Source organism: Ovis canadensis, chromosome 1 (genome assembly GCF_042477335.2).
Source record: "Ovis canadensis isolate MfBH-ARS-UI-01 breed Bighorn chromosome 1, ARS-UI_OviCan_v2, whole genome shotgun sequence".
Lineage (NCBI taxonomy): Eukaryota > Metazoa > Chordata > Mammalia > Artiodactyla > Bovidae > Ovis > Ovis canadensis.
The window spans coordinates 276,806,006-276,876,897 of NC_091245.1; the positions used below are offsets into that span (position 1 = coordinate 276,806,006).

At 51.1% G+C, this 70,892-nt stretch overlaps 1 protein-coding gene across 1 annotated transcript; it reads left to right on the forward strand.

Moving 5' to 3' along the window:
* The first annotated feature begins 1,907 nt into the window (after positions 1-1,907).
* Positions 1,908-45,918, forward strand: GALNT15 (polypeptide N-acetylgalactosaminyltransferase 15). Its single transcript, XM_069582417.1, has 10 exons — positions 1,908-3,029; positions 23,073-23,242; positions 25,034-25,238; positions 29,374-29,541; positions 34,228-34,345; positions 36,433-36,627; positions 37,335-37,466; positions 37,831-37,935; positions 41,598-41,741; positions 43,721-45,918. Exons 1-10 carry the CDS (start codon positions 2,491-2,493, stop codon positions 43,865-43,867), a joined length of 1,923 nt encoding a protein of 640 aa, XP_069438518.1. The 5' UTR covers positions 1,908-2,490; the 3' UTR covers positions 43,868-45,918.
* Positions 45,919-70,892: the final 24,974 nt, after the last annotated feature.

Sequence of the window (70,892 nt, forward strand, 5' to 3'; positions counted from 1 at the left end):
GACAGAATGATCTCTGTTCATTTCTAAGGCAAACCATTCAATACCACAGAAATCCAAGTCTATCCCCCCACCAGTAATGCTGAAGAAGCTGAAGTTGAATGGTTCTATGAAGACCTACAAGGCCTTCTAGAATTAACACCCTAAAAAGATGTCCCTTTCATCATAGAGGACTGGAATGCCACAGTAGGAAGTCAAGAGACACCTGGAGTAACAGACAAGTTCGGCCTTGGAATACAAAATGAAGCAGGGCAAAAACTAACAGAGCTTTGCCAAGAGAATGCACTGGTCATAGCAAACACTCTCGTCCAACAACACAAGAGAGGACTCTACACATGGACATCACCAAATGGTCAACACCGAAATCAGATTGATTATATTCTTGTTTCCATCACTCCCTCCAAAATCTTTAAAAGCCATATCTGTGCTGCTGGTGTCTGATTTTACATCTTCAAGCCAGACCTGTCCCCCGACCTCCAGGTATATATACCCCCATGTATCCATTCGTCTAGCTGCCCACACCTCCCCTTTAGCTGTCGAGATGCTGTCTTCAACGATACGTGTCCCCCGCTGAGCCACCTTGTTCCTCTGCCCCCCCGCCCCCCCCCCCCCCGCCTGCTCCCAGCCTTCCCATCTCCTTCAAGGGCAACTTGATTCCTCCAACTGCCTGGACCCAAAACTTGTAACCATCCTTGACTCATATGTCTCTCACCCACAAATTCACCGACAAATCGTACGAGCTTTTCCTTAAAATACGTGCCCAAGCTGAGCACTCACCTCTGGCTCCAGGGATGCCCTCGTGTCTCGCTGCAGCAACACCTCAGTCGGTCTCCCTGCTTCTGCCCTGCACTCCCACTGTTTACCTTCAGCAGCCGGAGCGGTCCAGTTAGCATCCCAGTCCATGGTGTCTGTCTTCTGCTTACAGCCCTCCAAGGGCTCCCATCTTAGAGGAAAAGCCCAAGTGCCCACAGTGCCCCCCAAGGTCCTAAAAGAAGCCCCCCTTACCTCTCTCACCCCATCCCCACCTGCCCACTCTGTTCCAGCCTCGCGGGCCCTCTGCGGGTCCTCAAAAGGCCAGGCAAGCTCTCGCCTTTGCACCTGCTGCTCCTCTCCCTGCACCGAGCTGCCCAGTCCTCCTCCTTCAGCAGAGCTCCTGGGGCCCCTTCCTCACTCCGGGTGGATTGCACACCTCCAGCCCCTGCTCTCCAGCCGCCTGCCTCTGTCTTCGCCTTAGCACTATCGCCATCTCTCCCACTGTAGGTCTCAATCGTGCTTGTCTGTCCCACCAGGCTGTAAGTTCCACAAGACACACATGTTGCTGTTTTATTCGCTGTGATCTCTGCGCCCAGCCCCGGGGATAGTTTCAGCAGACGGTGGAGGCTCATCATTATGTGTGGGTTGAATGAAGGGAGTTGAGAACAGAGGGAGTGTGCCCCTTCTGTTTCAACATTCCTCTCCCTGTCCCCACCTGCTTGGTGGCCGAGGCTGGGCCGGCATTCCGGGGCTCCAGAGGAGCTTGTTATGGGAGCATCTCCACCAGCTCACCTCCCTTTCAGAAGGAGGAGGACGAAGGTCCTCAGGAAGGGAGGGAGGGCCCAGCCTGGCTCTCCCGGGTCACCTATAGGAGACTGAGGGTGCAAACAGCCCCCCAGCTCCCTGTATTTCCGTCCCAGGAACAGCCTTCTGGAAATCAAGAGGGAATCCTCTTTCCCGCCCCTTTGGGTGGGGAAAGAAGCCTTCCTGGGATCAGATGCAGATCGGACCTCCCCGGGGTGTTCCCGCTGGGATTGGTCCCAGCAGCGTCAGTGTTTGTTTTCCCCGGGTCGTGTTCCCGGAAACAGTGAGGGCTTTAGGACCAGGAGCCGGGCGCCTGCCCGCCCGCCCGCCGGCCCGCCGGCCCGCAGCGTCTTGGCCGAGCGCGGAGCGATGTGTGAAAGCGAATTAGCCTGCTCCGGCTTCACATCTGTGGGTCCGACCCGACCTGAAGGGTCCAAAGGAGGACGGGGGTCAGCTCTGCCGGACTGAGACCTCCCGGCTTCCCCCCGCCCCAGACACCCCACAGCAACCTGACCCTTCATGCAAGCGGCGGGGTGCTAGGAGCGAAACACGTGGGACTCGCCCCCTGAGCAGAAAGGAATTATTCTTTCTCCCAAAGAGGAAAAGGGCATCAGGGCTCGATCTGAAGTTCCCCCCTCCCCGGCCCCCCGTGGATGGGCTTTCGGAAGGCAATTAAAGGCATCCGCTCAGAGAGGACCTGGGCTGGAACCTGGGTCGGTGGTTTTCTGATTGTCAGAGGCAACCAGTCTTACACACGCTGCTGGCAAGTGTCAGCTGCGGGGGAAAAGGACCAGGTTAAGTAAGCTGGCAAAAAAGAAAAAAAAGCTTCCAAGTGGACCCAGGAAGCCAGGTTGCGCTGCCAGCGTGGAGGACCCCGGAGCGGGAGGAGACAGTGAAGTGGCCGATGGCCTGTTGCGTTTGGCAGCTCCGCGCAGCATGCTTGTAAGGAAGCGGCGCAGACACGGACCCTGCCGGCGGCAGGCGCTGCTCGCCCTCCTGGCGCTGGGGTGCGTGCTGCTGATGCTGGGGGCCCTGCACCCGCCCCCGCACGCCCTGCCCCGGGCGCCCCCAGCCCCCCAGGCGGCCGGGCGCAGCCCCCAGGCCGGCTACCGCCTGGACTTTGGGGACCCCCAGGAGTGGCTGCTGGAGTCCGAGGAGGAGGACCAGGAGTACGGCCCCCTGCCGCCCCTCGTCTCCCTGCGGGAGGACCAGCTCCTGGTGGCCGTGGCCTCGCCCAGGGCCGGAAGGAACCGGAGCCGGGGCGGGCGAGGCGGCGGCTACCGGCTCATCCCGCGGCAGCGCAAGCAGCAGGACCCGGTGGCCCCGGAGAGAGACTGGGCGGCCGAGGAGGAGGATGGGGAGGACGAAGAGGCGTCCGAAGAGGGGTCCGAAGAGGGGGAGCGGACCGCGCTCAGCCGGGAGGAGGCGCCCAGTGCCCGCAGCCCCCGGCACAGGAGGGGCTCGCAGCATCCGCTGTAAGTGAACCCCGGCCGCCCCTTCCCGGTTCCCGGAGGGGCGCAGACGCTCCTCCCGCCGCCCCCGCTGTGGCAGCGGCGCTTCTCCAGGTGCGGTCCCCGGACCGGTGGCATCACCTGGGAACTTGTTAGAGCCGCAGAGGCAGAAACCCCGGGTGCGGTCCGGCCTTCTGTCTTTAACCAGCCCTCCAGGGGAGACCCACCGTCCTAGAGACGGAGAAGGAGGACTCTTCCCTATCCTTTTTCTTTCCCACCGACCCGGGTTCCAGTCCCTCTGTCTCTGGATCTGCCCGTCAAAGGTATCTCTAACCCCGAGGGGCTTGAGAGCCGACGACGCTTCCAGGACTAAGAGACTCCAGCACATTTTGATATTCTGAGTGTTGGGCTTGGTTTTCTTTTGGATGAAAGTAACGACTGCAGTTAATATTTATGTGGATCTTGCTATTGCTTGGCTTTAATCAAAGAGCTTTTCATGTATCGACTGGTAAAGGCCTTACAGCTTAGCGAGACGGGTGCTAGCTCTGCTATCGTGCCTATTTTATAGGTATGAACACGGAGAAGGCAATGGCAGCCCACTCCAGTGCTCTTGCCTGGAAAATCTCATGGACAGAGGAGCCTGGTGGGCTACAGTCCATGGGGTCGCCAAGAGTGGGACACGACTGAGCGACTTCACTTTTTCACTTTCTTGAGGCACAGGGAGGCCAAGTGACTCGTCCACAATCACACAGCTGGGAGGCGCCGAAGCAGGGATTTGCTCCAACCAGCCCGAGCCCCTCCCTACACTATGCCTTGCCCCTTAGTCCACTAGACGAGGTGGACCGTGCAGGATCCAGGAGCTAGAATACTGCGCTGATGCAGTCTGACCTGGCAGGGTGGCTCCATCACCTCTAGGACCACCCCAGGAGGCAGGGTGGGAGATGTGATGACCCACTCAGGGAGACGGTGGGCTCGTTCTGGACGCCCTGCGCTCCCCGCCATCCCCAGCATCCAGGGGCAGTGCAGCTGGATAGCTGGGTACTTGGATCCCTTCCTTGTAGGCACGGATCTTCCCGGAGCCCGGAGAGTTTCCCAGGAAGCAAACCCACCCTCCGCGCCTCTGGGTGGGAGGGGCGGAGCGGGCAGCAGGGGGCGGGGCCACGTAGTCCTCGGAGCCTACCGGGCTCCTAGCCCGCAGGGGCGGGCAGATGCGCAGACTCTGGACCTCAGCGCCTCCTTCAGGTCGCAAACCTCCGCCCTGCTGCTTGTCTCCAGGTCTCAACCGAAACAGCTCCTTTCGGGAAACTCCCACAACCGGCCAGGCCCGCCCTGTCGCCGTTTTGGGCTGCCGGCCGCTTTACTTCATAGCCCTCGCTACAGCTGAGGGTAAATGGTCCTTGATGTTGGTTCATTCAGTGCCTGCTTCCCTTGCCATGCGGTGAGCCTGGAGAAACGATTGCTGAATGAGCCGATACAGCGTCTTCTAATTCTTTGCCGCATCTTTTCATGGGCTTCCCAGATGGCTCAGATGGTAAAGCATCTGCCCGCAATGAGGGAGACCCGGGTTCGATCCCTGGGTTGGGAAGATCTCCTGGAGAAGGAAATGGCAACCCACTCCAGTACTCTTGCCTGGAGAATCCCACGGACGGAGGAGCCTGGTAGGCTACAGTCCATAGCGTCGCAAAGAGTCGGACACGACTGAGCGACTTCACTTCACTTCATTGGCCTAGAGCAAGAATGTTTTACTAACCAGACACACGAACTCAATCAAGAGTCTGTGACTCTGTGTGTGTGTGTGTGTGTGTGTGTGTGACTGGGTGTCTGCCTCGTGCAAGGTGAACGCACTGCGTTGTGTGTTGCGTGGCTGCTGTGTTGCGTACTGTGTGCAGTGTTGGTGTGCGCAGCTGCGGGTGCTGTCACGTTTGCGTGTGTGTCTTCAGGGTGGCAGGGTTCGTGTGTGCACACGTCGTGATCGCATGGCGTGTGCACACATCACACATGTATGTGTGACATTGTGTCTCGTGATGTGAGGCTCAGGCTGCATACTTTTGTGGTACGTGTGTCGTGTTGTGACTGTGCTGCACATGTGTGATCCGTGTGGTGTGCTGAGTGCTGTGAAGCGCATGGATGTGGAACGCCGCGTGTCGCGCACGTGGCATGGTGTGCGCCTGCGCTGCGAGGGTGTGCGCGTGTGTGCTGTGGTGGACGGCTCGTTTGGCGTGTCTGTGTGGTCTGTGAGCATGTCTATTTGTTGTGAGTGTGCTGCTCATGTGTATTGTGTGCGTGTGCTGAGTGTGTTATAAATGTGTTGTGCAAGTGGTGCGTATGTACTTTTGCGGGTGCGTTGTTGGTGTTGTGCTTGTGGCCTAAATGCACTGGTGGGTGTTGTCCGTGTGATTCGCATAGGTGCATGTGTGCACGGGTGTGTGTGCACCACTCCTGCTCAGAGTGACCAGCTGCCTGGGTTTGCTGCACGGTCCTGTCAGGAAGCCGCTCGGTCCCGGGCTCGTCCGTCGGGCTGTCTCCCCTCCCCCAGCAGGGCTCTTTCCGGAGGTGTGCGCGCCCTCTCCCGGCTGCGGTCTGTCCCTGCAGCCGCGAGCCCGGCCCTGGGTCCCCAGCTTCCCCACCCCCCAGGGGCACCCAGGGCGCTAGCGCCTCCCCCTCCTCGCGGGGCTCCCGGATGACAACGGGTTCTCACCCGTTGAGAGGCCCCAACCCCACTTCCCTCCAGGGTGACGGGACTTTAAAACCGGCCCCAAACGCAGTCCTTTAAAGAACAGCCATCTCAGAAGCTCCTCTCCTGTGTGTCTGAGGACACTGTATTCACCAGGTTGCACAAAGCGCACTTCTCAAATTTCATCCGGTGCGCAGATCCCCTGGGCATCCTGTGAAAGTATGCAGTATGACATATTTGGCCGGCGGAGGGGAGGGGAGGAAGCGCCAGAGATGCAACATCTCTATCAGGCTCCGGGCTGATCCCAGGACTGCTGGTCCACAGGCCACACTCTGGAGCAGCGAGGGGCTTTATCACTGGTTCCCAAATATATGTGCCTGTCAGATTCCTGCAGATTGCTTGTTTTAAAAAAAGATTTTTCAGACACCGTTGCTAAAAACTCTCAGTGGTTCTGAGTTGGAGCCCAGCAATCTGAATTTTTACAAGTTGGTACTACAGTGCTGGGGGTGACTGTGAAGCTGAATCTGCCTCTGTGTTCTGACACTGAGCTAAATATTGGAGACAGAGTTTGGGGTGAAGTAAACAAGAATAGCTTTATTGCTTTGCCAGGCAAAGGGGACCCCCGCAGGCTAATGCCCTCAAAACTGTGTGTCCCCCAACCTGGATGGGGCATCTAGAAGGTTTATAGTAATGGTTCAAAGAGGGCATGAGCAGCTCAGGGACATTCTTCTAATTGGTTGGTGGTTGGGTTTCCCTGGGGGCTCCGTTGAAGAATCCGCCTGTAATGCGGGAGATCTGGGTTCAATCCCTGGGCTGGGAAGATACCCTGGAGAAGCGGAAGGCTACCCACTCCAGTCCTCTGGCCTGGAGAATTCCATGGACTGTATAGTCTACGGGGTCACAAAGAGTCGGGCACAACTGAGCGACTTTCCCTTTCACTAGATAAGCAGGAGTCAGCATCATTAACGCTCTGGTTCCAACTGGTCTGGGGTCTACATGCTTGTGGGCAGTGAACAGTTAACTTCTCCCGGCTGGAGGGGGTTTCAGTTTCTGCAAAACAGCGCAAAGGTATTGCTGTGTGCATCCCTTGATGGGGACCTGCGACCCTGCCCCAAGGCTCCACTGTTGTTCGTCTTGACTGGTTCGCCCTGCTCTGACGTCCCTCCCTTCTCCCCTAATTGACAGCTTGAATCTGCCTCTTGGCACTCAGGGAAGGCCTCGGAGGCTGAATGAAGGCTGCTTCCTGTAATCAGAGGAATGGGGGAGACAGAAAGGCTTCGTGCCCAGGAGGCCCGCAGAGCCCTGCGGGGTGTCAAGTGGAGAGGCAGTGGGGTTCTGGATGTTTCCACAGGGGAAATAGTACTGGGATTGGAAGACAGAGAAGAGAGGCCGAAAGGAATGCAGTCGCTTTCATGGCCCGGGGTTTGTACTTGAACACAAACGGCAGCTCAGCTGTAGCCGGCTCTGCGCTACTTGCTTACGCCAACTTTGTTTATGGTTTGCTCTGGGTTTCCTTGGCTGTGTACCCACCCCATGACTAAACCATACACCCATAGGACAGTGGCCCCGGGGTTGAATTCTGGACACGACCCCTTACTGTGTGACCTTGCGCCATCACTCAACCTCCCTGAGCCTCACTTTCCCCGACTGTGAAGTGGTGATGACGGTAACGCCCTCGCGGAGGCTTGTGATGCAACCGAGACGGCACTTGTGCCAACTACCCCTCGTGTTCAAGTCCAAACGGAAGACGCCCTTGGCGTATTCTCAAGGGTAGGTCCGGGGAGTGAGCTGGAAAGAAGCTTGGAGGGGCACCGGTGGACTGCACACATTGTCCTTTCTCTGACCCATGAATTATCTTCGGTCCCCTGTGGCTGCCAAATCGTCACAAACTTGGCAGCTCTCGGAATTACCTGGAAAGTCTTAAAAAGGACTCCTGCCCGGGTCCCACTTGCAAGGATTCTTAAATAGGCAGTCTGGGCTGAGGCCTAGGCGTCCCCTGGAGTTGTGACATGTTGTCAAGAAGGAGGGGGTATGGCTCTCCACAGGGTCAGGTCAGTTTCTGACAGGAAGCCAGACACCGCAGGATGGCTCTGCCAGCCGGGCTGCAAACAAGGGCAGCTGCCAGGGCATCAGTAAATCTGAGGGGGTGGGCCCAGCCCTAGGGCAGATGAGGGGACCACTACTGATTTGGTAGGAGCCGGGAGCAGGGAACAGTCAGTAACTGGGCAGAGATGGGGGCGGGAGCCCAGATAATCCCCCACCTGTAATGAGAGGGAAAACAAGCCCGTGTGTGTGCTGCCTGGCTAGTCAGGTCACAAAGGTACCCTGTGATCACCAAGCCCCCCAAGTCCAGCAAAGCCACGGCCAGGGAGGGCACCTCTCTGCAGCTCCACTCTGGATCCAGCCCCCACAAGGGGCTGCGGTGTAGACTGTGCCGAGTGCCATCCTCTGAGATGGAACATCCAGTACCCGGGGTGGGGGGGTCCTGCCTTGTGGTTTGAGGGTTAGATCAGAAGTGGTCAACCTACATCTTATCTTTTTAAATTACTAGTGAAGGTGAAAGTCGCTCAGTTGTGTCCGACTCTTTGTGACCCCATGGACTATACAGGCCATGGCATTCTCCAGGCCAGAACACTGGAGTGGGTAGCTGTTCCCTTCTCCAGAGGATCTTCCCAACCCAGGGATTGAACCCAGGTCTCCCACATTGCAGGAGGATTCTTTACCAGCTGAGCCACAAGGTAAGCCCAAGAATACTGGAGTGGGTTGCCATTTCCTTCTCCAGGGGATCTTCCCAACCCAGGGTTTGAACCCAGGTCTCCCGCATTGCAGGATTCTTTACCAGCTGAGCCACAAGTGAAAGCTAGTGTTTATTTACTCCAGAGCCACTCAAAGTGTGGGGCTTCAGACCTGCAACATCGGAAATGCAGAGTCTCAGGCCCACTCAGCCCTATTGCTGGAAAATCTGTTTCTAACAAGATTCCCAGGTGATTTACGTTCATGTCAAAGCTTGACTAACACTGATGAGAGTTACAGTTCACAGCACTGCCTGCATGTGAGAATCAACTGGAGGGTTTTATGAATGACCGTGGCCAGCTCCTCCCCCCTGACTAACCAACTGAACACAGCCCACAGGGACTCACTGTCAGAGATTCTCGTGTGCAGCCCTCATTAGTCCAAGGCAAGGGAACCAGGGTCAGAGCAAAGCCAAGGGTGCCTGGAGCCCCTCAGAGGAGGCTGGGAGACTTTGGAGATCCCTCCACAGAGAGAAGAGGGTTGTGGGCACCTTGTGTGGCTTGTCTCCTCCGTGGGCAGTGACAGGCTGGCAGCCTCAGCCTCATATGTAGGCTCAAGCCCGTCCACACCTCTCTCTCATCTGTAAGCTCCTTTGTCTGTCCCTCTAGGCAGGGGTGCTCAACCCCCAGGCCAGCAACTGGCACCAACCCGTGCCCTGTTAGAAAACCAGGCTGCACAGCAGGAGGTGAGTGGTGGGCAGGCAAGCAAAGCTCCGTCTGTATTTGCAGTGGCCCCACCGTTCGCGTTACCATCTGAGCTGAGCCTCCTGTTAGATCAGCGGCGGCACTAGATTCCCATAAAGTGAAAGTACTGAAAGTGTTAGTCGCTCAGTCGTGTCCGACTCTGTGTGACTCCGTGGACTGTAGCCCACCAGGCTCCTCTGTCCATGGGGATTCTCCAGGCAAGAATACCAGAGTGGGTTGCCATGCCCTTCTCCAGGGGATCTTCCTGACCCAGGGATCGAACCTGAGTCTCCCACATTGCAGGCAGATTCTTTACCATCTGAGCCAGCAGGAAAGCCCTAGATTCTCATAAGTGAAAGTGAAAGTCACTCAGTCATGTCCAACTCTTTGCGACCCCATGGACTATACAGTCCATGGGATTCTCCAGTTCAGAATACTGGAGTGGGTAGCTTTTCCCTTCTCCAGGGGATCTTCCCAACCCAGAGGTTGAACCCAGGTCTCCCGCATTGCAGGCGGATTCTTTACCAGCTGAGCCCCCAGGGAAGCCCAAGAATGCTGGAGTGGGTGGCCTCTCCCTTCTCCAGCTAATCATCCTGTCCCAGGTATCGAACCTGGGTCTGCTGCATTGAAGGCGGAGTCATTACCAACTGATCCATGAAGGAAGCCCTAGATTCTTATAGGAGCACAATAAATGTAATGTTCTTGAATCATCCCCAAACCATCCCCCTCTCCGGTCCATGGAAAAATTGTCTTCCATGAAATCGGCCCCCCTTGCCAAAAAGGTTGGAGACCACTGCTCTAAGGCATCGTCCCCAGTCCGTGTCCCAGCAGACCTGGCCCCAGGCCTGGCCTGGAAATTGTGGTTTCCACGATGAGCTTCACCAATTAGGGGCACCATGGGCTGAACCCAGGGCTTTTCATAGAATGCATGGCGTCTGTTTCATTATCCTGTTCCTATAGACAGCCAGCCTGTACACCTCTTGAGAGCAAGAACAGCATCCACCTTCATTCACTGAATAAATATTTCTTTGTGCCCGCACGCATTCTAAGTCACTTCCGTCAAGTCCAGCTCTGAGTGTTTGGTTAGCGACTATTGAAGGTGGGAAGGTGAGCAAGCCGAGACCCCACCCCTAAGGCGCTTAGGATACCCTGAGGGCTGCAGACAAGCAGCCAGCTGCGGCATGGGTGGGGTCAGGGCTGAGACAGGGAAGCCCATCTCAGTGGGGGACCTCGACTGATTTGGTAGGAGTTGTGGAGCAACTTAGCACGCACAGGGGTCAGGAACTCCAAACCAGCTTTAGAAAACCCAGCAGAAACCTTTCTACTCTGGCCAGGCAAGGGGAGGGTAGATAAGGGTTTGCGTCACAGCCTGGCCATCTGGTGCGCGGCTGTGGCTCCTTCTTTTCAGAATCAGCCTCCAAATGCATGATCTGAGGTCACGGGGGACCCCAGAGCTGCAGAAAGCCAGGCGGTGCGTCTGTGTGTTAACACAGATCCAGGCTCTTCTGATCTCCGGATGTGAAGTTTGTGTGCACTGAGCAGCTCTCCTGAGCCAGAATGATCCCTTTTAATCCAGGCAGCAGCCCTGGATTAAAGGGAGGGTCTCAGCCTCCCAATGTTGGCTAATTAGCGGGTATAATAGTGGAGCCAAGATTCAGAGCCACGTTGATTTGGTTCCAAAGCCCTGGGTCCTTCCTTCCTCCCTGCTGCCGCTCAGAAGGTGGACAAGTGAGGTCGGGTGGGCTTTTGGATACTTGTGTGATATCCACACACTGAGAGCATAAAACATGCACCAGGCGTTTGGTTGAAGGACAAAGAAAGCGGCGTCATCACTTAATAAAAGCAAGCGTTTCTTCTGAAAGCGCCTCATCAGACCCGGTCACACCCGAGCATTGCTTCTCAGTGTCCAAGAGCTGTTTCTCTGCCCTGCCTCACCCATCCCCCTGGCAAAGCCGTGGTACAGACAGAGCAAAAAAAAAAAACCCCACTTGACAGAAAGAACCCCGGTCACCCCAGGAGGGAGGGGACTTGCCCAGGGCCCCTGCATGGACCACTTACCTTTGCTCTCTTGTCTGCCTTCCTACCTACTCTACTCCCTTGATGGACTTGAAGATACATCATGAAATAGAAAATTGCTCCTAACATCCTGTTTAGTCAAGATAAAGGGAAGTGTACTTGGGAAAACCTTCCTTTCTGTTCCTGGTACACGGCAAGCCCCTGCCCTCCTCCAGTCCTTAGCAGAGGCTGTGACATCCACCAGAAACACCGTTCCCTACCATGAACACCGTTCCCCACCAGGCACCTTCCTGACTGTGCCCCACCCACCCTCAGGTCCTGGCCTCAGCTGTTGAATAATTCTTTGGTTTTCTGTTTAATGGGATATAAAGTCCACAACATCAGAGGCTCTCTGAGCTGGGGTTCCCCCCAAGGCAGACCCCAAGGCAAGGATTTGCTTTGTCCATGGTGCCAGGGAGCCCTGCCTGGGGGCTGGGACGGTGAGGCAGAGAATAGGGGACAGCCGACAAAAAGCGGTTTTGCAGGCGGTTTCCTCTGTGGGCAGCTGAGGCTCAGCCCTGAGGGGGCAGCTGGTGACGGCAGTTGCTGCCCCTTGCCTAGGGTCTGGGCTGCTGGATTTTAATGCACCGACTCCTTTCAGGCGCCGACTGCAGGCAACTCCCGGGGCTGGAGGAGGTGACTCTGCAGCTCTTCAGGCACTGGTGCGTAAGGGGAACATCTCTGGCCATCAGAGAAAACCGCCAGACGGTTAAAAGTCAAGCTGCGCTGTGCTCTAGGATATCCCCCAGGGGATATGGGCGGGAGCGTCACACAACTCTGCTTCAAGGCTTTTATCTACGATGAGTCCCCTACATGTGAACAAGTTCTGTTCCAAGAGCACATTTCCAAGTCCAATTTGTTCGCAAGTCCAACAAAGTTAGCCTAGGTACCCAGCAAACACAGTGGGCTACATAGAACTGTTCAGTTCAGTTCAGTCACTCAGTCGTGTCCGACTCTTTGCAACCCCCTGGACTGCAGCATGCCAGGCCTCCCTGTCCATCACCAACTCCCGGAGCTTACTCAAACTCATGTCCATCGAGTTGGTGATGACATCCAATGAGGATGAAATGGTTGGATGGCATCACCAACTCAATAGTACTGTACTGTAACAGGTTTATAATACTTTTCACACAAATGATACAATTATAAAATCACAAAAAGTAAAGAAATCGTCTCTAATCTTACCGGGCAGTACCTTGAGTGGTACAGTAGTCCAGTACAACAGCTGGCACACAGGGGCTGGCGTTGGGTGAATGGGCAAGAAGAGTTGCTGAATGGAGGAAACAGACGGGGCAGGAGGCGGCAGAGCTGAAGGTCGTCAGCCTTGGGAGATGGAGGGCGAGCTGCAGGGTCACTCGCCCACGATGCTGATGGCACAGGGTTCCCTGCTGGAATCAGATGCACACTCCCATCTTGGAAAGTCTGCAACTTGAAGACTCATATGGAGGGGACTTATGAATTTAATCCACCTCCCAGTCCTTATACGTAGTAGGTTGTCAGTCAACAACTGTTATATGACTGGATAGAAAATGGAAAGTTGAGATCAAAGAGAAAATTAGAGTGAAAATAGGCAGTCAATGACTAGGGAAGTGAAAGCCGCTCAGTCGCTTCCGACTCTTTACAACCCCAGGGACCATACAGTCCCATGGAATTCTTCAGGCCAGAATACTGGAGTGGGTAGATGTTCCCTTCTCCAGGGGATCTTCCCAACCCTAACCAGCTGAGTCACCATTTTCTTACTCTGAGCTTCCTGGCGGCCAAAGTGAAACAGGAAACACCGTAAATATCGAGACCCTTGTTGCTCAGGAGAAGGACACACATCATGTCCTCAAAGGAGGAAAGGATTTTCCTGGCACTTCTGTCTTGAGAAAATTTCCCCCAGAGTTGTGTGGAGGGGACAGAAGAAAGTGCTGGAGGAGACCACGCCTCCACAGGTGTTACGGAGACCATGATGCAAAGCAGTTGTCATGAAAAGCTTTTTCACTGTTGCAAGACTCCACAGAAGCAAGTTTCTAAGGCAGCCAAGACAGTGGGATCAAAGGAAGTTGCTTTCTGAGGACTTTACTAAATCAGTGTAGACAGCCCGGAGCATTTGATGATACAAGTGGATTATATGTTCTTCAAATAATCCCCTCCCATCACAATCACTGGAACGAACACGAGCTTTCTAACTGAATTCACAACGTTCTGTTAGCACTTCAGTCCAAGATGCCAGTATACGTATACTGGTCAAGAGCGCAAGGTGTAGAGAGTCACACTGACCATCAGCTATTTGCTGTGCGTGCAGGCATGCTAAGGCACTTCAGTCGTGCCTGACGCTTTGCAACCCCAGGGACTGTAGCCCACCAGGCTCCTCTGTCCATGCGATTCTCCAGGCAAGAGTACTGGAATGGGTTGCCATGCCCTCCCTCGAGGGACCTTCTTGACGCAGGGATCAAACCAGAGTCTCCTGCAGCTCCTGCACTGCAGGCAATTTCTTTACTGCTGAGCCACCGAGGAAGCCCCATTTGCTGCGCAACTGTATGTAAGCAGGTCACTTAAGCCCTTTGGGTTCTAGTTTCCTCATCTTCAGAATGGACTGCCTATGTCTTACCTAGAGATACATACACACCACCTCAGAATTTAGTGACTTAAAAGATAAGTAAATTGGCCTTCATAAAATTTTTAAATGTATTTCAAGAAAGTAAAAAGACAGCCCAGAAATGGTAGAAAGTATTTGCAAATCATGTATCTGATTAGGAACTTGCCTCAGAATGTATAAATACCCCTTACAATAAAAATAAAAAGATATCCTACTTAAAAATAGGCAAAGGATTTGAATAGACATTTCTCCAAATAATACATAGGAAATTACCAAAAATCACAGGAGCTGATGCTCAAATCATTAGTCAGTGGAGAAATGCAAATTAGAACCACAGTGAGGCACTGTTTCATCCCCACTGAAATGACAATTAAAAACAAAAGACAATAACAAGTGATGACAAGGCTGTGACAAAAATTGCTGGAATACAAAATGGTGCAGCTGTTGGAATACAGTTTGGCAGTTCCTCAAAATATCAAACATTCATTTACCACATAGCTCAACAATGCCAGTTCTAGGTATATACCCAAGAGAATTGGAAACACATGTTCACATGAAAATTACACATGAATGGTCATAGCAGCACCACTCATAATAACCAAAAATGGAAACACTCAAATGTCCATCAACTGATGAATGGATACAGTGAGGGCTGCTCAAACAACGGAACAACATTCGCCGGTGGAGAGGAGTGAAGTACGGATACACGCTTCAACACAGCGAACCTTGAAAACGCTGTGCAAAGGGAAGGAAGCCAGGCACGAAAGGCCGCAGATCATATGATTCCATTTACATGAGGTTTTTAATCTTCCCGTAGTCCTTAACGGCCACTGTACATCTTATCCTCATTTTACGGATGAAGAAGCTGAGGTAGTCAGGCTCTTGGAAGGTTTACAGGAATTGATAATAAACAGCCTGTACTGAAAGGTTACTTATGAGTAGGGCACTGGTCTAAGCACTTTATATGAATTCACTTATTTGCTCCTTCCAACAAACCCATTTTGCAGATTAAAAAATTGAGAGTAAACTGCATGCTTGAAAAGGACTTATTGGAATCAAGGAGATTCTGGAAAACAAGCATTGGTTACTACAGAAGTGACTGGGCCTGTGGATTTGGAAACTGTTGAAAGAAAGGATGGCTATTAGTAAGCACAGATCTCTCGTCCAAGTCACAGAAGGACAGCTCTGGGATTTGAATTCAGTGTCAAAGTCTGATATGCACTCTTCCTAAGCATCACCAACTTGATGGATATGCGTCTGAGTGAGCTCCAGGAGTTGATGGACAGGGAAGCCTGGCATGCTGTATTCCATGGGGTCTGAGCGTCTGAACTGAACTGAACTTCCCAAGATTCCCTCAACTGTCAGGGTGTTGGAGCTCTCAGGGAATCCCCTCCCACACCCCCCTCTGCCCCTGTGCCACCACATGGCCCCGTCTGGCCCCCTCCACGAGACGTGGTGCTGCCCAGAGGCTGATGAGGCCGTCGCTGGAGTGATGACCTTGGACCCCAGCAGCCCAGGCATGTATCCGGAACCTCTTCCTTCCACGGGGGTCTGCACAGCCTGCCCAGCCCATAGACCCCTGTTCTTGTTCACTCCACCCCCTAGAAGCAAAAGAATCAATCCTGGCTCCTCTGAAGAGCGTCTTGCAGGCCCTGAGACACAGGCCTGACCGAAGCTGTCTCTGCTATTTTGTGCTGCTCTCAGAGCCTCGGTGGGAGAGTTGGCCTGCCCCCAGGAGCCCACGCCGGTCCTCCTGGGAGCACCACATTGCCACCGTGGTTATTTTCAGCTCGCAGCCCCGGCAGCTCTGTGGTTGCCCGAAGAGGTATTCCAGAGCCACCTGCTTATGTCCTGAGGACGTGTGAGCCTCTTTCCCTGGAGCATGTGGAGGGTCCTCTCTGAGCTGCTGCCAGACACCCGCCTCCACGGCTCAGGGAGCCCCCACCCCCTTAGCCTTGAAGAGTTGCCAAAGCTCGCTTGCTTTTCAAAGTCCTCGAAGCCGGTTGAGTTCATCCCAGCCACGCACCTTCCCTGTCATCTCTTCACCCCTCTCTCTCACCAGGAAGACAGAACACAGTCCTCTCTACCTGTAAAATCTAGAAAACTCTGGACAGGACGTGGAGGGAGAGGAGGACAGGCCTATGAGACTCTCTTCAAAAACCCCGCTCCCCTGTTTCGCCCTCATCCCTTCTCCCTGTTCTAAGAGTCAGGAGCACAGCATTTCAAGGCTTGCAGGAGCCTTTGGGGTCCATCCTGCAGTAATGATATCTTCTGAAGAAGGCCGTGAATGCAGAGCACTCGCTCAGGGCCAGCACCGTTGCAGGAAGGGGGACCCCTTCCAGGGCCCGAAACTGGGCTCTTGTCTAACACTCGGAAATGAACTGTCCGAGGAGACATGTGTGCTGACAAAGCAAGAGATTTTATTGGGAAAGGGCGCCCTGGTGGAGAGCAGCAGGGTGAGGGATCCCAGGAGAACTGCTCTGCCGCGTGGCTCGCAGTCTCGGGTTTTATGGTGATGGGATTAGTTTCTGGGTGGTCTTTGGCCAATCATTCTAATTCAGAGTCTTTCCTGGTGGTGCACGCATCGCTCAGCCAAGATGGATGCTAGCGAGAGGGATTCTGGGAAGTGGACGGACACGCGGTGTCTCCTTTCGACCTTTCCCAAACTCTTCCGGTTGGTGGTGGCTGATTAGTTCCGTATTCCTTACCAGGATCTCCTGTCATAAAACAGCTCATGCAAATAGTTACTATGGTGCCTGGCCAGGGTGGGCGGTTTCAATCAGTATGCTTCCCCTAACAGCTCCATTCTTTTTCTTTTTTTAAATTGGAGTCTAGTTGCCTTACAATGTTGCGTTGGTTTCTGCCGCACAACAAAGTGAATCAGCTATGAGTTGAGTAAGTGAGTGAGTGAAAGTCGCTCAGTTGTGTCTGACTCCTTGCGACCCCATGGGCTATACAGTCCCTGGAATTCTCCAGGCCAGAATACTGGAACAGGTAGCCTGTCCCTTCTCCAGGGGATCTTTCCAACCCAGGAATCAAACCCAGGTCTCCTGCATTGCAGGTGGATTCTTTACCAACTGAGCTATCAGGGAAGCCCTCTCTCCAGAGGATCTTTCCAGCCCAGGGATTGAACCCAGATCTCTCACATTGCCGGTGGATTCTTTACCAGCTGAACCACAAGGGTAGCCCAAGCTGTGGCTCAGCTGGTAGAGAATCTGCCCGCGATGCAGGAGACCTGGGTTTGATCCCTGGCTTGGGAAGATCCCCTGGAGAAGGGAAAGGCCACCCACTCCAGTGTTCTTGCCTGGAGAACTCCATGGACTGCATAGTGCGTGGGGTTGCAAAAAGTCGGACACAGCTGAGCACCTTTCACTTGTTCGATTTCACCACAAGGACATGTGTGCACACAGGCAAGCACACACACACACACACGCACACACGCACACACGTGCATTGTTTCCTATCCTCATATTCCATGGACTGGGGATAGAGCAAGGGGTCACTCCCTTGGGATGGTATGGCTGTGTTCTGAGGTGATGGACTTCAGTCCCTCTGAATCTACACCTGTGGGAACCCCATATGCAATCCTCTTTGTTCCCAACTCCTCTCCTATCTGACTCAGAAAACAGCCATCATGCAAGCAACTGCCCAAATAATGTTGTGGGGTTTTTCTGTACCCACTGAGTTCACTGAGCTAAGACTTCTTTTCAGTAGCCATCAGAAGCCCGTTTCTGGGACCCTTGGGTTTGCCAATCCTGGTATTGTTCCACTTCCAATGTGTTATTTGAATAGCCCTGAAATCAAGCTGCAATCATATATAGTTCACTATTTTGTTCATCTCGGGGATGCTTCTAAGAATACTGTCATCTCTTTAAGAGGGCCTTCTTTCTAGAGTCCACAGGAATTTCTCCTTTTAAAATTCTACGTATTTGGTTATCGCTGTGCTGGGTCTTCACGGCAGTGCAGGCTTGTCTCTAGTTGCCATGAGCGGGCACCACTCTCTAGGAGCAGTGAGCGGGTTTCTCTTGCAGTGTCTTCCCTTGCTGCGGGTCCCGGGCTCTAGAGCACAGCTCAATAGTCGTGGCCCTTGGGCTTAGCTGGGCTTCCCTTGTGGCTCAGTTGGTAAAGAACCCACCTGCAATGCAGGAGACCCCAGTTAGTTGCTCCACAGCGTGCGGGATCTTCCTGGATCAGGAATTGAACCTGTGTCTCCTGGACTGAGCCAGGAGATTCTTTACCACTGAGCCAGCAGAGAAGCCCTACAGTCCATCAGAATTTCTTTTACAAATCAGTGCTATATTTAGAAACAGGTGAAATCTAAATAAGGTCTGTATGTGACTTAACAGCATTGAACCATGTCAGATTCCTGGTTTTGATAGTTGTGGGTGGTGGTGTACAATGCTCTCCCTGGGTGGAGCTGGGTGAAGATAACATAGGAATTCTCTGTACTACTTTTGCAACTTCTTGTGGGTCTTAAATGATTTCAAATGGAAAAGTTATCAATTGTATAAAAAAAAAGTCTACCTGGTATGTAGCTTTTCTGACGGTAACAATCCCATTTTACTTTGGGTTCCAGGAAGCTTAGAGTCAAATTTTAAATTCTCTCTAGAAATACCAAGGCTCTTTTGACCTACACATGTACATCCTTTTCCAAATGTTGACTTTCCACTTGTCAACTAAAGAAAAAGGCACAACCCAAGCGTTGAGAGGTGTGTTTTATTTGGGAACCTTACTGAGAACTGTAACCGGAGAGACATCAACTCAGACAGCTGAGGAACTGCTCCCCAGAAGTAAGAGAGGAGCCAGATTTATAGGAGCTTTTGCTGGAAAAAAAGAAAAGCAAATAAACCATGGAGTCAACATCGAATGGAGTCGAACATCAAAAGACTACTGCTAATCACAAAAAAACAGACATCTGGAATTAGTGATCTTAGTGCTTTGCTCTGTGTGGGAAGATGCGAGAATCTGGGCTCATTGGAACCACTTCTTAGATGCTCACCTTCAGTAGCCTGTTCTCCTCTATCCTGAATCCCCTCGGGATACACAGAGAGGTGGAGGCGGGGGAGGAGCGGCCCTGTCTGATGGCTGCAACAGTCTTTTTTTACAGGACCAGAAGGCAGCATTCTTTTTAGGCTTTTTTAAAAAAATCATTATTTTGTTGTGCATACTTCTTTGGAGTGACTTTGAATCAGTTCAGTTCAGTTCAGTCGCTCAGTCATGTTCGACTCTTTGCAACCCCTTAGGCTGAACCACGCCAGGCCTCCCTGTCCATCACCAACTCCCGGAGTTTACTCAAGTCCATTGAGTCGGTGATGCCATTGAACCATCTCATCCTCTGTCGTCCCCTTCTCTCACCTTCAATCTTTCCCAGCATCAGGGTCTTTTCCAATGAGTCAGTTCTTCACATCAGGTGGCCAAAGTATTGGAGTTTCCACTTCAGCATCAGTCCTTCCAATGAATATTCAGGACTGATTTCCTTTAGGATGGACTGGTTGGACCTCCTTGCAGTCCAAGGGACCCTCAAGAGTCTTCTCCAACACCACAGTTCAAAAGCATCAATTCTTTGGCGCTCAGCCTTCTTCACAGTCCAACTCTCACATCCATACATGACCACTGGAAAAACCATAGCTTTGACTAGACGGACCTTTGTTGGCAAAGTAATGTCTCTGCTTTTGAATATGCTATCTAGGTTGGTCATAACTTTTCTTCCAAGGAACAAATGTCTTTTACTTTCATGGCTACAGTCACCATCTGCAGTGATTTTGGAGCCCAAAATAAAGTCTGTCACTGTTTCCATTGTTTCTCCATCTATTTCCCATGAAGTGATGGGATCGGATGCCATGATCTTACTTTTCTGAATGTTGAGCTTTAAGCCAGCTTTTTCACTCTCCTCTTTCACTTTCACCGAGAGGCTCTTTAGTTCATCTTCGTTTTCTGCTATAAGGGTGGTGTCATCTGCATATCTGAGGTTATTGATATTTCTCCAGGCAATCTTGATTCCAGCTTGTGCTTCTTCCAGCCCAGCGTTTCTCATGATGTATTCTGCATATAAGTTAAATAAGCAGGGTGACAATATACAGCCTTGACATACTCTTTTCCCAGTTTGGAGTGACTTTGAGTACTTTATGAAAAGAAATAGTGTATAAATACAGAAACAATATTACAGTTGTCACAGCCAGCTTACGAGACGTTCGTGTGCTTTGTTGCTTCATCATCTAAGGTTTCTGTTTTACCTTTATTTGAAAGCACTCACCTAGAACCATGTAGCATCTTTCCCAGAGAGTCACAGGTAAGTTTCCGGTGCATTGAGAGCTCCAGCTTCAGCTGGGACACATCCAGCAGAGGGGTGTCCAGCTGGTGAGCAGCTAGGCTGATCCCCAGGCCAGCACAGATGCCTCTAGATGTTAGAAGTCTGAGGTCCTTGAGACAACCCCAGTTCAAATGCAAATGCCTCTCTGAGGACAGATGGGTGGTTTCAGCAGCTACAACCTGGAAAGGCGTGCTCTAGCAGTGCATTTTTTAAAAGTGCCTTTGTTTACAGGTGTGAACTGCATGCTGCTTTATGGGTCAGGCTGTTATTAGAGTCCATTCCACTGTGGATTCACTCAGAATCCTCACAGACCCCATGCTCAGCAAACATAAAGCAGAGCATTCTCTTCACCTGGAGAGGAAGGTGGGAACCTGTTAGTCTCCCAGCAGAGATCACACCATCACACACACACACACCCATTGGTCCAGTCACAAACCAGCAAAAGGGAAAGGGTGTGACTGCTGTGAAGGTATAATATCCAGCTCTGCCAATCACTGATCATGTGGCTTTGATGAGCCTTGTTCCCTCTGAGCCTCAGTTTCTTCATCTGTAAAGTGGGGTGAGGTGGTTCAAGCCACACACTCAACAGGCAGTAATGTGCATAAAGGGCTTGACATAGCATCTGGCATGTTGTTACTGCTCCCAAAGGTTCAATCCTTGCCCCTTCTTCAATAATAATTACAATATTAATCAGAATAATAATTAGCATGTAGGGAGCTCTGATCAAGATGGCAGAGTAGAAGAGCGTGGAACTCACTTCCTTCTACAAATACACCAAAAACGCATCTACAGGTGGGGCAGTTCTCACAGAGCACCTCCCGGGCCGTAACAGAAGACCTCAAACTCCTGAAAGGACAAGAAAGGTTTCTATGCAACTGGGCAGGATGAAAGGGGAAAGGCAGGTAAGTGGGACAGTTCCTGGGTCTCTGTGATGGAGCCGAAAAGAGGAAATGTTCCTGAACCCTGGGAAGCCCCTTCACTAGTGGGGAGCTCAGAAACGGAGCTTCAGAGGCTCAGAGGCGAGCCCAGCCACCAGCCCGCGGCAGACAGAGCAGAGAGGCCTGCACAGATGTTCCAGCCACCAGGCTGGGCACCCAGCCTGAGACACAGGTCTGCTGCTATGGACTGGGGCTGGGTGCTGAGACTCGGAGTTCAGAGGCCTGGCCTGGGGAGAGGACTGGAGTTGGCTGCTGGGAGGCAGCCTGAAGGGCCTGGAGCATGACCCAGCTCACCAAGGGGTGTTCTTGGAAGAAGCTCAGCCCTCCACAGTAGCAACGCACATTGCTAAGTAACGCACCAAGGGCAGGGCCACTATAGCAGCTGCTGTGTCCGTGCACTGACCCCTACCTCTGTGGGCTCCTAGAGAGTGCCTGACCCCTACCTCCGCGGGCTCCTAGAGAGTGCCCCCAGCCAGAGCTCAGGGGCTCAGTAGCAGATGGCACAGGCTGCCCACACACAGGAGGGTGGATGAAACCACAGCTGAGCCCCAGGGGCCACACTGCCTGGGAAACAGGGCTGAAGCTTTTCTCCCTGCGGTTGTGTGAACCATGGATTTACACCCCTGCCCCTGGCTTTGTAAAGTCAGCACCTGTGTGTCATCAGACAGACACAGATCTACACCAAGACAGATGAGAATTAAAATGGCAAAAGTTAAAGAGGATGACAAGGGGACCCCATAAGGCCATCAGCTGATTTCTCTACAGAAAAGTCGCAGGCCACAGGGGAGTGGCAAGATATATACAAAGTCCTGAAAGGGAAAAAGTTGCAATTAGGATGCTCTACCCAGCAAGGATTATCATTTGGAACAGAGGGAGAAGAAAGAATGCCTCAGACAAGCAAGGACGAAAAGAACAGAGCAGTAGTAAACCTACCCTAAAGGAAATATTGCAAGGTCTTCTCTAAATAGAAAATAAGTAAGAATCTTTAGGAAAGAGAAAATTACAGTTGGAAGGTAAATCATGTAAATAAACCAGTACCCAGATTTAAAAAAAAAAAAAAAAGAATTTTTCTGTGAAAGTGATGACAACCACAATGAACAGCAAAAAGATGAACCTGAAGATGTAAAAGCATAAAATCATCAAAATCGTAAAATGTGGGGGATGACTGAGAACATACAGTTCTTTTTTCTAGAATGTGTTTGAACCTGTGTGACTACCAGTCTAACAGAAGAAGATGTAGGAAGGGATTAATGCATTTGAAAAACAGAGTGATCACAAATCTGAAACATACAGCAGATTCGCAAAAACCAAGAAGCAAAGATCATAAGCTTAATACAAAAGAGAATCAGCCAGCCGCAGAATGGAAAAGGACAAGGAAGAGATGCAAAATCAATGGGAAACCAAGTTTAAAACGACAATAAATACAATAATTACTTTAAAAGTCAGTGGGCTAACTGTGCCTCTAAGTGTGCTGCACCTGAAAGATATAGAGTGGCAGAGTCGGTTAAAAAACCAAAACAAGAGCCCATGATAACACTGCCTGCAGGAGACCCACTTCAGGGCAAGGGACACACGTGGAGTGAAGTAAGAGTCACCGTGTAGAGTGTGTCAGACGCTACGCTAGACTGTAAGAATACAAAAGTAAAGAATCAGCGTCCCTGCTCTTAAACAGATGATCTTTCCTGTTGACAGGACACTTCTGTGTATCTCGTCCTGTTAAGGCCTCACCCCAGCTCTCAGAGGTGGGTGATCTTGTCATTCATTCCCATTTCACAGACCAGGCCAGTCATCTGCTGAGGATGGTGGTGACACCTCTCGGCTGCTAGGGAAGGATAAACACTGCAAAGCGGTTCTCGGAGTCCGAGGCCTGGGAGACAGGGGACAACACGTCCGTGAGGGCGTCATGGGTTCTCTTTAGTGGAGATTCTGAGACAACCCAGGGAGAGAGCCGTCGAGTTGGGAGGAGAGCCACTGGCTAGAGCCGCCCGGCTGGGGCTTCCCTTCCCCTCACGCCCCGCCTCTCCTCCCCGCAGGTGCCTGCAGCAGCCACCGCTCGCGGACAGCCTGCCCACCGCCAGCGTCGTCCTCTGCTTCCACGACGAGGCCTGGGCCACCCTCCTGAGGACCGTGCACAGCATCCTGGATACGGCGCCCAGGGCCTTCCTGAAGGAGATCGTCCTGGTGGACGACCTCAGCCAGCAAGGTGGCTGCGGGCTTCCTGAAGGCCCTCTCGGGAGGGCGTGGACCCTGGGGGGGCCCCGTGCACAGACTGGGGTTTGGAGCCTGTGTAGGCGGGAGTCCCCGAAGCGGTCCCGCAGACGGGGATTCGGGTGCAGGAGACTCATCTGGGAAAAGCCCCAGAGGCTCTGCCCCCTGTGACACCCACAGGGTGTGACGCTGGCTGCAGGTGCGGAACCAGCAGCTGGAGGGTGACTGCGCTGCCCTCTCGTTGTTGGCTTTTTTGACCGCACTGCACGGCGTGCGGGATCTTAGTACTGCGTCCCTATATTGGAAGTGTGGGGTCCTAACCACTGGACCGCCAGGGAGGTCCCTTGTACTGACCTTTTCCGTAAGGCACTTGAGCACTGGAGCATCTGCAGATTCAGTGTCTGCGGTGGGTGGGGGGACTCCTGGAACCAACGCCCGCACCCCGACTCTGAAGGGTGACTGTCCGCTGGGCTCTCCATCTCTGCTAGTTTGCTCATCTGGGCGCACTCACACCTGTCCATTTGCACAGTTTTTCTGATCTTGAATATACTGTGCTGTGCTTAGTCACTCAGTCACATCCCGCTGTTTGCAACCCCGTGGACTGTAGCCCACCAGGCTCCTCCGTCCATGGGATTCTCCAGGCAAGAATACTAGAGTGGGTTGCCATGTCCTCCTCCAGGGGATCTTCCCAACCCAGGGATGGAACCCAGGTCTTCCGAATTGCAGGCGGATTCTTTATCAGCTGAGCCGCCAGGGAAGCCCAAGAATCCTGGAGTGGGTAGCCTATCCCTTCTCCAGAGGATCCTCCCCACCTAGGAACCGAACCTGATCTTGAATGCAAAGCCTAAAAAGCCTCTCTCAACCTGTATCCTCCGTAGGACTGTCATTCCTGAAGAGCGTGTAGACTTTTGATCTCAGTCTCTAGCCTCCCATTTTCTCTCCATTGCTCACTCCCCTACCACTGTGGTAAGACCTCTCTGGCCGGTGCCACCCTCCTGGGGGCCACCTATAATGGACCCTCTGTCTTTGACTGCCTTGACCCCTGTGTCTTAATCAGGCACCCTAGAAGCAGAGCCTGAGATGGAGACTCATGTGTATGTTATTGGGGGCAGGGCGGTGCTCTCAGGGGAACACTCTAGGGGAGCGGGGAAGCCTGGAGGAGGCAGAAAAAGTTGAGCTAAGGTGCAGTGTCAGGTGAAGGTCAGCCACGGCCCGTTCCCAGGTGCACCTTAGCATCTGTCTTGCCTTGAGGCAAACAGTGGGCTTGATATTTTCAGGCAGCGGTCAGTCATTGCCAATCCACCCATCACCCACCTGCGGTGAGGGGTGACATTCTGCCCAACCCCCTGCTATTTGCAGGAGAGGCGGCTCTGGTCCCCTGGGTTCTGGTCCCCTGGGGCACATCTGCAGGGAAGGATGGGGACTTCAGTTGGTGGCCAACTCCTGGCAGCTGGGCACCTGCAAACCAAACCAGCAAGAGGGTCCCAGCGGAGCAGGGCGCCAGCAACGTCTGCTCCAGCCTCGCTGCTGCCTGTGGAGAATGTGAACACGTCCTCTTCTCTCCTAACTTCAAGACGCCATGTCTCCCGGTTTTTACCAGAGGGAACCCCAATCCACCCAAAGGAACTAGGCATCTCGCATCTTAGCAACAGCCACCCCATAATGTAGGCAATGCTCGCCGCCGCTCCCAAGAGGGCCCTGTTAGCAATGACCCTAGTGATGGCCATCGCACCCTCGAGGGCTGTGGCATCCTGTGACCTCACTGACCACCCCCTGTTGATTCCAGGACAACTCAAGATGGCTCTCAGCGAGCACGTGGCCCGGCTGGAGGGTGTGAAGTTGCTCAGGAGCACCAGGAGGCTGGGCGCCAGTGGGGCCCGGATGCTGGGGGCCGCCAGGGCCACCGGGGACGTGCTGGTCTTCATGGATGCCCACTGCGAGTGCCAGCCGGGCTGGCTGGAGCCCCTCCTGGCCAGAATAGCTGGTGACAGGTAACTCACCCCCGGAGGCTGTAAAGCAGGAGGCAGGAGAGGGAGAGATGGTCTACGGCCTCAGCTACTCACAGAACACACCCCACCTCCCCGGCCACCACTGCCTGAGCCGACTGCAGCTCCAGTGCCCAAGCCAGGGAGGAAGGGTCATGGCCAGAGAAAAGGGGAGATTTCCAAGGGCAAAGGGGCAGACCCCCCTCTTAGGGGTGTTCCTGGCTCAGGATGCTGACCATGCTGTTTCCCATGGAAGAAGACTGATCCAGGCTCCTGCCTTAGGGATACCTAGTTCTTTAAAAATATGTGTATATCACTTTATAGTTCACAAAGAGCTCCTGGTCAAAGTGCAGGGTCTGGGATGTCTTCATTCTATTTTTTTTTAAATAGACTTTATTATTACAACAATTTTTGGTATACAGCAAAATTGAGAGGCCAGAATGCTGGAGTGGGTTGCCCTTCCCTGCTCCAGGGGAACTTCCCGACCCAGAAATCGAGCCTGGGTCTCCTGCACTGCAGGCTGAGTCTTTACCAACTGAGCTGCGAGGGAAGCCCCCAGTTGAGAGGAAGTTACAGAGATTTCTCATGTATCGTCTCCCTCCACATGTGCATAGCCTTCCCCATTTCAGCATCTTCCATCAGAGTGGTAAAATGGTTAACAATTGATGAACCCACATTAACAAATCAAAAGCATCCAAGAGGAATGCCTAGTTCCCAAGGTCACCTAGTTATCAAGGTCGCCTAGTTCCCAAGGTCATGGTCACCTAGTTCCCAAGGTCAAGGTCACCTAGTTCTCAAGGTCGTCTAGTTCCCAGGGTCATCTAGTTCTCAAGGTCGTCTAGTTCTCAAGGTCACCTAGTTCCCAAGGTCACCTGATTCTCAAGGTCAAGGTCACCTAGTTCTCAAGGTCGTCTAGTTCCCAGGGTCACCTAGCTTCCAAGGTCACCTAGTTCTCAAGGTCATCCAGTTCTCAAGGTCACCTAGTTCCTAAGGTCACCTACCTCTCAAGGTCACCTAACTCTCAAGGTCACCTAGTTCTCAGCTGAGGTTGAGACTGCTCCATATTTGAGGGCTTAGTGATGGAAGGCAGTCTGGAGAATCCCACATTTGTGTGTGTGTATGTGTGTGTGTGTGTGTGTGTGTGTGTGTGTGTGTTGAGGAGCAACAAGGGATTAAGATGCCTCCAGCTCTGCAGAGCGAGCTGCCTTCCTCTGGTCTGTGGCCCAGGAAAGCTCTCAGCCCCGTCCTGCTCTGTCTCCCTCGGCAGACAGAGTCCCGGGAGGGCTAGCGTCAGTCTTGGGGTCACACCTGAGCAGCAAAGCTCTGGGAAGAGAGACTGCAGAGCTTCTTGCTTCTTAGTATAAGACACTTCCCACAAACACTGAGAATTTGCATGAACTTCCAGAATGACTTTCTACATCACAGAGCAAGAGGACCATTCAGGCCCAGGGGAAAAGCAAAGAGTGGCGAGGTAGACTAGGGTCGTTCCTCCTTGGGGTGAAAGCGTGGTGGATGAGTTTGCAGCTGTAGCTACCTTTTGGCTCCCTGGACAGTGGTGCTTTGGTTGACCTCACATATTTCAGTTAGCTGGTGTTTGTTGATGGCTCCATTGAAACCTAAATGTTTGACCACCTAGAGCTTAGAAAGGCTTAGGAGAGGATTGACCTCAAGTCTGCCTGTGAGTTAAAACTCAGTTCACAAGTGACAGGATGATGGAGTGAGTCCTTTCCTCGCTCCTTCCAAGTCAGACAGGGAAGCTTTGCTATTTCGCCCTAAGTGAATTCTAAGAACTCCAGATACATCTGTAGGTTTGAAACACAAAGCTAAATGTAAGACTGTTTTTTTTTTTTAAATCACTCCTTTTCAAGTCTCTCAACTCCAATTTCTTCCTAATTCAGCCCTGACCAAGCAGCTGCTCTGGTCCATGGGAATAAAAAACAAAACAAGGAAACATCTTTCATTTCACTCATTGACATTTTAATCTTCATCTTTACCCAAAATGTATTCAAAGAGGCTTATGATGAATCATTTATGTAACTGGCTAAAATAGAAGAAGGAAAAGATGGTGTTGGAAACTGGGGGTAATACAGTTATTAGAAATGAGATTTACATATGACCCTGAGCCTCCAGCAAGGTAGAGCAAAAAGAGAAACTTTAGGGTGATCATTCTCTGATGAAAAGGGAGATACAACTTTTATCAAGAAGGACACAGCTGAGAGCTCTGGGACAGACATTGTGTAGACACTTGAACGCAGTTTCCTCTCTTGTCCTGTTACAATTACCAAGACGGCACAGACTCGATGGGGCTCTTCAGAACTCAGCCACATGGCTTCCCTGGCTCTTGACTCTGAAATTCCACAAAATGCTCTGCCACTTGCCAAATCCATCCGCTCTGCACAGCTCTTTCAACAGTAAGCAGACCTGGGAGCGCGTCCCCCTGAAATCCTTGCCCGTACTTCTCAGCTTCTTCGGTCAATGCACAGTGCTCCAAAGTGGCAGAGGCCAGAGGTCTCAAGTCACCATCACCTTCCAGAGGGCAGGGAAAATGTATCAGGATCCTTGCTGTAAATATAAACCCCGTGACCCTTCATGCCAAGGCCAGTCACTGGAGGCCACAGATTAAAGCAGATCCTTGAACGCCAGGACCACTCTGGTCCTCTCCGTATGGGCTGGGCTCGTGCCAGCCCTGGCCGTCTCCGAAGTGGATGGAAAGCGATGGGAGTGTAAACAGCATGGCTGGCATCTCTTTCCCAGAAATATTCCTTTTCTTAGACTGGTAGCTGCCAGCCAGTCTAAGACTTTTCTTACCAGTCTAACTGGGTAACCCCTGAGTTCATGCCTAACTCATTCCAAGGTACAGCTTTTAGAAGAAACTGCCATGAAAGGCCATGAAAGGGAAAAAAAAAATGTGACTGAGATATGACTAGGTGGAGGGCAGCTGCTGGTACACCTGAGTGATGCGTGAAAAGGCAGGGTTTCCAACCTGTACCGAAATCTGCACCAATTTCCCATAGCGCCCTCTCTGAGGTCATGTAGTCCCGAGCCAAGCAAAAAATCGGGGATGAAATACAACGCCAACAGCTACAGGAAATGGACAAGGGAATCTAGTTGAGGACTTCGCTGAGAGACACCATGTACCCATACACACGCAAGTGCGCTCCTGCACACACGCACACACACACACACACACACACACACACACGCTTTAACATCAAGGAAACTTCTGGGGCTTGACAATCCTGGTTTCTCAAGACAGCCCAGTTTCGTGACCCAGGTAGGAGCCAGAACTAGACCCTAGAGCAGGGGCCGTGAGCCCTCTGCAGTTAAACACAATATTTTGTATATGTGCATGCGATCATTTTTCTGAGGAGGGATCCATTGTTTTCCTGTGATTCTCAAAGGAATCAAAGGCCTCCAAAGAAGTCAAGAGCCATAGTCCTAGAGCATTACAGCTGAGAAAGAAAGGCCTTTCTGGGAAGTAGTTCCGCCTCCCATTTTACAAATGAGGAAGCTAAGGCCCAGAGAGGCACAACAGCTGCCTCAAGGCCACACAGCGCACTAGCGGCAGAGCTGAGCCTAGGTCACCGTTCCTCTGTCTCTCAGGTTTGTCCAGAGAGGGTGTGTGTGTGTGTGTGTGTGTGTGTGTGTGTGTGTGTGTTTATTTTTATGGACAGAGAGATTTTTAAAGAAGGGGGCAGGAATATTCTTTAATGAAATGGGCCCCCAACTCCCTGTGGAAAAATGTATTTTCTAGAACAGTGCTGTTCAGTAGAAATAGAACTGGAACCACAGGTATAACAAACATTTCTAGTAGTCCCGCGTCAAGATAAAGAGACAGATGATGTTAATTTCAACAAAATATTTTAGTAAATCCAACATGTCCAAAATATTATCATTTCCACATGCGATCAATACGATGATTACTGAGATGGGCACACCATTTTTCATACGGAGTCTTCTCAAGGCCATGCATGTTTTACAGTTACACCACATCTCAGTTCAGACACCTGATATTTTTAGGAGCCTAGTAGCTGCGTGACTGGTGGTTGCCGTATTGGGAGCTGGCGTCTAAATTATGTTTCTGCACCCCCCAGCAAATGGAGGGTGTGTATCCCTTCTCTGATCTCACGGTTCCTTCCAGGAGCAGGGTGGTGTCTCCAGTCCTAGACGTGATTGACTGGAAGACTTTGCAGTATTACCCCTCCGAGGACCAGCAGCGGGGAGTGTTGGACTGGAAGCTGGATTTCCGCTGGGAGCCTTTGCCGGAGCGCGAGAGGCGGGCCCTCGCCTCCCCTGTCAGTCCCTTCAGGTGAGGCTCCTTCCCCAGCCGGCTTCGCCGCTGCCTAGGGATGGCTGTTATTATCCTCACATTGCTTTACGAGTGGAGTCTGGCGAAGTTTCCAGACCCTGAAAGTAGAAAGCAAAAGCACCTTATCTGGGGTCTCAGTCCAGCTCCATCTCACCAGGAAACTCTGGAGCTGCTCAGGCCTCAGATACTTTCTTGGTAAAAGGGAAGAATTCAGCTGGGTAAATGCTAAAACACCGGAAGTCTCAAAATATGTCCAGCTTTGTGGTTTGCTTCTCACGTGTTTGACTTTCAGACAAATATCCTATGTTTATCATAGGATACGTTATCTTTAACATCTGGTCGATGTTCTAGAGAGCTTCTGCTGCATAACAAACCGTCCAGACTTAAGGGTGTGGAAGAGCTTTTATTAAGAGCCTGGACTCTGGGTTGTGAATTCTGAAGGGAGCTCTGGTGTTGGCTGTTTGCTCCCTGGTGTCTGGGGCCTCAGCAGGATCAGACTAGACTGGCTGGAAATGACTCAACAGCTCAGGGCAGGACTCCCCAGAGTCCAATGGTGGCCTTCTCTGGGACCCAGTGGGAGCTTCTTCCCTGTTCTCTGCATGAGATCCCTGCAGGCGGGTCCCTGAGATTCCTATACCCTGGCACTGGGTTCAGACAGCAAAGGTCCCAGAAGAGCCAGGCAAAGCAAGCTGTCATCTCCTACCCAATTAAAAAAATAACGTATTGAGGCGAAATTCATATAATGTAAAATGAACCGTTTCTAAGTGAACAATTCAGTATATTCGTGATGCTGAGCAACCATTGCCTCTTTACAGTCCCAAACATTTCCCTTTTTCTAAAGGCAAGTCCCTTACTCGGTGTCTCCCATTGTCCTCTTTCTTCAGCCGCTAGCAATCCCCAATCCACTTCCGTCTCCATAGATTTATCGGTTCTGGATATTTAATACCAAGGGACTCACACAGTAGGTGACCTTCTGTGTCTGGCTTCTCCCACTTATCGTGATGTTTCAGAGTATGTACCCCCTTTTATAAGCAAGTCTCAGAGGTCACCCGGGGTCACTTCCTCCACAGCCACAGGCCACCTAGGTTCCCAGGAGGGAGACGTGGTCCTCAGTCACAGTGGGGTCGACGTCACATTGTAGAAAGAGCCCAACGGACAAAGATTCTGCCGCCGTTGGCCTGCCCAGCACCAAGCAGTCACCCAAGCTGTTTCTGCGTGCCTTGTCTATGGACACAAAATGAGGCGTTAGTCACAAACAGGGCTTCCAAGTGCCTACCCGAGAGCGTATGACTCTAACAGCTGACCTAAGCCACCAAACTTGGATATGCAGGAAATATTTTTTTATTTTCTACTAACTGAACTTAGGTAATTTTTTTCTCGATCCCTGTTTCCTAACAGCAGAAAACTTCTGGACAAATTAGACAGGTTCAGTGATAGCTTAGTCATCTCATCACTGAATCTGTCATCCAGGTGTGCCCACCCTTCTGTCCTTCTGGGTGGACTTTGGGCTCTGGGCTTCCAGGGGGACGTTGGTGGGAAGGAAGGGCTCCGCTTCAGGCTCTGGCTGTCCTGTGTCGGATTCACCATGATACATGCACTTTCAAGGGCCGTGGCCACAGAAGGGGGCTGGCATGCAGGTCCCGCTGGCCTGCACCCTCCACATGGTGTCTGCCGAGGTCCCACATCTTCTTCCAGCCCACACTGGCATGCTGATGGTCCGGGAGCCTCTAAGGAGCTGCACCTACCACCTGCCTCCCCGGGCACCACCTAGACCCTATCTCTTAGGGCCAAGGGCCATCAGGGGGTTCCTGAACTCCCAGCGCAGCCAGCAGGGAGGTGGGCCATGTGCCCTCTGCTCTCTGATCCCCAAACAACGAGCAAGGGATCCTCCTCCTCCAGGAATTGCCCTGAAGGTGTCAAGGTGGATACGAGGTCCTTCTCGGGGATCTACCTGAATCTGTGTCTTGATCTCCCCTCGGGCTCTCTCTTCTCTCCCCGGGCCGGAGGATCTTATCTAGTTTGGGCATAGAAAATCCTGGCTCTGTGAGGATGAGCCCTCATCTTAGGCCTAGACTGCAGCTTTGCCGTTAGACTTGAAAACTCAGAGGCTGCTGTCTTTGTTCTCGGCTTTGGGGCCACGTTGTAGTCAGTTCAGCAGTCATAACAAAAAACCACAGGTTGGACGGCTTAACCAACATGAGATTTACTTTTCTCACATTGCTGGACCTCATTTAGCCTTAATTACTCCTTCAGAGGCCCCATCTCCAAATACAATACACTGTGGGTTAGGGCTTTGACATGTGAATTTGGGAGGGACACAGACATTCAGTCTGAAACCGGCCCATACCAACCTTAGGCCTCGTATCCCCAGTGGGGAAGGGTCATGGTACTGAGATGCAGGTGTAAGGGGTGGGGTGCAGAACCAGCTATGTTTTACCTCCTTCCACCGTAGGTGTGCGTCCTGAAAGCACAGGGAGCTAATTCTATCTGACTTCATTACTGGCCTGTCAGCGTCTTCTGAGCCCCTGTTTCACGCCAGATACTCTATTGAGCGCTGTGAACCCAAAGAATCGAAAGAGAAGTTTCTAGACCTCTCTGAGTTATGGTGTGGGAGGATGGTAGATCTCAGCATTATGAGGAGTGCTGGATAGGTGGGTCCACAGAAAGTTCAGAGAGAGGCCTGCTTGAGGGAGCAATTTAATCTGCTCCAGCCAAAGCGAAGGGATTCCATTCAAGAGAACAGACTTCTCAGATGACCTTTGCCCAACTTGAGGCAAAGGCTCCTTGACTCCAGACACCAGTCCTCTCTGGAACCTTCTTTTAGGCCTCAGGGTCTCTCTGATGCCCAAGGTCACTGTAGTCACCTTGACCCACCCAGTTTGACCTACCATTGGCCAAAGATGGCGCCTCTCCTGTTCCAGCCAAGGAGAATCCAGTCACCTTTGCAAGGGGCAGCTGCTCCTTCCCTGAGACCCGGCTGCTACCCGGCCCCTGTGGAGGCCTCAGGCTCCCTGTGCGGGGCCCAGCTCTCTTCTCACACACATTCAAACGTTTCTAACTGTGTCTCCCCCACCTTGGATACTCTGACTTCATGGCCTCTCTCATCAGTCTGGTGAGAGAGCATGAAAGTGGAATTAGGATGAGGTTGGGTATAGGTTACACACAGATGCCAAGAAACTTCCAGAAAGGATACCATCATCTGTACATTTGCAATGGTAGTGTTAAGTGATATTTATTGAACATGTGCTTAGTTAATGCTATAAACATATTATACATATCAGCTGGCTCCGTGGCAAAGAACCTGCCTGCCAATGCAGGGGACACAAGAGACACAGGTTGGATCCCTGGGTCATAAAGATCCCCTGGAGGAGGGGATGGCAACCCACTCATTTTCGTGCCTGGAGAATCCCATGGACAGAGGAGCCTGGTGGGCTTCAGTCCATAGGGTCACACAGAGTCCGACACGACTGAAGTGACTTGGCACGCACATAATTCTGTGAAGCAGTTACTGTTAATAATCACTATTATTAGTCCCATTTCCCACATGTGAAAATGGAGGTACACAGAGATTAGAGATGAACCCTCCAGAGGTTGCCCAGTTGCATGAAGTTGTTAAGCGGTAGATCCAAGGTTAAACTTGGAGGCCAGCCTCCTGCCACAGTGCTCTTCATGGCTCTGCTCTGCTGTGTTTTAAAGTCAAGTTTTAAATACAATCTATCATTGCCAGGTACATAAAGGCTATACAGATACCCGTGTCAGCTCAGGACAGGGCTTGCTGCCAAAGGCATCATGAAAAAGCACTTGAGTTTCAGAGATCTTTGGGTTTGGCAAGCAGGTGTACTCCACATGACATTTCTTTTAGTCCCAAAACTCTATTATGAAGCAACGTTATTGTCCCCAATTAGAGGTGATGAAATTGAGCCCAGAGTGCTCATCTGTCTCGTCCAAGATCTTACAAATCGTAAGTGGTAAAACTGGAAATCATTACACTATTCGTTTTTAGTGTGGTATAACTTCGTGTTTTCAATAGCCCAAACGTCAGTAGTTTTGTTCATGTAAAACTGTGAACTCTGAGGCATCCACTCCTGAGGCATACCCAGCGTTTGGCCATATTGAAATGTGTACTCTTTCGAATGAAGAGATTCTGATCCCAAAGCCTCTGGCTTGGTCCTCCTCAGGGAAACTCTTCTGCAGGATGTTGCTGTCGTCTTAATTCCCTCTCAGGGATTCCAGCTTTCTGTGTTTTTAAGGAACGTGTATTTCCCCCAGAGCACTGGGGGACTTTTCCATTCCAGATTCCCTGTGGCGTTCGTCTTCGGGGGGTGCGTGGTCATGAAGCAGATAAGAGTGTGAGGTCAAGGGTGAGGGCAGGAAGAGGCCCGCTGGCCGCTTCGGTCCAGACCTGGTGCTGCTGGCCTCAGGGCACCTTCTTCCCAAAGACCTCACCAGAGAGGGGGCCCTCCCTGAAGGAGCAGAGTCCCAGGATGGGGGATAAAAGGTCCAGGTGGCCAGAGCTCTCATTTCATGCAACCCCGGGACTTGTGACATGCTCGCTCGGCTCCAGCCTTGAGGCCTGAATGAGGCCGGAGCCCACTCTCTGGGCCCCCGGAACAGCCCCACCTGCCGTCCCCAGCCCCAGGCGCTCCGGGTTCTGAACTGCGGTCTGTTCCCACCCTCTCTTCCCAGGAGCCCCGTGGTGCCTGGCGGGGTGGTGGCCGTGGACCGACATTACTTCCAGAACACCGGAGCGTACGACCCTCTCCTGTCACTGCAGGGAGGTGGAAACCTCGAGCTGTCTCTCAAGGTACGTCCTGGGCCCCAGGAGGCCCTGGAGGTTCTCTGGAGCCGTGGGTAGGGTCACAGCTTGGAGGTCAAGGATGCTGCTTCAGACAAACACAGAGTCCTCATCGGGGGGCGTCCCACCTGCTTTCTCCCCCTCTGTCCTCTCTCTTGACTTTGCCACAGCCTCCCTCCTGAGCCCACTTGTCGAGCCTGCTCACAGGAAAGGGTGTGTCTTCAGTCATCTCCGCCTGATGCAGAGCTTCCTGGGCATCCTCCGAGGCCAGCGCCCTTAGCACCTGGAGAGTTTTCACCGTGCCCGCTGGCCGAAGCAAATACCGCACAGTTCTGTGTGCTCAGTTTGATCCAAACAACATAATGGGACTTCCCTTGTAGCTCAGTTGGTAAAGAATCTGCCTACAATGCAGGAGACCCGGGTTCGATTCCTGGGTTGGGAAGATCCCCTGGAGAAGGAAATGGCCACCCACTCCAGTATTCTTGCCTGGAGAATCCCATGGACTATAGCCTGCCAGGCTCCTTTGTCCATGGGGTCTCAAGAGTCAGACACGACTTAGCAACTAAACAACTTAATAAGTTAATCAGTTTTTGTCCAAACAGCATAGCCCCACTGTGCACCACACAATTTCTCAAGCCTTGGATCGGATCGGACCCTTCACTCTCATTTCCTCATTGATTTTTAGCCTGATTTTTCACCGCAGCAACCCCTGAAAACCCAACCCAGCGAAGACACACAGCATTGCAAGTACAGCAATCAGGTTGTAATCAGTTAGCAGAACATCCAACAGATGTCACTACGCTTCTCCTGAACGTTGAAAACAGCCCACTCAGCCGTCTCAGTTTGCTCTGGCACCCTGGGGCTCCTTGGCGCACAGTTTGGAAAGCCCATGGTTTGCCTTCTTGGTGTCTTTAGGTTCTGCCTATCCTAGGCAGGTTTTCGCTTTCCTCTTTATTCCCAAGTAGGGAATAAGAGACTTCCTGTCAGATGAACTCCAGGCACTTGGGAGGAGGAGTGAGTGGAGAGCAGGGAAACTCCCAGGAGTAGGAAGGACTGAGGAGAGCTTGCTTCGATCTCCACACGAATGGCTTCTGGTAACTGCAGCAGGAGACGTCACGAGCTTTTAGAGATTCCCTGGCCACTAGGGGTACTCTCTCCCCCCAGGAAACAGCCTTGCATCCTCCAAGTGCTGAATCTGGGCACGTGTTTCAGGAGCAGGGCAGGGACGTTCAGGCAGTTTCAGGGATTCAGTTCAGTCACTCAGTCATGTCCGACTCTCTGCGACCCGATGAACCGCAGCACACCAGGCCACCCTGTCCATCACCAACTCCTGGAGTTGACTCAAACTCATGTCCTTCGAGTCAGTGATGCCATCCAACCAACTCATCCTCTGTCGTCCCCTTCTCCTCCTGCCTTCAATCTTTCCCAGCATCAGGATCTTTTCCAATGAGTCAGTTCTTCGCATCAGGTGGCCAAAGTATTGGAGTTTCAGCTTCAGCCTCAGTCCTTCCAATGAATATTCAGGACTGATTTCCTTTAGGATGGACTGGTTGGATCTCCTTGCAGTCCAAGGGACAACATCACAGTTCAAAAGCATCAATTCTTCGGTGCTCAGCCTTCTTCATAGTCCAACTCTCACATCCATACATTACTACTGGAAAAACCATAGCTTTGACTAGATGGACCTTTGTTGGCAAAGTAGCGTCTGTTTTTTAATATGCTATCTAGGTTGGTCATGGCTTTTCTTCTAAGGAGCAAGCGTCTTTTAATTTCATGGCTGCAGTCACCATCTGCAATGATTTTGGAGCCCCCCCCAAAATAAAGTCTGCCACTGTTTCCACTGTCTCCCATTGTTGCCGGGGTGTGGCCCCTCAACCCACAGATCCCAGCCCGGGACCACCACCCTCGTTCTCCCCACCTTGCCCCTACCAGCCTGCGCAGAACTCTCAGATCAGGAAGCTCTGTTCCATCCTGAGAACTAGCGTCACTGTGCGCTCGTGAGGTTGCGGGCATTTTTCCAGCCCCTCCCAGGGTCCCTCGAATCCCACATCTCTGGAGAGGAGCACAGAAGTGTGCGTTTTCTCCTTTCCTGGCAGACCTGGCTTTGTGGAGGCTCCGTGGAAATCCTGCCCTGCTCCCGGGTGGGGCACCTCTACCGAAATGAAGATGCCCACTCCCAGCTTGAGCGGGAGGCTGCCCTGCAGAACAAGATCCGCATCGCTGAGACCTGGCTGGACTCCTTCAAAGAAACCTTCTACAAGCACAGTCCAGAGGCCTTGTCCCTGAGCAAGGTAAGGGGAGAACCCAGCAGAGGCTTCTGTGCCCACCCAGGGGCCCCTCCCGAGCTGGAGGCTGGGCCAGAAGCACCTCCCCATCCGCCTCGAAGGGCAAATACAAGCTTCCAGCTGGTACTTCCATGGGGGCCCTCTCAAGGGGCTCCCCCTCCTGGTGGGGTTGTCCTCTGTCTCTCCCAGCATCTCGGCGAGGAGGTGAGGGGGCGCGGCGAGCGGAACAGTGGGAGGGGGATGCGGTCACAGCTGGTCCTGGCCTCGAATCCCCCGGTGTCTGTGGGGCGGGGTCTGTCATCACATCTAAGGCTGCGGCCGTTCATCCTGGGCCCAGAGGAAAGACTGGGTGGGGAGTAATTGTTGAGATGGGTCCCCCAGGGCCCTTTCACCCCAGGGAAAGTGCTCGGGGCTATGCAATTACCCCAAGACGTGAAACAGAAGCATAGAAGTAAACGTAGAGGACCTCCCCGGAAAGGCCCAGAAAAATAAACCTTTGATACATTTGATTAAATGTCCACAAACGGCATTTTCAACTGGCCCACCAGCATTCGGCACAGTTCTGCTGGCAGGACACGTGGATGCTGCTTGGCGCGGGACGCGGCCCGCGGTGACGCGCGCTGTCCGCCTCCCTCAGCTCCCTCCCAGACCCCCGTCCCTCCCCCGCGTGAGCTCTGATGTAAAGCCGCTGCCTGTGTCTCCCCCCTGCCCAGGCTGGGAAGCCGGACTGCACGGAGCGCCAACAGCTGCAGAGAAGGCTGGGCTGCAGGACCTTCCACTGGTTTCTGGCCAACGTCTACCCCGAGCTGTACCCACTGGAACGCAGGCCCAGGTTCTCCGGAAAGGCAAGGCATGAGAAAGACAAAGGGCGGAGGAGAAGGAAAGGGGGCTGAGCGGCTTCCCGGCCAGGGCCTGGGTTCAGAGGCTCTCCCCCCGCCCCGGGCACCCAGGCCGGGCCCAGTGGGGCCTCCCTGCGGGGCATGGCTGGGCTGTGCCGTAACCCGCCGCAGGGCCCCTCACCCTGGGGTGCGTCCACGACCTTCAGGAGGCCCGGCCCTTAGGATCGCTGGTTTAAGCTTGACCTCCCTCGCGTCTGTGGCCCGCACGTGGGCCTTGAGCATCACTGCAGAGAGTGAAGGAGGGGAATGGGGCCGACAGAGGGCGTCTTTGCGCGGAGGGTGGGATTCACCCCCGCGTGTCTGCTTACAGCTCCACAACACTGGACTGGGCTTCTGCGCAGACTGCGCGGCGGAAGAGGCGGCCCCGGGCTGTGCCGTGATGCTGGCCCCCTGCAGGGACGGTGAGCCGCAGCAGGTGGGTGGCCAGCGCTCCCAGACCCCCAGGGCGTCTTTGCCGGGATGCCCCTCTCTTCCCCTGGGGGCCTCTCTTTTCCTGGGTCCCGCGTCCTTGTCTGTGCCTGGGGCCCCACTCTTGTGACCCGCCCCCCAACTTGTCCCGAGCCCCTAGCCCCGATGTGGAGCCGTCAGAGAACCAGCCTCTGAGCTCAAGGAAAAGGGTCAGGCTGTTTAGCCAGTGCATTCAGCTGACAGATAAGGAAACGCAGGCTTGGAGGGCAGCTAGCCCAGGGGCGACCAAGGCAGGCGTCTCCAGAACCCCTGTGGGTAAGGGGCAGTGGGCACAGGGAGGTGGGCAGCTGCCATTCTTACTGAGGAGCGCCTGCCCCGCCCACAGGCATGTCTCTTGTCTTGTGCGGAAGTGGATCCAGCATCACAAGGTCATCCAAAACCATAAAAGACACTGGAAATCCAGAATTCATGGGAAAGACTCCCATTAAAAAAAATAAAAAATTGTTTACTTACTGGCCAAGCCTCACAGTATGCAGGATCTTACTTCCCCAACTAGGATCAAACCCATGCCCCTAGAGGGCAAGTGTGGAATCCCCACCTCTGCTCTGCTAGGGAATTCCCTCTTTTTCTTTTTCTTGGACTGTAGCTGATCTACAATGTTGTCTTAGCTTCTGGTGTATAGCAAAGTGATTCAGTTCTACATATATACATATTTATATTCTTTTTCGGATTCTTTCCTGTTGTAGCTTATTACAGGATATTGACTATAGCTCCCTGGGCTATACAGTAGGGCCTTGCTGTTTATCTATTTTATATATAGCAGTTTGTGTCTGCTAATCCCAAACTCCTAATTTATCTGTTCCCCCCTACCTTTTTCCCTTTGGTAACCATAAGTTTGTCTTCTCTGAATGTGGGTCTGTTCCTGTTTTGTAAACATACTAAATGAAGTAAGTCAGACAGAGAAAGACAAATATCTTTAGATATCTCTTATGTGTGAAACCTAAAAGATGATGCAAATGAGCTTATTTACAAAATGGAAAAGTTCATCATTTAAATTAAAAATCTATAATCGGAGATCAAAGAAAACTTATGTGCAGGCAAATTCTCACCAGGGCACCTTTTTGAAACCAGTTCAAGACCAGTTCAAGACCCTTAGCCAACTAGAGCCAGAGATGGGGACAGTAGGTGACCAAGCAGGGTCTATAGGCTCAGAAGCCCCGAGGAAGTGAGGAGACCTCAGAAAACATCCCCCATTTACAGCGGTCCATCAAACCTGTGACTCGTGACTGTGTTCCTGAGACTCCAGGCTGCTGGTGCTGAGTCCTGCCTCTGGGGGCCAAGACTTCCAGGCCAGAGGGGGCTCTTAGGGCAATACAAAAGCCGTGTGTGTGTGTGTGTGTGTGTGTGTGTGTGTGTGTGTGTGTGTGGCATGTGGCCTGTGAAACTCCTCCCTCGGGGAGAAGGGCTTGCTCTCCACAGTCAGAAGGGAGGCAGAGGGTGGAAACGCCCCTGGGGAAGGGAAGGGAACAACTCTGCTGGGGTGGGTGCACTGGAGACCATCCTCAGATTCCCGGGGGGTTCCCTCTGCAGGGAGGCTGGACCCTGGGGTAGCTGGAAGGGCGGGCCGCCCCAGGACAACAAAAGTTTATGACCTGCTACTGCGGCTGCTAAGTCGCTTCAGTCGTGTCCGACTCTGTGACCCCATGGACAGCAGCCCACCAGGCTCCTCTGTCCGTGGGATTCTCTAGGCAAGAATACTGGAGTGGGCTGCCACTTCCTTCTCCAGCTTATGTCCCGAGCGGTGGCCAAAGGGGGACGATGAACACCACCGGCAGGCTCTCTCCCGCAGGGGGAGGGTCTCCTTGACCCTGAGGTCCTGCACGTGGGCGCACGGCCGGCAGGATGGACTAGGAGATCCTCAACGAGTGAGGGGGAGGTTAGAGGCGGAGGGTGCTTCCAGCATCCTGTGGGCTCCTGGCTTATCAGGAAGGGCTCCTTCTGTGTGAGGGCGTTTCTTCTCTTCAAATTTCCATCACACAAATACCTGCCCAGGTAACGGGACGCCCCTGTGACTTTGGCCAAGGGTTGGTGGGTTCGCTTCTTTTTGCAGCTTGGATGATAACCTCGAAAGTCTAACCCGCCCCCAAGTCTCTCTGCTTTCAGCCTGTGATGGGGCTGTTGTATTAAGCTCTTCTATCCCAAAGGCCTCTATTAAAAGCGAACAACTAAGTGTGAGTTCCTGGAGATACGATGGAACGAGTCAGATGAGTCCCCGAGAGCCTGGGGCCAAAGCAAGAAAATGCTTTGGAGGGTCCAGCCCTGCAGGCAGGACCAGCGAGGCTCTGGGACCCCAGGCGAAGGCCCTGGGCCTGCAGGACTTGTCGGGAAGCAGGCACTCAGGATCCCTTTGTCCCCTTCTGGTTTTACTGTCTACCAGTGTTCTAGAACACACCGATGGGCACTCACTCCTGGCCCAGGGGACAGAGAGAAAGCGGTAGGTGAGGAGGCCTTATGACGGTGGAAGCGCCTCACCGTCTGGCTGTGTGACGTCAGGTAGGCTTCTTAACCTCTCTGAGTCTTGGCTTCCTCATCTGCAAGTAGGGATAATGGTCTCCCTCGTGCAAGAGGAATGTTAGGTTTTGGAGTTAGTTAAGACTCTTGGGCTTCCCTTGTAGCTCTGTCGGTAAAGAATCTGCCTGCAGTGCAGGAGTGAGTCCTGGGTTCGATTCCTGGGAAGAGTCCCCTGGAGAAGGAAACGGCTACCCACTCCAGTATTCTTGCCTGGAGAATCCCATGGACAGAGGAGCCTGGTAGGTTCCCAGTCCCTGGGGTCGCAAGAATCAGACACAACTTGGTGACTAAACCACCACCAAGATTCTTGGTGGGGAGGTGGGGATTAGCAACGGCTTCTGTATCCAGAAAAACTGTGAACTAGCTAAGCTGAATCCACCATATGCTGTATTAAGAATAAGAAGAAACACACTCTTTTATGTATAAGGAACTAAGTTTATAGCAAAGAGAAATCTCCAGGGACCCTCACAAAACACAGGGCATCCTTCCTGGCGTCACCTGAAAGGGAAAATGAGAGTTGCTCAGTCCTGTCTGGCTCTTTGCGACCCCGTGGACTATGCAATCCATGGAATTCTCCAGGCCAGAAGACTGGAGTGGGTAGCCTTTCCCTTCTCCAGGGGATCTTCCCAGCCCAGGCATTGAACCCAGGTCTCTCGCATTGGAGGCAGATTCTTTACCAGCTGAGCCACCAGGGAAGCCCAAGAATACCAGAGTGGGTAGCCTATCCCCTCTCCAGTGGATCTTCCCAACCTGGGAATTGAACCGGGATCTCCTGCATGGAAGGCAGGTTCTTTATCAGCTAAGCTATGCGGGAAGCCCGATGGCTTCGCCTATGTTGCAGGAAATAGAATAAGGGAGGAGACTGTCAGAATGTATAAATGTGAGTGTCACGATAACTGGAGTGAGGCGGTGTCAGAGGTCAGAGCTAGTCCAGCATGGTATCTGTGGACCTGACTATGAGACGGGGCCTTGCTGACTCGGGCGGAATCTGAAGCTTGCCCCCAGACCTTGGCCCCGTTGCGGTGAGCTCTCCTCCCCTTATCCAGCTTTGGACAGGGTCTCCTTCTAGCGGTGCTAATGGCTGTTCCCCTGTCCCAGCGCCTGGAGCACACGGGCCGGAGCGCCATCCGCTACAGCGGCCCGGGGCACCTGTGCCTTGATGTCAGGCGAGAGCAGGTGATTCTGCAGAACTGCACCGAGGGGGGCCCTGCCATCCACCAGCAGCTCTGGGACCACCAGGAGGTGAGTGACCCACCCAGGAGCTCACGGGGCCTCTGGTGGGCACGTGTCTGGCTCTTCCGAGAGGTCAAGTGTTACCGCACTAGCCTGTGTCCCTGGGCTGAACTTAGTGGTTTGGCACTAAGGTCTCGGAGGGCGGTGAAGCCGACCTTGCAGCCGAGTTATCTGCCGGCATCCAGAAAGGTGCTAATTTCCCAGGTCTCTGTGTCGCTCAGTCTTCATGCACTGGAAAGAGGAAACCCCCTAGCTGTAAAGTTTATCAGCTTTAGGCCTCGAGTAGGACTGTGGGGCACATTACAGACGCTGCCAAACCCCGTTGGCGGTGTGCTTTTAGGAGCAGAGGAAAGGCCCACCTCCTGTTCCACAATCACATAGATGGTGGTGTAGATCGTACTTTCTTCTTTGCTAATGTCGTGCTGAGCATTTCATCATTTTCGAAAGACTTTAATTCCCGTTACCCCAGAGAGAGGCTCTAGCTCCTTTCCAGAGGTCAGTATCCAATAAAGAGGAAATAGGAGGAGCCTAAGTATTTAGGGAGAGTGGGCAGATTAAGGGTTGGAAGGAGACGGTATTAACAACTGTCTACATTGTTTTTCCTTCACCTCAAATCCCTTCTGACGTGAGCTAGGGTGTAAGTACACTTAAAACCAATTAATAGACACATCTTTTTAAAATATCTTATCTTCCCCTTTTGCTTGGAAATAAGGGAGGTTAAATAACTAATCAGAACTCCATGCATCAGCGCCCTTAGAGCAGGCTGTGAAAGAGGAAAATCAGATAGCCTAAGACTTGAGCTGAACTCACGAGAAATGTTGAGAACAAAGCTCTCGGGGCTCTGGCGACAAGTGAACCCAAGGCTCAGGGGGCCCACACATGCTCAAAGAATTCTTGGAAACCAAGTTAAGGCCCTTTATGAATGATCATAAAGGATCATTCTAAGCAAGTCCTCTGGATAAGATAGATTTAGAAATAGCATTTAAGCATAATGTGTAAAAAATTAGTGACTAAGATATACCCAGCATCTTTCAGGCATTAAAAAGTAAGACTTTAAAAAAATATTCTCATCCAGCCATAAAAAGAAATGAGGTACTATTCATAGCAACACTATTCACAATAGTCAAGAGGCGGAAGCAACCCAAGAATCCAATGATTGATGAATACTTAAACAAAATATGCTGTGTACACACAATGGAATATTATTCCATCTTAAGGAAGAAGGAAATCCTGTCTTTTGTTTCAACATGGATGGAACTTGAAGACATTATTCTAAGTGAAATAAGCCGGTCACAAAAAGGCAAATACTATATGATTACACTTAATATGAGGTGTATAGGGAAGTCAGATTCATACAAACAGAAGACAGAACGGTCGTTACCTGGCCCGAGAGGAAGCAGGGAAAGGGAAGCTGTCATTTAATGGGTTCTGAGTTTCTGTTTTGGAAGAAGAAAAAGTTCTGGAGATCTGTCTCAACACAATGTGAATATACTTAACAGGAATACATTTTACACTTAAAAATGGTTAAGATGGGAAGTTTTATGTTACATATTGTTGTTGTCATTGTTTAGTTGCATGAAGGTGAAAAGAGAAAGTGAAGTCGCTCAGTCGTGTCCGACCCTTAGCGACCCCATGGACTGCAGCCCACCAGGCTCCTCCGTCCATGGGATTTCCCAGGCAAGGACACTGGATTGGGTTGCCATGTCCTTCTCCAGGGGATCTTCCTGACCCAGGGACCCAACCTGTGTTTGCTGCTTGGCAGGTGGATTCTTTACCACTGAGCCACCTGGGAAACTTAAGGCTACATAAATTATATTACAAAGTAGCCAAAATACTCCAATTCCCTATCAGGCCAGTTGACAATGCTTTTATCATTCTCTTAATGCCTAGCACAAATTTTAGGTATTTCTTTCTTTGCTGACTGATCGTGAGGGTCCGACCGATTTTCTTTATTTCTTTATTTTTTTCCTTCTCTTCTCTCCTTTCAGAATGGAATGATTGTTCACATTCTCTCTGGGAAATGCATGGAAGCTGTGGTGCAGGAAAACAATAAAGATCTGTACTTGCGTGAGTGCGATGGAAAAGCCAGCCAGCTGTGGCGATTTGACAACGTCAGCACCGTGGATGAACGGTGAACGCCACCCGCAGAAGGAACACAGAAGCGTGGCCATCGCAGTCCAGCCCAAGCGAACTGCAGGAGCACGTGCCTTTCACGAAGCAGGCCCTTTAGGTGTGTGCGGTGGCGAGGGCAGAGACGCAGCTCCGTGAATGAATACAGAAAGTCTTTTCTTCCTGCCTTTCTCTCACAGGCCACTGTCTGTTTTAGACAAAAAATATGGACCCATTGTCTCATTGTCTTCATCACTGGTAAATGATCATAGCATGGTACAGAAGATTCTTGGTTTTTTTCCCCCCCCAACTGAGCAGTATACAATTCCTTTTATCTCTGACTGAGGAAAGAAGGGGCTTCTCTGGTGGCTCAGCAGTAAAGGATTCACCTGCCAATGCAGGAGACGTGGGTTCCATCCCTGGGTTGGGAAGATCCCCTGGAGAAGGAAATAGCAACCCACTCCAGTATTCTTGCCTGGAAAATTCCATGGACAGAGGAGCCTGGCAGGCTGCAGTCCATGAGGTCGTAAAGAGTTGGACACAGCTGAGCAACAACAAACGAAAGAGGCCTGGCAACATCTTCAGGATACAAAATCCCTACTGATCAGTTTATTCTAAACTGCCTTACCTTAGACTGTCTGTGTCGACAACCGTAAAAATTAAAGAGTGAAGAAGGTGCAAAGTTCTGACATCCAAAAACTTGAATAAGTTTATGAAGACAAATTTCATGTTCATTGGTTGAACCATAACTCAGATGAAGGAAGCAAGCTACTCAGAGAAAACAGGGTTACAGAGACTTCTGCCCGGTTTTCAGCTCAGCCTAGCAGCTGCAAAGAGTCAGTAGACCTGGAATAAGATGTTTTCATGTTAATGAGAATGTTCTCGGGACTTTCTACCTCCATTCACCCTTGCCCTCACTGTTCTCTATCTTGATTAACTATAATCAGATTCTCATGCAATACACTTCTCTATAGTCACTGGTGTTGGGTCAGCTTAGACTGAACACTCCCACAAAAAAGAAGTGTGTACAGTTGAGAAACTCCTGATGTCCTCTTACCAAGTTTGCATTGACTGGATCAGAACAAGCAACTTTTGCAAAGAGGCAAATGTCCCTGGGAGGGAAATGCCAGCATCTGAGTCAAAATTCCTTTGAGAGGAGCTAGAGTGGGGTGTAGATGTCCATGAGGTTGAAAAGGCTGGGTCTGAGCCCCCAGGAAATGTCTGGCTACTCCCAAAGGGGCATTCAGCCGTAGGAAGAACACATCTTCCTCAGGGCAGAGTCCATGCTGGCGCAAGCCCGATGTGTCTCATGCTGTGACTTGGCCCATCTAGATGGGACTTAAGGGTTGTTGAGTGGGGTTGGTTCTGCGATTAAGAAAAAATGGTGCCCATTTCTCTTCCAAATGGAGTTCCCTCTTCACATGGTCAGAGAACTCCCCTCAAAGATGCTCATCTCCTCTGGGCTGTCTCGGGATACAGATAACAAACACTGAGTTTCAGATAACAAACACTGAGCAGGAAGTGAGGGCTTCCAAAAAATATCTGTCATAACTATGCATCTCTTCTCTGCCTGTTGAAGTTAATGGCATGCCGTATTTTTCCTTCCTCAGAATACACTCTAGACTTGGGCAAAGAGCCACTGGCCACATGTGGCTATCTAAACATAAATTCATTAAAATTAAAGAAAATTTAGGCTCAGTTCCTCAGCAGTACTGGCCACATTTCAAGGACTCAAGAGCCACTGTGTGGGAGAGTACAGATAATAGCACATTCCATCATGAAAACAGGCCTATTGGATAGCACTGATCTAGACAGACTCATCATCCCATGGAAAGAAGAGATTCAGCCACCATCTTCTTCTTTCAGACTTGTTTATGTTCCACACAAATTCTCCTATATCCTGAGGCTGAGACAGTGCTAAAAATTCTCAGATGACAACCTCAGGAAGGGTATTAACTGTTAAAAAATAAAAGCTAAACTAGACTTCTATTTTAAAAATGAACATTGGTATTGGCATTGTTTGGTATTTAAAGTTGCTGGAATAAATTAATATAATTAAATGAAAGGTTGAATTGAATTGTATAAGTTGTACTTGACAGTAATTTACAAAAGGACCCAGATGGCTTATTGCTTAATTGGCTGAACAAAGTAAGAATATGGTGTTTCTTGCTTCCTTAACCATCCCCATGATTTATTACTTTATTACAGAAATGGCTGTCAACTCAGTCCCTGGCTGGTACTTAAAGACCCTTAATTTAAACAAAACAGATGCCTCCACTTAATTCTCAAAGAAATTCAACCTTCTCCTCATCATAGAGTAATAGTATTCAAATCCTCTCCTCTATGGACTCAGTTCTGATTTTATTTACAGTGATCAATTTAAAAGTGGAGAACCCTGGCAGTCAGAAGATTTGATTCCCAAGAGTTTCACTCGTCCGTCTGAATGTTGTAAGACTTAATTGTTTGGGTTTTAAGACTGAATTCACCATCATTAGTGAGCAATGATCTAGGCAGATTCATCATCCCATGGAAAGAAGAGATTCAGCCACCATCGTCTTCTTTCAGACTTGTTCATGTTCAACACAAATTCTGCTAATATCCTGAGGCTGTCCCACTGTGGGAACAGAGAGTTTTCAGCCAACAATGTTAGAGTCCAACACTGTTTGTGCTATTTCACAAGGAAAGCAGATGTCATCCCTAGAGGGGCCCTGATCTATTTCCTCTTTGGTCTCAATGCATTAATCCCACTGGCCAACTTAGAATCGCAACTCCCACGAACATCAGAAAGTCCCCCAGGACCGAGCTGATCGTGCGTCAGTCACTGTGCCAGAATTTGACATCATTGGAGGTCACGTTGTCATGCCCACCTCAAGGGGAGACTTCCACTTTGCACTGAGAGGCCATGAAAAAGCCAGCTGGGCACCAAACGCCCTGTGACCAGTCACTAAATCCGGACACTGCCGTGGGCTGCTTGATGGGCACAGCCCTACTTGTGGACGCTGTTGATGCTTGTTCTGTAAAGGCTCTGTTAGAAATGCAGCTTGTTGGGCCAAAGCCCAAAGCGCCTACAAGTCCTGCCCTGATTCTTCAAACACTTGGATTTGGGCATATGTTCAATAATTACGTTGAGCACAATAACTAAGGAGGTGATATTTCCAGCATTCTAGAACCCTCTGCTATTTCTTTGTTAATTATATTCCAATCTCCAATTTTTCTGCAATCTCCTGGTGGCTCAGATGGTAAAGCATCTGCCTACAACGTGGAAGACCCAGGTTCCAGCCCTGGGTCAGGAGGATCCCCTGGAGAAGGAAATGGCAACCCACTCTAATACTCTTGCCTGGAAAATCCTAAGTATGGAGGAGCCTGGAGGGCTGCAGTCCATAGGGTTGCAAAGAGTCGGACACAACTGAGCGACTTCACTTTACGTCAATGTTTCTGCAGTTTCAACCTCCTCTTCTGTGAAACGTGCTGTTTAAATAGGGAAGTATGTCCTTAGCATGGCTTCAATATTGTGAGGATCTTTGCTGGTGCGGTAGATCTTTGCACAGGTCTGGAATGTCAGTATTTTCTCATCACCAAAGTCTCTACATTATACCAATATGCCATGCTCTCATGACATCAAAGCAGGTCACCTGACTCTTTTTGGGTTAAGAACAAAATCGGCGTGGTTACTTCACTCCCAGTGATAGTTTACAAGCTCAGCCCCAATAGATCAGCGTCATGTTTGAAAATTGTTGTTGTTGTTCAGTTGCTAAATCGTGTCCAGCTCTTTGAGACCCCATGGACTGCAGCACGCCAGGCCCCTCTGTCCTCCACTATCTCCCAGAGCTTGCTCAAACTCATGTCCGTCGAGTCAGTGATGCCATCCAACCATTTCATCCCCTGTCATCCCCTTCTCCTGCCTTCAATCTTTCCCAGCATTGGGGTCTTTTCAAATGAGTCAGCTCTTCACATCAGGTGGCCAAAGTATTGGAATTTCACTTCAGCATCAGTCCTTCCAATGAATGTTTAGGACTGATTTCTTTCAGGACGGACTGGTTGGATCTCCTTGCAGTCCAAGGGACTCTCAAGAGTCTTCTCCAGCACCACAGTTCAAAAGCATCAGTTCTTTGGTGCTCAGCCTTCTTTATGGTCTATCCCTCATATCTGTACCTGATTACTAGGAAAACCATATCTGTGACTATACAGATCTTGTTGGGAAAGTAATGTCTCTGCTTCTTAATACGCTGTCTAGGCTTGTCATAGTTCTTTCTCCAAGGAGCAAGCATCTTTTAATTTCATGGCTGCACTCACTGTCCACAGTGATTTTGGAGCCCAAGAAAATAAAGTCTGACACCACTTCCACTTTTACCCCTTCCATTTGCCATAAAGTGATGGGACTGGAAGCCACGATCCTAGCTTCTTTTATTGTTGAGTTTCAAGCCAGCTTTTTCACTCCCCTCTTTCACCCTCATCAAGAGGCTCTAAAGTTCCTCTTCACTTTCTGCCCTTAGAGGAGTTGAAAATTTCTGAACCATACAGCTAACTCACAGTCAAGCGATATTCCAGAACCGTTGACAAATGCTAAATGAAGATGACAGGGCCAATTCTACTGCAGCTTGGACTTACGAAAGCCTCGTAACTTTACAGTAAAATGTGACCAGCAGGTGGGGCACCTTTACTTCAATGGGCGGCCTTCTTGATGGCACTGTTGACCCTTCTCCTCTAGGAATTGGCCAAGGGTGGCGATGCTTCACTTAAGGCCCAGAAGAGCCTGGAAAGCTGTTTTCAAGCCATGACTAGTACAGAGGCACCAGTGACCCTGCTCAGAGGGTGGAGAAGTGTCTGTTATGGGCGAGGCGGGCAGCTGTTGGATTGCCCACCCCACACAGTCCCCAAGTCTAGCCACGTGGCCACACCAGGAGCCACCTGCTGCCTCTACAGGAGTCCACCCCCAACTGGTGGCAGGAGGACACTTGACCTAATTGGGTCAGTCAGCACATTCACCAATAATTTTCCACGGAGACTAAGAAATTAGTCTCCCTGGGAGAGACATAAGAGACAAGGTAGGACTCTACGAAAGTGATAGTGACGTCACTCAGTCGTGTCAGACCCTTAGCGACCCCATGGACTGTAGCCTACCACGCTCCTCTGTCCATGCGATTTTCCAAGCAAGAGTACTGGAGTGGGGTGCCATTGCCTTCTCCAAAGAATCTATGAGAACTAGACAAACCAGTTTATCTCTCAGCTTTTCAGCAGTTCTCAGCCTCATCTCCTCTCCTGGGAGAACCCATGGTGTGAAGGTGCAGAAATACCATTGTCTGTGGACAGAGGACGACAGGCTGCTAAAGCTGCTGCTGGAAGTGCTGGCGGAGGGCCCTGTCTCGAGGAGGCAGCTGGGGCCCAGGCAGGCAGGCAGCCAGTGGAGAGGATTATGGTGAGCCTCTGTGTGTGCGTGTGAGCTCAGTCGTGTCCAACTCTGTGCCTCCCCGTGGCCCATAGCCCGCCAGGCTCCTCTGTCCATGGGATCCTCCAGGCAAGAATGCTGGAGGGGGTTGCCATGCCCTCTGCCAGGGGATCTTCCTGACCCAGGGATTGAACTTGCGTCTCCTGCGGCTCCTGCATTGGCAGGCAGATTCTTTACCACTGAGCCATAGGAGTCTTCTGGAGATGATCCAGGACCTGCAGCCTTGGAAAAGAGCCATAACTAACAGCCAACCGTGAGATTCTATGATCAGGAAACAAATCCTGAGAAAGCCCAAGATTAGATCCTCTCAATCCTAAGTCCCACAGTAAAGTTAAAACACAGTTAACTAAGAAAGAGAGGCCAAACTCACCCTTCCTCACCAGTCTGCGATAGCGAAAGAGTGTTCTGGCCCCACCCTCCTCCCTCCAGCCTTTCAGCCTCAGGGAGTGAGCAGCAGCCTGAGGGTTTCCTTGTGAGTGCTCAGTCACTTCAGCCGTGTCCAGCTCTTTGAAACCCCGTGGACTGTAGCCCACCAAGATCCTCTGTGAATGGGATTCTCCAGGCAAGAATACTGCAGTGAGTTGCCATTTCCTCCTCCAGGGGATCTTCCCAACCCAGGGATCGAACCCGCGTCTCTTACGTCTCCTTCATTGGCAGGCGGGTTCTTCTCCACCAGGGCTTCCCCTGGTGGCTCAGAGGTTAAAGCGTCTGCCTTCAATGCAGGAGACCCAGGTTCAATCCCTGGGTTGGGAAGATACCCTGGAGAAGGAAATGGCAACCCACTCCAGTATTCTTGCCTGGAGAATCCCATGGACGGAAGAGCCTGGTGGGCTACAGTCCATGGGGTCGCAAAGAGTCAGATACGACTGAGCGACTTCACTTTTCTTTACCACTAGCACCGCCTTCTTTGCCTGTGAGTTTTCTTCAAAGATAAAAAGGTTGCTTTCTGATGTGGGGAAGGCCCGATGTGCCTAGGAAGTCACCCCCCTCCCGCCCCCCACCAGGAGCAATCCTCAATCAGTGACAGAGAGTTCGAGTATAAATACCTCAGCTCCCCCATCTCTCCAGCAGGACAGCTCTGAGGTGCAGATTCTACACCATTTCCCAGAGTTTACTGTGGGGTTAAGCTCTGAGCACCCAAATGATAAATGGCTTGATTGCCTGCAATCCTTTCCTCACACCTCAACTTCCTAAGCTCACCTTCCAGACAAATCACTTGCCCTCAAATCCCTATCTCCTTGTCTCCTACTAGGGAAATCCACCCTAGAATGTATGGCCTGTCCACTAAAAGTTTCTACCTACAAGAGTTAGTTTGCTCATCAAATTCCATTCTTTGCTTATTTATAGTACTCCCACCCCATGCGCCAAATACTCCTACTCCCTTGGACTGAAATTTTCTCTCCAAACTGCAAGACCAGCCTATGGGCTTCCAGGAAGCTGTGTCCCAAGAGAAAGAGACTGAGGAAGGGGCATGTGGTCAGTCCTCATCCCAAGCTTATCTAAAATATTAGCTGTCCTTCCTCCTTGAGGACTAATGAGTGAGAAGCAGAGAGAGGCCACTCGTGTTCCACTAATTGATGCCCCTCCTTGTGGAAACCTGAAGCCTAGGGAAGCAAAGTTCCTCTGCAACACAGAAAATTTCCCTCTCATATTCCAGTTATTTTTCAGTAACTGGTACATACCAGCATTAGAAGATATCAGGTATCCCCTGTAAGTTAGGAGTAGAGAGCATGATAGCTCTCCAGAAGAAAGTGGAAGAGAAGGGTCAAACAATATCATGAACATCTAAAGAGCTGCTGCTGCTGCTAAGTCGCTTCAGTCGTGTCCGACTCTGTGCGACCTCATAGACGGCAGCCCATCAGGCTCCACCATCCCTGGGATTCTCCAGGCAAGAACACTGGAGTGGGTTGCCATTTCCTTCTCCAATGCATGAAAGTGAAAAGTGAAAGTGAAGTTGCTCAGTCGTGTCCGACTCTTAGCTACCCCATGAACGGCAGCCTACCAGGCTCCTCCGTCCATGGGATTTTCCAGGCAAGAGTACTGGAGTGGGGTGCCATTGCCTTCTCCATCTAAAGAGCAAGATGGTCAAAAACATATTCCTAGTGGAGTCAGGAAGGGTTAACAGAGGGATTTTCAGAATTGTGTCTAGTCCTCAATCTAAAACTTTATTTCTATCACCCTAAACTTTCAGCCAAGCCTTCCGTACTGACCGTGTCCTGTGCTGGAGAATGGGAACCAAGGAACTGGGTTGAGCCCCTATCTGGGACAGAGCCCAGAAAGAGCAGCCTCTGCAGGCCAGACAGATCCAGAAAGGCTGGGCCTCTGGCATCAGGGTGACACTGGTACAGAGAACAGATACCAATTCTAGCCGCACATCACCGCACAGTGCCGATAAGAATAAACGCACTTGGGCCAGATGGCATTTTAAAATTATAACTTAACGTTTTAAATTATATTTAGTATTTATTCTTTTTCTATAGAGGGCTAGATAGTAAATATTTTTGACTTTGCAGCCGCACGGTCTCTGCTCTGACTACAACTCTGCCCTTGTAGCACAAAAGCAGGCAGGGTCAATAACAGATGCACGTCCCTGTGTTCCAATAAAACTTTATTTACAAAAACAGGTGATGGGGCCGATGTGGCTCACAGGCCTTGTTTACCACCTCCTTCCAGCTACAGAAGGAGACAAATGATAGATCCTTTAAAAACAGAAAACCGTTCCCAAAGAAACTGTGACTAAAGGTGGAAAGTTTAAAAATAGGGTGTTTTTACATTATAAATAACCAAAAAGGAAAGAAAACACACGAGGGGAAAAAACAGGATCTAACTGTAAACAGACTCCAATCCTTTTTAGAATGAAATAGAAATAAACAAATGACTTATTTTTAAAAAATCAAAATATAAAACATTGACACTGTAGCTGTCAGCTGCCTTTCCTTGGATGCACAGATGCCTCGTGCCTTCCCTGTTGACAGTTGGGCAGGGCCAGCTTCCTAAATGAGACCACGGGCAGCATCAACAAGGAAGGGAGGGGTGCTAAGGAGCAGAGTACCTCTCAGCATCTCAGCCAAGCCAATGGGATTCAATTGCAGGAACAGATGAAATCTGACGTGTTTCTAGGTTATGGTGGTGACGACACTCACAAAGGACAATGCACACCCTCCCTGCTTTCCCCCAACACGATTCCCTTGCAACTGGGATGTGAGGACAATCAGATATGAGCTCCTGTATGGTGCAAGAACCATGTGTGTTTACATAAACTCTGATCCTTGGCAGCCCATTCAGCCAGACTTCAGCATACAAGCCAGAGTCAAGCCAAGCAGAGGGTCTCCCAATAGCAGGGCTCGCAGCCAGGCTGTACGAGGCCAATCAGCCTCCCTCCTTGTGCTCCTGAGCCAACACGGCCACACGGAATGTGTTGAAAGGCCAGACCCAGGGGTACCTCTGGCCTGGTGCAATCTACATTCAAAGCTGCCAGCCCGTCATGCCCTTTGAGAGCTGGTGCCCGCATGCCCAAGGCTGGCTCCTGATAAAATAAACCGCCTGGGGACGCCTCCTCCCTCCACACACAGACAGCTCAAAGCACCCGACCCCATCTCTGCTCTGCACGTGGCTGACCCGGCCTGTCCAGAGAGCCTTCACCAAGCACAAGGGACAGGCGTCCCCCATCGCTCCGACCGCCCAGAGAGAGGCACCGCTGAGCACACTGACCTGACCTGCTGCGGAGAGGTCTTGTTTTATTCCCCCATGCTGATCAGATGCCTCATGGAACGGGAGGATGAGGAGCCCCTCTTCCTACTCTTTACTGGGAATGCTCTTTTCTTCTCCAGTCAGCTCTTAAGAGTACCCTTAACCTCTCTCCACAGAGGCCTGTGCCCACGGCTCTAGGTGGTGGTTGCTTTGCTGGGTGATGGAGCTGCTACTGTCTCCGCAAGGCTCCAGCCCTTGACAGGGACATCTCCGCACAGACCGTCTGAGCAAAGGCCCCCCAGCTGGTTGAGCCTCCAAGCTCCCTCCTCAAACCCGGCTGCTACATGCTTGCATTGCCTCCCTGCCCAGCTGGCCCGAGCCTAACCGGTGGGGCCTGGATGGGAACGTGGTACCAGTTGCCTTACAATGGCCCTGGTCCAGCACTGCTAGTCAGTCTGACTCACGGTAGAAGTCATCCCAGACTGAGCAGCAGGCTTTCTTCAACAAAGAGCCATGGTCTGCGCTTCCTCATTCCCCCTTAAAAGTGAGTAAAAGCATTAGTCACTCAGTTGTATCTGACTCTTTGCAACCCCAGGGACTGTAGCCAGCCAGAGACTCCTTTGTCCAAGGGATTCTCCAGGCAAGAATCTGGAGGAGGTTGCCATTTCCTTCTCCAGAGGATCTTCCTGACCCAGGGATTGAACAAATTCTCCTGCATTGGCAGGCAGATTCTTTACTATCTGAGCCACCAGGGAAGCCCCTGTTCCCTCTTCAGTTCAGTTAAGTCACTCAGTCACGTCCAACTCTTTGCAACCCATTGAACCGCAGCACGCCAAGCCTCCCTGTCCATCACCAACTCCCGAAGTCCACCCAAACCCATGTCCACTGAGTTGGTGATGCCATCCAGCCATCTCATCCTCAGTCATCCCCTTCTCCTCCTGCCCTCAATCTTTCCCAGCATCAGAGTCTTTTCCAATGAGTCAGCTCTTTGCATCAGGTGGCCAACATATTGGACTTTCAGCTTCAGCATCAGTCCTTCCAATAAATATTCCGGACTGACTTCCTTTAGGATGGACTGGTTGGATCTCCTTGCAGTCCAAGGGACTCTCAAGAGTCTTCTCCAACACCACAGTTCAAAAGCATCAATTCTTTGTTGGTGCTCAGCTTTCTTCACAGTCCAACTCTCACATCCATACATGACCACTGGAAAAACCATAGCCTTGACTAGACGGACCTTTGTTGGCAAAGTAATGTCTCTGCTTTTGTCTAGGTTGGTCATAACTTTCCTTCCACAGAGTAAGCGTCTTTTATTTTCATGGCTGCAATCACCATCTGCAGTGATTTTGAAGCCCAAAAAATAAAGTCTGACACTGTTTCCACTGTTTCCCCATCTATTTGCCATGAAGTGATGGGACCAAATGCCATGATCTTAGTTTTCTGAATGTTGAGCTTTAAGCCAACTTTTTCACTCTCCTTTTTCACTTTCATCAAGAGGCTCTTTAGTTCTTCTTCACTTTCTGCCATAAGGGTGGTGTCATCTGCATATCTGAGGTTATTGATAATTTCTCCCAGCAATCTTGATTCCAGCTTGTGCTCCCCCAGCCCAGCATTTCTCATGATGTCCCCCCTTAGCACTTACCAAAGGGCTGGATGCTCAACTCCATGGATTCTATCACAGAGGGAAAACCAGGAAGTGTAGTACAGATGAATGATGTTTCAAGAGATTGGAGAAAAATCAAGTAGAAAAAACTTTCTACACTAACTAGGCAAGAGACAATAAGACCTCTGTGACAAACACACGTACCCATCATCAGAAATAAGAGTCATAACAGCCACAGGTGATAAATCTGTGCCTAACCCTTAACTCACATTATTTCTTGTTATATTTACAATAGGCCAACAAAGTGCTGCTGCTGCTAAGTCGCTTCAGTCGAGTCCGACTCTGTGCGACCCCATAGACGGCAGCCCACCAGGCTCCCCTGTCCCTGGGATTCTCCAGGCAAGAACACTGGAGTGGGTTGCCATTTCCTTCTCCAATGCATGAAACTGAAAAGTGAAAATGAAAGTGAAGTTGCTCGGTCGTGTCTGACTCTTAGTGACCCCATGGACGGCAGCCCACCAGGCTCCTCCATCCATGGGATTTTCCAGGCAAGAGTACTGGAGTGGGTCGCCATTGCCTTCTCCGAGGCCAGCAAAGTAGGTACCATTATAATCCTCATTTTATATTATCCCATTCTATAGTTGAAGAAAGAAAGGCTTACATGGATGAAGCAATCTTCCCAAGGCCACAAACCAAGAAAGGGATGCAGTTAGATCACAAACCCAGGTTTTCACCTGCTTCCAAGGTCTTTATTTTCAACCTCCACATTGTATTGATAGTTAACGGTGAACAACGTTGGATTCATGATCTCCGAAGAAGAAGATTTAGCCAGAGACCAGACTTGATCACTCAAGAGCATTTGTGTAACAAAGTCTTATTAAAGTGTAAAAAGGGACAGAGGAAGCTTCTGACAGAGACATCAGAAGAGGGACATCAGCAGAGCGCCCCCCTCACTATTCTTAGCAGGCCTTATACACTTCTACCAGACCCACTCCACAACATACACCTTAAATTAACAAGGTTAGAACTAACAAGAGAAAGGTCTTACCAGACCCACTCCCACAACACACGTCTTAAGATAGCAAGTTTACTCAGAAGTTTCTTGTTGAGAAGAAAAAACATGTCCTCGAACAAGATACATTGCTGTTATATAATCATTAGTACAGAGGACTTTATTTTTTGGGGCTCCGAAATCCCTGCAGATGGTGATTGCAGTCATGAAATTAAGACGCTTACTCCTTGGAAGAAAAGTTATGACCAACCTAGATAGCATATTTAAAAGCAGAGACATTACTTTGCCGACTAAGGTCCATCTAGTCAAGGCTATGGTTTTTCCAGTGGTCATGTATGGATGTGAGAGTTGGACTGTGAAGAAGGCTGAGCGCCGAAGAATTGATGCTTTTGAACTGTGGTGTTGGAGAAGACTCTTGAGAGTCCCTTGGACTGCAAGGAGATCCAACCAGTCCATTCTGAAGGAGTTCAGCCCTGGAATTTCTTTGAAAAGAATGATGCTAAAGCTGAAACTCCAGTACTTTGGCCACCTCATGCGAAGAGTTGACTCACTGGAAAAGACTCTGATGCTGGGAGGGATTGGGGGCAGGAGGAGAAGGGGACGACAGAGGACGAGATGGCTGGATGGCATCACGGACTCAATGGACGTGAGTCTGAGTGAACTCCGGGAGTTGGTGATGGACAGGGAGGCCTGGCGTGCTGCGATTCATGGGGTCGCAAAGAGCCGGACACAACTGAGCGACTGAACTGAACTGAACTGAACAGAGGACATCCACGCAGGGATGCCTTTTGTTCATCTTTTGATTTTGAGGGGAGGCTGTGTGGCTCAGCTGAGCCTCAAGGGAAGCCAGTGAAGTGAGTGAAAGTGGCTCAGCTGTGTCCCACGCTTTGTGACCCCAAGGGCTGTACAGTGCATGGGACTCTCCAGGCCAGAACGCTGGAGTGGGCAGCCTTGCCCTTCTCCAGGGGATCTTCCCAGCCCAGGAATTGAACCCAGGAATCCCGCATTGCAAGCGGATTCTTTACCAGCTGAGCCTCAAGGGAAGCGTGCTTTTGAACTGTGGTGTTGGAGAAGACTCTTGAGACTCCCTTGGACTGCAAGGAGATCCAGCCAGTCCATTCTGAAGATCAGTCCTGGGTGTTCATTGGAAGGACTGATGTTGAAGCTCCAATACTTCGGCCACCTCATGCAAAGAATTGACTCATTGGAAAAGACTCTGATGCTGGGAAAGATTGAAGGCAGGAGGAGAAGGGGACGACAGAGTATGAGATGGCTGGATGGCATCACCAACTCAATGGACATGAGTTTGAGTAAACTCCTGGAGTTGGTGATGGACAGGGAGGCCTGGTGTCTGCAGTTCATGGGGTCTCAAAGAGTCAGACATGACTGAGTGACTGAACTGTGTGGCTCAGATGGTAAAGCATCTGCCTGCAGTGCGGGAGACCCAGGTTCAAACCCTGGGTCAGGAAGTTCTCTTGGAAAAGGAAAGGCAACCCACTCCAGTATTCTTGCCTGGAAAATCCCATGGATGGAGGAGCCTGGTGGGCTACAGTCTATGGGGTCACAAAGAGTTGGACACAAATGAGCACTTCACTTTCCCTTTCACAGAGCTTAAGGGGAAACATGAGTTGTTTTGTTGTGTAATCATTAGATCTGGGCTTAAAGAAAGTCTTAAAGATTGTTGTCATAATAACTCAGAGTTTAAGAAAAGAACGTCTTATGTGACTAAGACAAAGCAATGTATAAAAAAAATGTTTGTCCCTTTCTCCTCCTTGAGAGCCCTGGACCCCTTCCTCCTTGAGGGCCCTGGACTCCTTATCAACCTACTGAAGGATTATTTCTCTCAGTATTGCCTCCCAGTGTTGGTTACAATGACCAAAACAGGAATGGGTGAAAATAAGGAAAGTTGTTTTAGGATCTACCAAAATTTAGTCACTTTAATGAGTCTGAAAGCAAGTCAAAGAATAACTGGCTCCCAGGGGATGATGAAATGGCACTCTTGAGTCATTTCACACGCCCTGTTCAAAGGCAGGCAGTTCCCCACTGGTTGCAACAGCTCACAGACCTCATTCATCGACAGGCTCTTGCTGCCTTCCGCTTGCCATTCCTGTTGGCTTTGGATTCTGGCATCCATCCCTTCATGGTTACAGGACGTCCATCCCAACACCTACCATGATGTCCTAGCCCCAGCATCCCAGGTAGGAAGGAAGAGAGGTTGCCGAAGGATGCTCTCCTCCAACATCTTTGTGTTGAGAGAGCTCTTCCCCTGACCTGCCCCCCACTCCCTATCAGTAGAATTCGCTCTGCCTCACTGGCCAGAGCTGAGTCACAGTCACGGAAGTGAAAGCGAAAGTGAAGTCGTGTCCAACTCTTTGTGACCCCATGGACTGTAGCCTACCAGGCTCCTCCCTCCATGGAATTCTCCAGGCAAGAGTACTGGAGTGGGTTGCCATTTCCTTCTCCAGGGGATCTTCCTGACCCAGGGACTGAATCTGGGTCTCCTGCATTCCAGGCAGACGCTTTAATCTCTGAGCCACCAGGGAAACCTACAGTCATAGAAAGTCCCTCACAAAGAGGAGAGGGCTGGGCACCCTGCTGCTCGAAGCTCCCTGGGGCTCTGCTGGCCAGAAGACGGGAGGTTGACTGGGGCAGGGCCTGTGTCTGCCGCTGAGCCAGCGCCTCTCTCAGGCAAGACTGGGCTCTGCGCCTGCCCTTTATCATTATGAAAGGAAAACCACAGGACCCTGAGTCCAAGACCTACAGCATGCTGTGCTCACAACTCCTGGGTGTTGTCCAACCAGCTCTGCCCCCACCTCCCAGTGTGGGGTGCCTGCCATGCAGGTCCCGCCCCCCAATCCCGGGGGCTGCTCAGACAAGCTGAGAGGTGAAGGTGTTTGATCTCTTTTCTCACACACCTTCTGGAAAACACTGTGGCCCTGAGCACCGGCCCGTAAAACTCTTTCCCTTTACTCCCGTCTCTGAGAGGCAGGTTTCCATTTGCTTTCTAAACGAAACACAAACAGCAAGTAAGTACAGCTTCTGAATGTGAGGAGGGAAGGTCCCTTGGGATTTACAATGACTTTCCTCCTGTTTTGTGTGTGATATAGGAATTGGTTTGGGGGATTTTATTTAAAACAACAGTTTCAGCCTCCTAACTCACCTGCTCCTCATGAGCGGCAGAACTCATTACAAGGCAGTTGTCAAGGGGCCTCTGGATTTCCTCAAGGCTTTCTCATAAGGCAAGTGCTTAAGACAAAATCCTCTAGCCCTTTGGTCCTAATCCTCGTCTTCTTTGCCCAGTGATTAACCAGAAGGTGCGGCATCTGCTGACACCCACGAGGACTGAACTAGCAAAGTGAAAACCTTTCTGTGCTCTGACGAGTTTCAAAGGCTGGGCTTGAGCTTCTGAATGATGTTTGCTGTTCGCGTCCCAGATTACATTGCTCTTTCCAGAGTGAATTCTAGACACTTAAGGTCACTTTCTAAATTAAAAAGAAACCAAGTATTTCTTGAATCTCTGTCATGTACCAAGGACACGGCTAGGTCCTCGTCTGTGTTTTGGGGAAGCTAAGCTTGCATGGCCTTGATGAGCCATCCATGAATCAGAAAATTGCAAAACATCATCTTCACTGCCTATTAAGTCAGCGCAGATTCAGATGGGTTTGGATATGTACTCTCTGGTTTCTGGGAAGGCAGAGCTATTTCAAAAACAATTCCAGGAAAGTAAATGAACAGACTTCTTAAGTACACTTGCCAAGTGGGACACAAAATAGACTTACATTTGTAAATAATTACTTTTTCCAAAATTGCCACAGCAACAGGCCCAGCATCCATTGACCCTTCAATACCTACGTGTGATGTAATAATTCCCAGGTGTTTCTCCAGCCTCGACTCCTCCCTTGAACCTCAGATTCATTCATTCAAGCATCTTCAATCTTTCCTACAGTTCAAGTGATCTCGCTAAAATGCTTCCCTTGATGGAATCCCCTCTATGGCTCCCCCATTATTTTCAGAGTAATACCATGGACCCCCAACATAGCGTGCCTACAACCTCCTTCCTAGCCTGGGCTTTAGCCTCTGGACTCGCTGGCTGCCCCTCACCCCACTGTCTCCAACACATAGTCCCTAATGCAATGCTCTTTCTTTTGTACCTGCTTTTGCTACGCTGTTCCCTTTACCAAGCATGCCCTTTTCTAGGGAACCCTCCTACACTGTCAGCAGGAATGTAGGTTGGTGCAACCCCTTCCTCAAAAAACTAAAAACTATAGGACACTGATGAAAGAAATGGAAGAGGACACAAACAGATGGAAAGATACACCGTGTTTTGGATCGGAAGAATGAATATTGTCAAAAATACCCAAAGCAATCTACAGATTCTATGCAATCAAACTACCAACAGCATTTTTCACAGAACCAGAATGAAAAAGTCTTAAGATTTGTATGAAGACACAAAAGATCCCAAACAGAGAAAGCAATTTTGAGAAAGAAAAATGGAGCTGGAAGAATCAGATTCCCTGATTGCAAACTATTGTACATAGCTGTAGTCATCAAAGGAGTATGGCCCAGGCACAAAAACAGACATATAGATCAATGGAGTAGGACAGAAAGCCCAGAAATAAACCCATACACCTATGGCGAATTAATTTACAACAAAGGAGATAAGACTATCCACCGAAGGAAAGACAGTCTCTTCAATAGATGGTGCTGGGAAAACTGGACAGCCACATGTAAAAAAAGGAAATTAGAACACTCTTCAACACCATACACAAAAATGAACTCAAGATGGATTAGAGCCCCAAATGTAAGCCTGGACACTAAAACTACCGGAGGAAACCAGAGTTGCAGCCGTATCTTCATTCCACCTCCCAGAGTAATGGAAATAAAAACAAAAATAAACAGATGAGATCTAATTAAACTCAAAAGTTTTTACACAGCAAAGGAAAGTATAAACAAAACCAAAAAACAACCCACAGCTTGGGAGAAAATGTTTGCAAATGATGTGACCGACAAGGGATGTTTCCAAAATATACAAACAGCTCATGTGGTGTAATATAAAAATAAACAACCCACTCAAAAAATAGGCAGAGGACCTAAATAGACTTTTCTCCAAATAAGACATGCAGATGGCTAATAGGCATATGAAAAGATTTTCAACATCATTAATTATAGAAAGTAAAGAAAGCGAAGTCACTCAGTCATGTCCAACTCTTTGCAACCCCATGGACTGTAGCCTACCAGGATCCTCCATCCATGGGATTTTCCAGGCAAGAGTACTGGGGTGGGTTGCCATTGCCTTCTCCAGGGGATCTTCCCAACCCAGGGATCGAACCCAGGTCTTCTGCATTGTAAGCAGACGTTTTACTGTCTGAGCCACTAGGGAAGTTCATTAATTATAAGAGAAATACAAATCAAAACTCCATTGGGATACTGCCTCACACCGGTTGGAATGGTCATCATCAAAAAATTTGTAAACAGTAAATGCTGGAAAGGGTGCAGAGAGAAGGGGACCCTCCTACACTGTTGGTGGGAACACAAATCAGTGTGGCCACGGTGGAGGACAGTATGGAAGTTCCTTAAAAAGCTAAAAGTAGGGCTGCCATCTGATCCTGCGGTCCCGCACCTGGGCGTACACCCAGAGAGAAGCATGATCTGAAAGGACGCATGCACCCCAGTGTTCACGGCAGCACCGTGAACAATGGCCAAGACACGGGAGCAACCGACATGTCCGTCAACAGATGAGGGCGCAAAGAAGGCACGCACGTGCAGACCACAGTGGAATATTACTCAGCCATAAAAAAGATTGAACAAAGCTATTTGCAGCAACATGGGTGAACCCAGATATCGCCATACAGAGTGAAGTAAGTCAGAGAAAGACAAATATCATATGGATACTGCTTACATACTGAATCTAAAAAAATAATGATACAAATGAACTTAGTTGCAAAACAGAAATAGACTCACAGTCTTAGAGAACAAACTTATCCTTTGTTCCCTACTGGGGGAAGGGCAGGGGGAGGAGAATTAGGGAATTTGGGATTAGCAGAGGTAAAGTGTTATATATAGAATGAATAACAACAAGGTCCTGCTGTAGAGCACAGGGAACGGTGTTCGATAGCCTGTGATAAACCATAAGGGGAAAGAACGTATACACGCGTATAACTAAATCACTTTGCTGTACGATAGAAATTACAGCATTGTAAATCAACTATACTTCAACAAAATAATTTTTTTTAAAGAGTTCCCTTTTCTGCTCCTATCAGCTTGTTCTTATCTATCACGCCTGACAGTTCATGTAGCATCTCCCCAGAGTCCTCCCCCAGCCCCAGGGCTGGGCTAAGCACCTCTCTTCTAGGGGGCTGGGTTCCTGGCTCTTCCTGAACATGGTCCACTCTGTACTGAAATGATCAAACACATGTCTCCTCCACTAGTCTAGAGTTCTGCCCATATTTTTACCTAGAGTCCCCGGCACAGTATCTGACTCTTGTTAGACACATAACACACACTTGTTGAATTTTAAGGGAAGTGATAACATGTTTGTGTGTGTACCTTGAGTCAAGTAGAGTGAATGCAAAAAAAAAAAAAAAAATTACACAACTCCAATTTGAGAGCTCTTATTTGAGGTCAGATTTAAGAAGACTTTGGGAACTTCCCTAGTGGGCCGGTGGTTAAGACTCCACCCTTTGACTGCAGGGGGCATAGGTTCAACCCCTGATCTGAGAACTCCCACATGCTGTACGGTGTGGCCAAAAATATATGCATATATTAAGAAGATGTTGTCCTGATTACATTTTAGTCTTCCAGACTCTAGATTAGGAGGCAAAAATTCTAAATAAGCTAAAACCATTTTTTTTTAAGAATTCACAAGTCTAGTTCTTTGGAATCAAACTTTGCCAAAGGAGCATCATCTTTAAAAAATTAAAAGTGCATAAAGGCACAGGAATCAGGCAAGTCAGCGTGCTGACTACAGAAGCGGGCTGTGTGCGATTCATCCCTTTCAATAAGGACACTAAGGAGAAACGCTGCAAAGCCCGGAAATGATGGGCCGGAAGTAACAGTGCAAAGGACGAGAAGTAAGCCCTCCAACCTCACATGGCAGACCTGGCCTTCTACCCCGAGTCTGTGGGGTCCCCGAGAAAACCAGGGAGATGAGGACACACTAAGGACTCTGGTTAAACGCGGAGCAGTGGATTCCCCATGCGGAGGGGCGGGGGGTGGGGAGGTTCTTAAACAGTAGCAGAATAAGCGTAGCAGCCTCGCACACAGTTCCCACACTCAGAGGCGCTTTTATTTTAGCTCCTCAGAGAAAAGAGGGTGTCGGGGCCTATCCCGTGAGTGCAGGGCGCCTCCCCGGGCGGAGTCTGAGTTTGCAGGGCTGGCACAGTATACAGAGGCGTCTGAGGCCAAGTGGGCATCTACCCTTTGGTCTACACGAGTGACTTCTGAATCTTCATTAACACGGCGAAGATGTCTCTGAGCCTGGACTCCTGCACTCAGGATCTGGAAACAGTGCTTCTCCCCGAGCCTCTCTGGGAACGCAGGAGACTTGGTGGGCGGGTCCTGCTTCCATTATTACTTCCGGGATATTCCCAGGGGCAGGAAATACTTCCTCCTGCCATCAGCTGCCCCACGCTGGATGTTTGGGACATCCTCTGCCCTCACTCACCCACAGCCACTGGGCTTCTCACCCCCAACTGGGCTGGCCCAGCATTCTTTTGCTTTACCCCAGCTCGGTCCCACCTCGAGCTGGGCGTGGCCAACCTCTGAGACAGTGGGGAGGGGCATGGTGGAAGTTTCCCTCTGGCTCCTCCAGGAAAGCTTCAGAATCTCTGCATCTGCCCCCCCAGTCCCCTCAGAACCTAGATTTTTCACTTGAATTTTTATTTTTTTCCCCAAGGTCAGTGCTACCGACCAGATGGGCCCAGGCATCTGTATTTTTAAAAGACCTCTCAGCGTTTCTGACAGGTAGCCAGAATCAGGATTCTCATGCTCTTGAGACATATAGCCTTATCAAGTAACTGCCCTTCAACCATTGCCGACGCCAGAACAAAACTAAACTTTATATTCTTCATAGCTTAAAAAACAACTGGGTGCTGGATTACTTAGGATTCTTTGGTTAATAAGCAGAAGCTCTAACCCTAATTGGCAAAAGAGGGAAATAGTAGACTCATGTAACTGGCAAACCTGGAACAGCTTCAGGTCAAGCTTGATCCAGGATTCAAAAGGATCACCAGATCCATTACTTGGTCTGATTTCCTGGTCCCCAGGATGGCTACTTGCTGGCTTTAGACACCCCAACTTGCGGCCACAACAACTCTTGCTGCATAATAAATTATCCCTTAATCGATGGACTAAAACAGTGACTTTGTTGTAACTTGCAGTTTCGTGGACTATGAGTTTGGGCATGGCTCAACCAGGCAAGTTCTTTGCTTCGTGTGGCAACAACTGGTGCTGCTGGATGGTAGTCAGATGGTGCCTGGTCTAGTCTGGAGGGTTGAAAAGAGCTGCACTCACATACCCAGCCCCTTAGCCAGGATGTCCAGCAGGCTGTTCAGCTGGACCCTCCCCTCTCCTGAGAGAGGTCCCTGCAGCAGGGTAATCTGGTCTCTTACCCTGTGGCTCAGTGGACCAACACAGAAGCTGCTGGTCTTCTTAAAAGCCTGACCTGGAACTCATACACACCCCTTTCATCATTCTCCTTGCTCAGAGCAATCACAGAGCAACCCACATTGAAGAGGAGGGCAAACAGACCCCACCCTTCAAAGGGAGGAGTAAGCACTCATCAGTAAAGCCCAGTGGCAGAGCCAGAGTTCGTGATCCATAAAGCACCATCCCAACAAGCCCAGTGGCAGAGCCGGAGTTCACGTCCCAGATCCGCAGCAAGAGCTCTGAGGGTCACTCTGGTTAAACTGGCCAGGGGAATGCACCCGCCCCTGCCCCACCCTCTGTGACCAGGAGCTTGGGGATTGTGATTGGAGCCAGGAGTGGAGACACCCCCAGGCCACACTATGCCTCGGAAACTCTGTAGGCAGGAGCTAGCATTGGGCGGGTCCTGGGGAGGCAGGCTAGCTTGGGGCAACCTAACAGCAGATGGGAATGAGGCCGTGGATGTGGGAGCCTTCTTTAATGGGGAACACATGTACACCATGGTGGATTCAAGTCAGTGTATGGCAAAACCAATACAATATTGTAAAGTAAAATAAATAAACAGGAAAAAAAAAAAAAGGAAACAGGAGTCAGCGAGTCAGGAGAGTGGGGCAGAGAGAGAGGAAAAGCCAGAGGAAGGGTGTCGTGAGCAGAGGGCTTGGTTGTTCCTCCTCTGTGACATCCGCAGGAAGTGGACATTCCAGAAGCATCCACGGCTGGGCGGAGGCTGGGAACTTTTTCCATGAGCGCTCCTCTCTTCCTGGTTGACGTGGCCCCTGGGGGTGTGAGCTCTCTTCAGGCACCTTATAGACTGTGAGGGCAGAGAGCTTCCAAGCTTCAGAGAAGGCCCCTGGGCAGGAAAGCAGAGAGGACTGAGCTCAACTGTCACGCTGTGCAAGATGAGTCTGAGCCTGCGTGGCAAGGTGCCCTAGGGCTGAAACCCGGGCACAGCCAGGGATGCCACACCGGGCACCAAAATGTCTGCAGCAGGAGCCAATCCAGTGCCCTCTTTGTCTGCCCTGGGGAGGGGTGCAGAGTGCCAGTGTCTGGCCCGGGGGCTCCCGGGAGCATCTCTGCAGCTGATGAAGGTCACCAGGAGCTCCCGCGGGGCAGCAGGTCAGAACTGGCCTCTCTCTCCCCAGCCGGACGCCACCACCCGGCATACACCTGCCGTCGTGCAAGTGGGACTCACTGCAACCAGGGGGATCGCACCCCAGAGGCACCGTGGGGGTCCCAGCAGGAGGGCACAGAGGGGCTTGGGAAGCCAAGTGGGGGCGAGGAGCCTTTGGAAAGGGTACTGGGAACCCGATCTTGCTCTGGGCTGGAGGCGGTCGGGAAACGGAGCCATGTTATGACTGGGAATCTCGTGTTTTTGTACCAGGTGAGGGGAGGCGCTGAGCAGGGCTAAAGCCATCGCGGGTGGAGGGAGCACCGCTCCTGTTCGCCAGAAGACGGGCGCTCTGCTCATTCTGAGGGCCGCCCAGAGTTCCCGCTTTGTCCAAGCGCATGCGGGCAGCGGCGTGACCCTGCTGCCGTCGTGCTCCATCACAGGCCCAGAGCGGCCCTGTCTGATGGTGGCGTCCGAGAAGGGAGGGGGCTCTGCAGACTGGTGGTGATGCCAGACCAGGTCCCGTGGGTTTCTCTCCTCAGGTCTCACGTGACACAGGCTCTGTGCCCCCGTAGGAGTGGCCGGTGCCCCCCCTTAGCCCAGCTGTGTGACTGCAGACGGCAATCAGCTCACGGAGAAGGGGAGCACAGCACAGGCACGGATGAAGAGCCTCTTCCGTCTCGCGGAGAGCTCTTTCCGAGCGTGGCCGCAGACATCTGAGCGGATTCTCTCCGCGTCCTCAGTGACTCGCGGCCCGGGTGCTCGCGGTTGAACCCAGCAGTGATGCCAACAGCGAGAGAACCGACAGGGCTCACCCACCCGCCTCCCGCCTCCCATCTCAGGGTAACAGAGCATGATGGTGACCACTCAGACGACAGCCTGGGGCCCCAAATCCACAAGCTAAACGGGGCCAAGCTGTCAGGAAGGAGAGTGACAGGTGCTCCGCCTGCTGTAGGCTCGGCTGCCGGCTGCAACCGGCCGCAGGAGAGCTTAAAACGGGGTTCGGAGCCCGTAGACCAGTTTGGGATGCAGAGCTTGTGCACAGGCTCTGTGTTGACCAGGGTCAAGGACCGCGTGGCTCTGTTTCCCTCGGCCCTGTGCTGAGGCTCTTCTCTGCCCCAGGGTCTTCTCTGAAGGCAGAGCAGTCCACAGAGCCAGGGAGCAAGCTCCCGTAAGAGTGAGCGCTCCAGGGCAAGCTCTCGTCACTGAGGGGAGGACCCAGCGGAGGGGCCCCAGCCTCCATCTCTCAGGGAGGAGCTTCTGAACGGAGGCATCTTGGACTCTTCCCAGAAGGGCCTGCGGAACCAAGCAGCAGCTGGGAAGGCGCCCTTATACTCACCCCTCCTTCCCCATCGTCACTTCCTCACTCACGTGCCCCTGCTTCTGGGGTTCACCTCCCACGTGAACACCTGCACCTAGTCCTTGCCTCAGGCTCCATTCTCGGGGGACGCCGAGCCAAACCACAAGGAATGCAGCCTCCCTTTACTTGGAAGGACTGGCCCAGGCTGCCACAAGCGATGCCAAGTAGGCCTTCAAGCTAATCCTGCCCCCAGGGCTGGCCCCGCATCCTAACATAAGCAACGAGTGCTTACCCGTTTCCTTCACGGGCTCTGGCAGGACCTTTAGGTGACAGGTGACAGAAATGCAAATGACACAGCCTTAGTCCCTCAGAGGCCGGGAGGTTCACAGGGAAATAGCAAAGCATCTTGTGTATCTGAGGAAGGATTGCTCAGCCAGCCCTTCGGAATGGTGGCGGTGTGGCTGGGCCTCAGAGAACGAGCCACGAGGCTGGCCTTTTCATACCGGGAGGCAGAGGGCCCCAGGTTGCTCAGTCGTGTCTGACTCTTTGCGACCCCATGGACTATAGACCTCCAGGCTCCTCTGTCCACGGGATTTTCCAGGCAAGAATACTGGAGTGGGTTGCCATTTCCTTCTCCAGGGGATCTTCCCAACACAGGGATCCAAGTCGGGTCTCCTGCACTGCAGCAAGATTTGTTACTGTCTGAGCTACCAGGGAAGTCCCAACAGCTCAGGTGGCCCCGAAGAAGACAAGTGCGTATATAAATATTGTAACGTGAATGAGTGTCTGTACGTTCCAGAAAGAATCTCTGTCGTTGTTGCTCACTGATTGACTCAAGAGCCTAAAACGTATTTGCAGTTGGTGTATGGCTGAAAGTGCAGTGAATGCTGCTCAGTCACGCCCAACTCTCTGCGACCCCATGGACTGTACAGTCCATGGAATTCTCCAGGCCAGAACACTGGAGTGGGTGGCCTTTCCCTTCTCCAGGGCATCTTCCCAGCCCAGGGATCGAACCCAGGTCTTCTGTATTGAGGGCGGATTCTTTACCAGCTGAGCCACCAGGGAAGCCCAAGAATTTGTACATAACATTGAATGAAGGAATGCAGATAATTACTGAACGAATGAATGAGTGAAGCATTAAATAGAAGGAGAAGAGGACGGGAAAGAGAGGAGGTGGCATAAAGGAGGAAGGTTCGGGTGGGGTTAAGGAGGGACTTACCTAGCCCCCAGCCTTGGACAGCCGCTGCTCTCTCTAGGGTGTGGGGCCAGGAATGCTGCCTCAGTCCAGAAGGGGGCTGTGTCCCTCCTCCACCCAGTGCGGCTCCATCCACCTCTCCTTACAGCCCTGTAACCCTGCACTCAGGGCTCACTGGCCTGCGAGCCCGAGGCTGTCCTGAGGGAGATGTCCTGGGCCAGCGTCACTGCCCCTCCTCTGGGGAAAACCTCACACCTGTTTTGAGAAGGATTTGGAGTTAGTTTTACGGAGCAACATCTTATTTTGCCTGTATAATCCTCTGCAGTGGAGCTCAGTGGGGAATAGCAGGTTCTGAACACATAGTTAATACTCTTCTACAATTGCTACACCTTTACCATTATTTTTAGCCCTTTAGAATGCGGCTTGTCATACTGAAATGCTTCTGAACAAGAGGAAATTTTGGGTGATTAAGGAACTGGGCGAGGTTGGGGGAGAGGGAGGCCATGTCTTTTATTTCAGTAATATACAGGGGCGTGTGTGTGTGTGTGTGTGTGTGTGTGTGTAGGTAACAGTGTAAGACACTGCTACATTCAGGGACCTTGGGGACAAAGTCTATATGACCCACAGCACAGAAGCAGGGGCTGATAAGCATGAACAGGAGTGAAAAGAGGAAAGAGAAAGGCAGGGAGGAAACAGCGTCCACTGCGCGCTTGACTCGTGCAAGGCACTCAGCCCGTGTCATCTTGTTTAACCTCACAGCCGCCCTGCGAGGTGATTTTCACGGTTCCAGGTTTGCAGGAGGCGAAACCGGCTCTCCCAAGGTCACCGTGCAACAAAGGACTCAAGGTAGGAGCGGCCCTCTCGCCGCGGCGCTGAGAGGGGAACCTTCGCCACCTGGTGGCCGGACTGGAACAGGCGGACGCCCAGGAACCGGGAACTCTTACAGACAAGGGCGGATGCTGCAGGGCTCGGAAGGACCGATGCTGAAGCTGAGACTCCAACAGTGTGGCCACCCGACGCGAAGAGCCACTAGCTGGGAAAGACCTTGATGCTGGGAAAGACCGAGGGCAGGAGGAGAAGGGGAAGACAGAGGATGAGATGGTTGGATGGCATCACCGACTCAACGGGTTTGAGTAAACTCCGGGAGTTGGTTATGGACAGGGAGGCCTGGCGTGCTGCAGTCCGTAGGGTTGCAAAGAGTTGGACATGACTGAGCAACTGAACTGAACTGGTGAGAATTCGTACAGTGCATAGGGCTTATCAACAACTTCCCGTTTATCATCCCATCTGATTTTCTCAACCCAGGGAGGTGGTTAATTATCCTCTTTTTATTGACACAGAAACAGACTATGTTGATAACTCTCATAAACTTGATGTGAGGAAGCTGAGGCTTGAACCTAGGTCTTTAATATCACGTCTCATTTTTTCACCCTGTAAGAACGTATAGCTAGGATATTCTAAGGGAAGCAAAAAGAGAAAGGGCATAGAAGAAGAAGAGGAAGTTGGGAGAGGCGTTTCCTGCTTCTTTAGTAAACATTCTGGCAAATTCTGGAACAAAGGCTTCCCATAGACCTTCCTGTGATGATGAAAATGCCCTTGTCTTGGACTGCCCAATATGCCGTGAGCCACAGAGGCACGTGTACGTGAGTGCTTGAAATATGGTAGTATGGCTGAGGAACTGACTTCTTAATTTCATTTCATCTCAGCTTCAATGTAGACTTTACAAGCCTCATGTGGCTAGTTTCTGCCGTGTTGGAGAGGGCGGATCTGGAATGCAAAGGCTGTGCTAAGTGTGTCTTGAGATGTTAAGGCCAGTAACTCAGTTCAGTTCAGTCGCTCAGCTGTGTCCCACTCTTTACGACCCCATGAACCGCAGCATGCCAGGCCTCCCTGTCCATCACCAACTCCCAGAGTTTGTTCAAACTCATGTCCATCGCGTCGGTGATGCCATCCAACCACCTCATCTTCTGTCGTCCCTTTCTCCTCCCGCTTCAATCTTTCCCGGAATCAGGGTCTTTTCCAATGAGTCGGTTCTTTGCATCAGGTGGCCAGGACCTAGTGGGCCACATCTGCCGCAGACCTGGGCTGAAGGGCCCGCAGGCAGCATTCGCATGTGGAAGCCTGCTCATTTGGAGAGAGGACACGGGGCCAGGGAGATTTTGGTGCACCTAAGGCGGTGGCACCCCACTCCAGTGCTTTCGCCTGGAAAATCCCACAGACAGAAGAGCCTGGTGGGCTGCAGTCCATGGGGTCTCTAAGAATCAGACACCGATAAGTGACTTCCCTTTCACTTTTCACTTTCATGCATTGGAGAAGGAAATGGCAACCCACTCCAGTGTTCTCACCTGGAAAATCCCATGGACGGAGGAGCCTGGTGGGTTGCCATCTATGGGGTCACAGTCCTTCCGCCAGCAGGTGGGGCCTGGGCTGCCCACACCCATATCCCATGGGGCTCTGGCTCTTCCACAGGCCCTGATGACTGTCACTCAGGGTCACTCTTGACAGGCTGTCCCCTCCCCTGCTCTCTGTGTGTGCCCCCTCCCAGCCCAGGGCACAGCAGTCACCTCCAGGTGGCCCCTTCAGGTTGCCAGAACAACTTCATCGGAGTCTGAGAATAGTCACCTTATCAAAGTCACAGCAGAACAGAGCTGACAGACCTCTGAAATCCTTCAACCCCCCTCTCGCGTTACAGCAGAGAGACTGAGGCCAGGACAGGTGACCAACACCGTCCTTGGACGCTTTGCCCAGGGCCCTGCCCCACGGAGCCCACAGACGGGGAGGAACACGTGTGAGAGCTAGGAGAACAGAAGCCATCTGGCTGAGATCAGGGCCCTTCTGCTTCATTATGTCCATACGGTGCTTAATGCCTCAAAATTTCTGAGGAGGAAGGGGTGTGTTCGGCAAAGAGAACAAAGCTTCCAATCATTTATAATAACTGCCAACACATATCTGTCACACTGGTGAAAAGCATGTCCATTCTGTTCTTAAACTTTCTCTGTAATATAATTATTTTTTTAAAATCCCCCCTTGGCACAGAGATTTGGCCCAACTCATCAA

Excerpts from the sequence above, each read along its gene's own strand:
- GALNT15 (XM_069582417.1), top strand. The coding sequence starts at position 2,491 with ATGCTTGTAAGGAAGCGGCGCAGACACGGACCCTGCCGGCGGCAGGCG. Across the intron at positions 3,030-23,072 it reads AGGGGCTCGCAGCATCCGCT|GTGCCTGCAGCAGCCACCGC; the intron begins GTAAGTGAACCC and ends TCCTCCCCGCAG. Across the intron at positions 29,542-34,227 it reads TCCCCTGTCAGTCCCTTCAG|GAGCCCCGTGGTGCCTGGCG; the intron begins GTGAGGCTCCTT and ends CTCTCTTCCCAG.